This window comes from Cicer arietinum, chromosome 3, assembly GCF_000331145.2.
Source record: "Cicer arietinum cultivar CDC Frontier isolate Library 1 chromosome 3, Cicar.CDCFrontier_v2.0, whole genome shotgun sequence".
Classification (NCBI taxonomy): Eukaryota; Viridiplantae; Streptophyta; class Magnoliopsida; order Fabales; family Fabaceae; genus Cicer; species Cicer arietinum.
In genome coordinates, this window is record NC_021162.2 from 59,972,440 (window position 1) to 60,044,528 (window position 72,089).

The following is a 72,089-nucleotide window of genomic DNA, read 5'->3' on the forward strand; positions in this document are numbered from 1 at the left end:
ATTTTTATGTTTTTAACTAATTATTTCATGTTTTGAAATATGTTGTAACGCCTAAAATTTAATTATGAATCTTGAAAAAAAAATACACAATACAGATGAAATTGTAATTTTTCAATTCAAAAATAATTAAGTGTTTTCAAATAAATAGAAATTCATTTGTAATTCTTGAAATTACTTAGGGTACTAAAATATTTACAAACTTTAAAACAACTTTCAAGTAAGACTTAATTAAACTGTAACTCTAATTTAGACTCAATATGTGACCAGGCTCCGACTCATGACATAAAAGGACTCGTGAGCATTCTGGACACTCCTCAGACTTTCAATGTTTACTTGTTTCTTGTAAAACATCATCCCTAACATAGTGAGCATAAAACTCAGTAACATAGATTTAATAAAAATAAATATAGATGTTTTTCAACCATGTCAGTGTGCTAAGTATGGAGAATCCTCCCGACAAACTATACCTCAATTTAATAAAATATTATTTCTTTGTAAGTTATACTCAGGTACCTCTAGCTTCAAATCATTCAAACATTGGTTTAACTCAATGTCCTCTACTTAAATTTTACATAACAAGTAAGTCATAAAGACTACATTGGTTTAACCCAATGTTCTCTACTTAAATAATCTCTTTAGATAAGATTTGACATAGTTAAATCCGTAAGTGGTATCCCGCTTACTCTCGCTTACCACTCGCTCCTGTCGTATATAGACGAAGAGTTCATCTAGCTGAATGACCCTATATATATAAACCCTAAACCCTAAATAATCATAACATATGAGTAATCTCCATTCACACAATTGAACTTGCGCTTAACATATCAAACTTCTAGAAAAGAGTTGTTATATTTAAACTTTCAAATGCAACTAGTTTCACTCGAAACTGGTCTATATAACTCAAGTTATGGTATTCTAAAGTTAACAACATTACATAATAATCTTATGACATTTCAGTTGTGTTCACAATACTATTGAGTCATTTCTATATTTATAAAGGCCCTAATTCTTAACTTGATAAAACTACTATAGTCATCTTTCAGACCCAACTGATTTCACTCAAAATTGATTCTTATTGCTTCTGTTATACCCATTCTAACTTAGCTACATCATAATTCTTTTCTACATAAAACACTATAACTTTGACAATTTAATTAAAATATTAAATGATGTCCAATTTGAATAAACGGTAACATTTTGAAAAGTTTAAGATGTCTGATTTATAAATATAATTTTTATTATGCATAATAGGCATTCAATTAATACTGTTGAATAAAATAAGGTATATAGGTGCAAAAATGGGACAAAAAATTAGTGAAACCAGTGTTTATTTTTAAGATAATTAAGTCTAGTTTCTAATGGGACAAAAATCAGCTCAAAGCAATATATATGGAGAAAATTATGAACCAAATACATTCAAAACTAAGCATAAATCAATTAATTATCAATACTAAATAATTATCGTATCGCCACCGGTTCAACCACAACATTTAACAATGATAATAAAACAACAATTCTTCATAGTAATTAATACAAACACCTAATATGCATTATTAATAATCATTGATACTAAATCAAACATGATTATCTCAATACCTAAACATACAAATCATATCTCTAAGCACACCTAGGAGAAGTTTTACGAGGGTTTTCTATGTTACCTTTAACTTATAGATGTGGTAGAGTTGTGTCTTTTTCTAAAGTTGAGTTTCAATCTCATTCATTGATAATAATCATCACTTGGCTTCCATCTTCCATCTTCAATCTTCATTTTGTTTCTTCAAGAGTGAAACATAATCCTCTTTCTTTCTATCTTTCTCTCCCGATTTGTATTCAATATTGTTGTAAGAAAAATATATTGTAAGGGAATGATGTGGGTAAATTTGGAGGTAGAATGTACAATGGAGAGTGATGGTGTTTTCTCTAACAATTGGGGTTTTAAGGGGAATGTGATGGAAATTGTCAATCACGCTCCTCTAAATCCTTACCAATGACAAGTTATGTTTGATTACAAAATGAACTACTAGAAATTGAACTTGAGATTTCTATTGGATTTATTTTTAATTCATTCCCCAACTATAACAAACACACTAACATGAACTTCCTAACCTAAACTTCACTTGAATAACTAACAATAATTTATGATTAAATAAGATCTAAGGGATTAGTATAAATATATGAATTACAACAATAAAAATATAAATAATATAATTATTAGTAAAATAATAATAAATGAAGTATACAATGTTTGAGGTGTTCCATAAACAATTAAAAAAAGGTTTATGATATACTATTTAATCCAAATATATACTTTTTTTATTTATATTTTATCACGGAGGAATATTCTAAAAACTTAGACAAATATTTTTTATTAAATAAATGTTTTTTTGCTACTGTAAATTAAGTTGCATATATAAATAATGTGACATGATTTGATGCATTTTGTGCATGTGTAAAAAATATAATATATACCAATTTAATTATAGAACGTTACGGTGGGTTAAATAACGTAATTATACAATAATGCATGTGTAACCTTAATTTTTACATTGTAAAATACCGACCATAACGTTAGTTATTCAATTTGATACGAATGTGATATCGATCGGTAAAATACTAATGTTATACAGTGCAAAATACCGGCCTTAATTATTCAAATTAGTTCTAGAACCTTAATTATATAAAGTTAAAGTAATGTGATATTGATAAGATTTTAGTTATAGAACCTTAATTATATAACGTTAAAGTAATGTGATATTGATAAGATTTTTATTTGCACTCTTTATAAAATATTTAATACTCTAACAGTAACTTATGTCTATTACTGCAAAAGTAATTATTATATAAGTCAAATAGTTTTAAATAATGGTTGTGAAAATTTCGTTATATGATGTATATAAATTAAATTTTAATAAAAATAGTTTTCAATTATAAAAATGAAGTTTATTACTGATTCTACAGGAACTACAACCCTGAAGGTAGAAAAGATCGTGTAAGCAGAGAAGAAGCAATGGAGGAACTAATAGATGTGGTAATTTCAATAAAAAATTAACCATTGAATGTAATTTTGATCTACAGTATTTTTCAGCAATCATTTTCACAAAATTTCAACATCATGATACTATGTTAGATTTTAATGTCAGATACATCTATTGCCTTATTTATAATTGGTTTGTATAAACATTTTTCTTCGTGAATTTTCAAAGCATTAAGTTTAAGAAAATCCAAATTTGTTTGAATTTTACAGATTGAATCAACAATACCACCGGAAAATTTTACACCGCGGATTGTAGATAGGACAGAAGACTATCTTAGAGTGGAGTACCAAAGTCCAATCTTCGGGGTATGTGTGTAATTTCAAATTACATTTTTTTTTAATTACTATTTTTATTTATATTTTATTTTAGAGTAATATTTGTCGGTACACAATCTATAATTTTTTTTTTTAACTTTCGATAAGCAGTTAGTGGATGATGTTGAGTTTTGGTTTCCACAAGACAAGGACTCGATTGTTGAGTATCGATCAGCATCAAGGGTGGGGAACTTTGATTTTGATGTGAATAGAAGACGAATCAAGGTACAATTTCATTAATAATGTTTTTTCTATTTGTATATTTGATGTCTATATGAAAACCGTGGCCTAAAATTAGAGTGTCAACTATAGCCTATTGATATGATTTAGACTACTTTTTTAGAAATTTGTGTCTATTTGAATAGGCAACGGTCCACATGATCCATACTTGAAAATTTGTGGCCAAATTGTTGTTTAATGTTTAGGGCGCATGTTTTCTAAAATGTTGTAATAGTTAATGATCGATCAATGTGCAATAAGATGATACTCTTTGTATTTTTATTTTATTAAGTTAATTTTTAAATATCTAAAAATACTAGTTGTTTAATTAATGAATGTGTGACAGGCAATGCGACTAGAGTTGGAAAAGAGAGGATGGGCATCTCAAGATTCAATATGAGGAAAACACTCCAATTAGCTGTGAAAATTGTTTGTCCTTATCATTCACTCATTTATTTGTTTGCTATGTAAATTGGAATGCATGGTTTTTACCATGTAATATATTATTAGATTCAAAATAAGTAACAATCAATAGAAATTTGCAATTTTATAATTGTCTTTTATGAAATTAAAACTTTGACTTTAAGGTTATAAGATCAAGCTTTTATCAATATGTTAACATCTTACAGTTAACTCAAAACCTCACTTCACTACTAAGCAAAAATTTGTAATTGCCACGGAGTTTATCACAATGATCAAGTTTTGGGTTTAAATTGATTTAAATTTATTACATTTTATTACACCATTGTTTATGTCAGTGAAAAAAAGTAGTATGTATTTTATTTTATAAATTAATTTAATTTTGGCAAATAAAAAATTATAGCAACAAAAGAAAAAGTTGTGCGTTCGAATAAATTAAGTTTTTTGTTGGTAGAAGAGTAAATTGAATACAATGATATTTTTGTTCCATATAAACTAATGTATAAGAAAATGGAAATTAAGTTGAAACAATTAATAAACGAAAACTAATCCATCAAAGTATTGTAAGCCATTAATCATCCAAATTCATCATAGCTATTCCGAAAATCCTCTGGCCCCACTAGCTCTACAACTCCTTCTTCGTTTAACACCTAACAAATGTAAAACAAAATGAAATTATTGATACATTTATTTATGAGGATGATCCAATCAATACCATTTCTATTAGAATTCTAATTTATTGAAGCGTGATTCCAATGCTTAAATGTGATAAAACATACAATTGTGGTGTTAGTAATTGCTTCAACCATCAGCAATGTAATGTGGGTGTTGTGTTATTGCAGAAATAAAACTTATTTTGATTATAATAAAAAAAAATATATAATGAGGTAAATATATAATTGCATTATCTTAGACCCGAATATGATCTCATCGGTGTACATTTAATTTATGAAAATAAATATATAAATTAAAAATTGATTGCGGAGTCCCGAAAAGAAGGAACGTGGTTTAAGAAAAGCAAAGTAGGAGAAGAGAGGCATGCAGTGATGGCGGAAGTGTTTTATTGGATATTATCCTTTGTTCTTATTCTAACCCTTCTTTGTCTTCTCGGTTACCAGGTATCAATATCATTGCACTTACCTACTACCTCTTTATGCTTTCATTCTTTTATTCTATTCCTTCATCATACCCTTTCTTGTTTTTTCTAGATCAAAATCATCATCCAATTATTATTTAACCTCACCAACGCCATCGTAATTCAAATTCTCCTTCAATTTTAACAATTCAATTTTTTCCCTTTTTTTCTGCTTCTTTTTATCACATTCGATAAGTGTCTATAATGTCCAGTTTGTCAGATGTTAAATTTGTCGCAATTGCTTGTTTAATTTTTCATACTTTTAGAATTTTCTATTGAAAACAGAATTTTCAATTTTGTAGCCCCTTTGCTATTATATGGTGTTTAGAACAATTTTCGGGAAGGAAGCATTTGTATGATTAAGTGCTGCATTGGTCTCAATCTCACTATTTTTATGCTTTATTTTTCCATTTCAGTTGGATATTTACAGCTCTATAATCTCATCATTATCATTCCTATCATCTAGGAAGCACAAACACAGACACCAGATACGATTATGACACAGTCATAAACATTGGTAATATTTTAAGAAAATGGAAGTGATTGAATGTAACCACATGTGTCGTTGTCAGACACTGATCAGACCTACATAGTTAATTTCTTGCATACATAACTTTTCTTCTCCAGAAAAGATGTAGTGGACCATTAGTAAATCATGCCTACAAAAGTACCCTTCAATTGTGTTGGTTTAATGAAGTTTTAAAATAGGCTATTACAAGTAGCAGATTGAGATACTATGATACACTGCTAGTTTTTGTTATTTATTTTCAAGAATAAATTCATGTCATTGAAGTTTGAATTCACGCTCAATCATCGTCCGCCATCTATAAGTGCAAAGAGCAAAGTTGCTGCTTTTTATTTTAGAATAAAATTTGACATCCCTTGAAATTCTTAATTGCAGCTTATATTGTTGGTGGACTTGGAGTTTGATTATATAAATCCATATGATTCAACATCTCGGGTAAACCAGGTTATCTTGCCTGAGTTTTTAATGCAAGGAATCTTCTGCTTTATCAATCTTATAGCAGGACATTGGTTTATATTCTTGATATCTCTCCCTTGCCTCTACTTCAATGTGAGATTGTAAGTTTTTTCTGTTAACCTTCTTAAAAAATGTTCTTGTTCTATCAATTCATTCATGTCAAACTGATGCATCTGTATAAGGCAAGATAAAATGAAAGGAGCAAAATATATTTCACATCTTTGGATGTCATAACTATATAGTTTGGTAAAAAATACTAAATAATTCTTCTTAAATTCTTTCACATGAATCAATTTTATTGCAAACAAAATGGCTTTCAAGTCCACTTATCATAACTGGATACTCTTTAATATGATTGTGAAATTGGTAATTCCAAAGCATTAAATATTGTTTCAGTAGGCTCCTCAACGTTCTTGATGCAAAACTTATAGATTGGAATGGGAATATTTGCTGATATTTTGGGAAGCAAAGTTTTTGAGTTTTAGGAGCTATATGGTGGCTTGCAAAATTAAAGAAGAATGTAATTTAAGTGGTTGTTCGAATGGTCTCCAACACTGTGATTCGAGGGATTACCGTAATCATGATTCTTAGGTTTTGAGCCTAACTCAACCTCATAAAACCGACGTGTAGGATGAGGATTGTGTAGGCTTTATAAGCTCTATTTAAGCTAGATCTCTTGCCAATATGCGACTTGGAATTTTCCCGACACACTTCCTGAAGCCTAAGGTTGTGTTGTTGGGTCTAATGCATGGATAATACGAGTGGCCTATTAATGGACTTACGATAGACTTTGATACCATATTAAGTTTCATTCCTAAAAAATCGGGTTGTGAGGTGACAATTTGATAAACTCTTTTTAAGTCTTATCTCTGTCCAATGTTAGACTTTGGTTTTTTAGAATAATGATGCCCCGCAATCACTTCTGAGACATATTTTGGTATGAGTTTAATAACAAAATGCTACATTATAAATATTCTTTGCATAACTTGTAATAATATTTTATCATCTTGCCATATCATAATATTTCATAAAACACATCTACATCGTGGAAAGAGAGTGAAATGTGATTGAACGTCTATGTAAACCTATTTACATTCTTGGTGGTTGTTATTGTATCAAAATTTAAGTTGCATAGTTGAATGTTGAAACTGAACATATGTTAAGAGTTTGCATTGAAAGACTTTGGAGGTTGATATTTAACTCTTCTGTCAAGAGGTTTTATTTCTTTATGTGAATCATTGGCTGTATAGTCATCCCAATAATATCCTAAGCATACAATTGAAATTCAAATGGTCCAAAGAATCAGATTGCTTCAAACATTAATGGAATCTAGATAGCGTATATGAGATAATTAATGGAATCTAGAAAACATTCAGATTGCTTCAAACATCTAGAAAGCGTCTGTTTAGAAATTAACAAAATTGTACATGAGATAATTAATGGAATCTAGAAAACATCATCAATGGCAATGTCAAACAAAAAGTTCTCTGTTCAAAATATGAGCTCTTATTACCTATGCACATTATTTTTCGCGCATTATTACTGCACCTCATTTGACTTGGAGACTAATATCAGGTACATTAAAAGAGAACACTTTGCCGATGTTACTGAAATCTACAACAAGCTGAATTGGGAGAAAAAGAAACGCTTGTTCAAAGTTGGACACCTTATTGTGATATTTGTCCTTTCTATATTGAGGTATTGTGATTAAAACTGCATTGTTTTTTGAACTAGCCTTCATTATTTCAAACGAAAAGTTGGTGACTGTTCTCTCATTTGAATATATTTTAGCTTGGTATGGTCCCTCACCGACGAAGTGCATTAACCGGTAGCTTCCTTCTAAGCCTGCAGTAAGTTTCCAATACCTTGTGTTTGAAGGTTGTATTGTGTTGTGTTATTCTCTCTATAGCACCGACGCCTTTAATTGATGGCGTGTCCCGGTTCTAACACCGACATGACACCAATACTTTGATTACATTCCATTAGTTTATTTTCTTAAATTATTATCAGTATTGTGTTCATGTCTGTCATTATTTGTGCTTCGTAGCTTGTATAAATAAATATACTAGCTAGTCAAATTCTTCCAAATAACAAAAAAACTATACAGGCTGAGGCATTCAATTTTTTGCGGGCTAATCCATCTTTTAAACCGAAGTCCATGGGCAAGAACTGTGGTTAGAGTCATCGACGACGACCCTTGCTTTTTACAGAGGGATATGTGACAATCAGTGTTGACGCTAAGCCAAGAATGAGAGAAAATGAAGCTTGAGAAGGTGTGATACATATTCTTGGTGAAGTTTTAGATTTTTTTTGAGTTAGAGTGTTTTAGACATGAAACAAAAAAGTATGTTTAGATGATAATCATTTAGGTACAAACATGTTGCTTTTCTGCGATATATGCATATTTTTACTGTGTTATTTGCTTCCTTGAAAAATTCTAGAAACAAATGCTAGAAACACTCTTCAACTAGATTATAGCTTATTTGGTAAATGAAATCTGTAAATATTATATTTAGATTAACTTATACGGTAAAATCCTCTTAAACTCAAACTAATCAATGGATTATCAGGCAGTGTAAATTTACTCTTTTTCTTTGCTACATATAAATCTGAATGTTAAGTAATTTCTGTTGGGTTTTGTACCCAATCAAAATATTACGTGCAGTATAAGTTATTTCAATAATCAGAAAAAAAATATGATTAAAATATTTTCATATATATTATAAGTTATTTTTTTTTTAAAGTTATTGTGAGGAGTTTATTGAAATAAATTGCAAATAATTTGTGAATATGTATACTATTTTCATAAGCTCTTGCAAATATTAAAAAGTTTTTGTAATTGAAATAAGTTGCTAAGTCAATGAAAGTTGGTCCGTTGACAAGGATTCAGCTTCTATCTTACAAGGACGTGTGTAATTTGAATCTTATTAATTACGTGAGAATCTTTAGTGGATAATAATATGCAAGTATTATCTCGATAAAAGCTCGTTTAGTGTTATTTTTTCTCACTCTAGTGACTTTTCAAGAATCAACTTATCTAAACCCGTATTAAAAAATATTACCTTTGGTCTCCATTCTAAGAAAATTTTAGATTTTTTTATCTCATTTAGAAAAAATGTTGTGATTTTTTAGATATATTTATTGTTTAAATAATTTTTTATCTTAAATTAATGTTTGTCTTTTAATATTAATGTGTGTTTAATGTTTCACATTTTTTTATGACAGATATATTTGTAAAAATATTTAAAATGATTGTAATAAATAAGTTCATTAGTATTAATGTTTTTTGTTTTGTTTTTTTTTATAATTGGGATTAAAAGAAGTAATTGTAAACAATGTGTGTTCTATTAACCGGAATAGTAATTTACCCTTTTGAAAATAAAATATAAACAAAAAATAATAATTTACTCTTTTGATTTATTTTTCTTCTATTTAATTCCAAGCAGTAAGATGCAAGTGGAGACCTAAGCATATGTTTTATTATTATTATTAGATTATATTATATACTGCTGGTGATTTTGGAGACCAAAGTGCCTAACATACTAGGGTGGCTAACATGATTCCTTCGTGCCTAACAAACATGGAGGAAAAAGTCATCTTTTATTCAATGCTTTTAAGGCATGATGATACAGCGTTTTTATTCCAATACTCATGCTTTTACTTTTTGTCAAATTGTTCATCTCCAAGAATCAGTAGTTTTTACGTATTTCACTTTTTTTTTCTTTCTAATTTTGTAGTCGAAACAAAAAATATAAGAACGAAAACCTAAAGAACCGCATATACCGGTTGGCGTGCTACCTTACCTCCCGGTTTTAAATATTAAAAAAATGAATTAATAAAAATAAATGTATTTAATTTAATTTTTTTATTAAATCTTCTCTTATATTCAAGAGAAGAAAAAATAATTTCTAAGGGGCATTCATCCAAAAATTCATTGAACATATGGCAAAATATGATTAATTTTTATGTACAAATAATATTTTAAAAGGGGTATAGTGCTCATATTAAATTCACTATTTATTTTTATAATATTATATGTGAAAAACCAATATGCTTATAAAAAACGTCGGAGAAAAATATTATTTGTCATCAATTATGTTGTTTTTTATATTTATTTGTTTTTTTAATTTCTTTTTAATTTTTAATTAAGTGGTTTAATAACACTTAATTTATCTATTTTAAATATTGCCATATTATTTTAATTCATGTCACCAATGTCGAGTCGTTTAAAATTGTATCACAATCTAGAAATTTATTAATATTTAAACACCTGTTTTCTTTATTCTTTATGATTTATTTTACATTTTCTTTTAAATTAGATTATATAAATCCACATGTAATGAAAGGCACGAGGAAGAGAGGGATTTTCTTTATTCCTTATGATTCATTTTACATTTTCTTTATTCTTGATGTAAGAGTTAAAATATGTTGATCTAGATCAACCTTTCTATAGCATATTAATCAATATAATATATTAAAATACTTTTAAAATATTGATGTTATACATTATATTTTTATATATACAATATTAATTTTGTATCAAATATTATTTGATGTGGTATCTTTAGAATTGATCTATGTTTTATTTTTTATTTTATTAATTTTTTTCTATATCTCTATAATTAAAATAAACAATAAAAATATATAATTTTCATTACAAATTCATTATTTATAAATATTTTATAATATTTTAATTATATTTTAAAAATTAAAATGTAGAAACGATAAATTAATTATATTGCATCCTAATAATATAATGTGACATTTTTAGAATTTATTCATTTTGTATTTCATCATTCTACTACTTTTTTTTTGTCTATATAACTATGAAAAATCAACGATAAAAAATATAACTTTTATTATAATCATGATTTAATTCACAATTACTTTTTTTAACTCATTGCATATAAATACATCTCAATATTTTAATTATTAAAATACAACAATTATAAATTACCACAAAATATATAAAAATATAATCATCGCATATTAAAAATTAATAATTAAACTTATGCTCAAACAATCTAATGAAGTTCAAATTAAAATAAATAAATAATATTAAAATATAGTCATCTAAATTAGCAAGCTTTTGCAAATAATAAAACAACAAAGTATTTTTTTAAATATTGATGTTATACATTATATTTTTATATATACAATATTAATTTTGTATCAAATATCATTTGATGTGGTATCTTTAGAATTGATCTATGTTTTATTTTTTATTTTATTAATTTTTTTTCTATATCTCTATAATTAAAAAATAAACAATAAAAATATATAATTTTCATTACAAACTCATTATTATTAAATATTTTACAATATTTTAATTATATTTTAATAATTAAAATGTAGAAACCATAAATTATCATAAAATATATAAAAACATAATCATCGCATATTATAAATCAATAATTAAATTTATGCTCAAACAATCTAATGAAGTTCAAATTAAAATAAATAAATAATATTAAAACACAGTCATTTAAATTAGCAAGCTTTTGCAAAGAATAAAACAACAAAGTTTTTTTTAAATAAAAATGTTTAATGATATATTAATTATTTTCAAAGTAATATACAATTTGTGTTCATTTTTCTTTTATTAGTGCTCAGAAATATATTTTATTCCTCTAATACAAAAGAAAGTACTTAATCAAAATCAAAGCATAATTTCAATTAACGGCAAAAATAATCAAAATTAAGTAGTGATTTCTTATCATTCTCAATATTATTTCGTATTTTTATTGTAAAAAATAGTACTTTGAATTTATTCATTACATACACTCTTCAAAAAAGGTAATTAAATCAAAATATTTTTAAAAGAAACATGTGGTATAATATCTCTAATTAAGAATTAGTTATCGGAATTTTAAATGGAAATGAGACATGAAACATAAAATATAAGAAATAGTAGTTCATTCAATTAGTCAAAAAAATTATTAATAATAGTATTCAAGATTAAAAATAAAACAAAAATCAAAATAATAATCATATAAAAATCAATGCTTATAAATATATCTTAATTCAATGCTTGAAAAATAAATATTTTATTTTTTATAGGAATAAAGTATTCTATAATGATTGTATTCTATAATGATTTAATATTTAAAACAAAATAAAATGTATACAAACAATCACTCATCTTTTTTAATAATATTTTTAGAGTGAAAATAACTCATATTTTAATTTAATTTTTTTAATTTTATATACTAACAATCATTTTTTTTAATCATATATTTTAGAGTGAAAATTATTCATTTTATAACAAAGTTTTCAAATTGTTTCAATTCCATTTCTATTGTTAATCAATCACTATTCTTATAAACTCAAAAGCTTACAAATATTGAATTTTTTTTATGACTAGATTGATACATTTATAAATCATAAATATCACCTAGATTGATACATTTATAAATCATAAATATGACCTTCAAACTTTTTAAAAAATTTAAATTAATTTTTTATTTACAAATTACAGTCGTCCAACGCATATTATATTTTAGTTTTAGTTATAACTTACTTTAGAATTTTTACAATGTTATTGGTTTAGAGAGAGAAAAAAAAAATGAAAGAAAGAAAGTGGAAAAAAAAAGAGTAAGTATGAGTAAAGAAAGAGAGTAAAAAATGAGAGGATTTTATAGTTGTTTAGCATAAAAAAGGTGAAAGAAAAGAACAATAAACTATATCACAAAAGACATAAATATTCTTTAAAATGTGATATATATTATAAATAAAATGGTAAAAAATGAAGAAAAAGAAACAAGCTTGCTTTTGTCATGTTTCTATCCATTTTGGAGAGAAAGCATTTTTATGGGTCCCAACTCTTTATTTTCCTTTCCCTCCATATTTTCTTTTAAACCATGCAATAAAAAAGTTATTGAAAAGTTTGTCTTCTCTACTCTTCCAATCTTTCCTCTAAACACAATCTTAGTTTTTAGTTTGACTTATTGTTTGTCATGTGATCATTTTAAGCATGGGTCTTGATCTATTTAAAATCCAATAAAACTTGAAAATCTGTTTGGCATTAAGGTCTAAGCACACCGATAAACCTACTCCTAAATAGATCAAATTTTAAGAATGTGTTTGGGGTTAGGTTTTAGAGGGAAAGGGATTGGAGAATTTATTTTCTTTTTAAATTAAAATTATAAAATGTTTCTTAAAATAAATAAAATGGAATCAAGATATATGATCATTTATAATTTATTTTTTAAATCTTTTTAAAATCTACAAAATATAATTTTAATCTTTCGAAGTCTTCTCCCAAACTTTCTCAAAAACCAACTCCCAAAAACACGTTAAAAGTGTTTACAATTTAATTCCTTTCGATGAGTCGAACTTTATAATTTTTTAATGTTAGTGTTTAATATCTAATAAACATTCAATTTCTCAAAACAATCTAAAAAAGAATATTAAATGTGTCCAACCGAAAATATATATTTTCATATATCATAAAATACACACAAATCACAATTCGTTTCTCAATACAAAGGTTTATGTTATCATCATATCTTGAAATTAGTTAAATCTCTGTGCTAATTTTTCCATCAAAATTCACATGGATAAATTCGTAATTCTCTTAAATTATCCATTGCAGAATTCAATGAGTCATTTCTTCACTACAAAAATCTATATTGTCATGTGATTCTCTCATTTTCTTTTTTTACTTTACATGTCATCCTTTAAAACACCACAAATCAATGATAAAATATGAATCCATAAATCATCAATATGAAAAGTATATAGCTAAGTTGGGGAGGAAGAAAGAGTAATTTTATCTTCATTTTGGCAAATGCATTTCGAAAGCGTGTCAAAGGAGCCACAATCCACAACTCCACATGGTTTGTCGAGTCATATTGGTTGCCATCTAATCAAAGAGACAATGAAATGATTTGAAGAAGTTTCTTGGATCTTGGAAGTTAGCACAATGATTTTATGCTTAGTAATATGATTATAAAATAATAAAAAATGGGGAAGAAAGAATATTGTTATTTTTATTCCAAAAAAATTGTTATTTATTTAGGAGATCGGAAACATTTGAAGTAATAATAATATTATAATCTTTAACACACATTTTTTTTATTGATCCATCGCATATATGAGCTCTACATAATTTAGTAATTTTTTATTGTTATTTTGTTGTCTTTAATAGAAAGCATAGTAGCCCATAATTGGGACGATAAATTAAATTACGTTCTTTTCAAAATACTAGCATGTGCTCCATTTGTTCAATGTTCATCTTTTATTATTATTAACAATAATAATTGTTAATAATAATACCAATTAATGCATTAAAACTGTAAAACGCATTTGCACCCCAAAAAAAACTGTTAAGACCAACAACAACAAAAAACCTGTAAAACTCATTGAATAGTATTAAAACATGCACTTGGGAAACATCTAATAAAATTAAAAATGGAACAACACATTCCTATGTATACCAAACCTAAGAACTTTTCTAATAGACAATTTACACATTAAAACATGTAGACTTATTTATGTGAAAATTGGTTGTTTATACTGATGAAAAAATAACAAATAAATGTATTCAGAAATGAGCAATACCAAAAGCATAGAGTTGCGAGCTCGTAAAATACTAACAATATTAATTACTAATATTGACCGTTGTTAAAAAAAAAAAAAGCATCAACAAATTCAGATTGCGGCAAATTTTCGTTACATCCAAATTAGCCTACTCATAAGACAGAACATTGCAGCATCTAACTAGTAACTTATCGGACATGATCATAATTAATCTCTATTAGACAAAGAAAAATTAAGAAACATAGCTGCAACATACAACACTTTCAACTACTTCATCCTATGGTAATTAGACCATAGGTAACATATTTGGAAACAACCTGCATGATGCAGTACAACACAGAAAACATTGAATAATAAGTTTAATGGATATGCATTGTCGGTGTAAAAATAGTTTAACCGACATCCAATGAGAATTCAGGATATTGCATTGCCAAATAGGCTTGTTTCGTAACCGCAATTTGAAAATAACCGCAACATTCTCGATTCTCATTAGACGTCGATGTAAAACTAGTCTACACTGATGGTGCATGTCCCCTTTCTTTTCTCTTAAATAAATAGCTTAGTCATTAATGTAGTCAGCCGCACCAGAGGATTCGCAATTGAGGGTTGATTAACTTAGTTATCAGGCAAAGATATGTTAATATCAGTTGCGGCCTTCATCGAGTCCGGCATGGAGTGCATGTTAACCCAGTTTTCTCTACGAAAGGCTGAGGGAGGATTAAGGTTTGAGTTAATTGTTCCGGAATTTTGCAGTACATGTCCATGCATGACATCCACCCTTTCACCGTTGGTAGGGGGTGGTGCCAAAGACACCGCAATAGGTGAGGTAACAGTAACTGGCGGATAATCGGATTTTGGCTTCTTTGATTTCTGCTCTTGCTGGTTACTTGGAAGAAAGCTTCCAACAACCACCTGATATAATAAAGAACATAAGTCGTCTAAGTGGGATAACATGTTATGCCAAACTTGTTCAGCCATTAACATTGACACAAATACCAAAACGACAATAATTTAAGAAACAAAAGTGATCGAATGCAATTACATGTGTTGCTGTCGTGTCGACACATGTCGAACATTAGGCACACATTTGATCTGAAGTGTTGGTGCTGCATACCATGCAAGCTACCATATTTCTCAACAAACTTAGTTTGAGATGTATTTGATGATTAAAATTATTAGGAAAAGTTTTCAACATCACAAGTGTACATGATCAAATTCATGTACATTATCTTTAATACCATAATAAGGATAAGATGAGAAAATGTTTACCTGCACAGGACTGGCAGCTACAAGAAGACCGGCAACTCCACCGCCTACAACACGACCGTCGGGGCTTGACAAAGAAACACTCATTCCACCAGACCGGCTTCTTGTTCCTTGACTCTCGGTAGGCATGAATGATCCGGAGAGCGAAAGTATCTCAAACCGGCCCTAGGGAAAAAATATATACAAAATATGAAACATGAGATTTTGTACCAATCAACACAAACTTCATGCCAATAAATAAAATAAAACAATGAGCAGTACCTCATAGGTCAAAGTTCCGCCGGAAGAATCAGGCTGACGAAGCGTAACATTTGAAATCACACCACTAGCAGATAGGATGCATATGCCTCGCGGTCCTTGTTGTGAAAAAGATATAACCTTCATTGTAATGTCCTGAAACAACAAAAGAGTAATGCAGATAACATTACATAATTGTTCTCTTCTCAAGGAAGAATTAACATCATATGCATATTTATAATTCATAAATGTTATCTATCAAGCATACCTCGCCAGCGTTGACTGTAATAATATGAGGCATAAAGTTAGTACCAACAGAGTCACCTGCAGAAGTAACAACAATAGTTTTTAACAGAACAGATTTGAAGCTTAAATTAAGCACTAATGTCTATAAAAAACAATCATAAGTCATACATTCATCGTAGGCATGCATTTACCAATTATTATTTTCACAGTGTAAACAATTTTAAACAAAAACAACTAGCATGTTAAGTTTGACGGTGTAAGCTCAAAGTACATAGTTCAAATCCCCTCAGAAACAATTATAAAATAGTCATTAGTGTCGCATTATTAAATAATAATTTCTCCATCCCCAAATTTCTTAATATGAAAATCAATAAACAATGTCAGTGACACATAACTTTGCTGTGTGCTAGAAACTATTAACAACACAAAAACCATCAAATAAATTTACCTAAAGGATCAACACCAACATTTTTCGACGGCTTGTACTCCATATTCCCATGCAGTTTCCCCCGCTTCACCGTTGAAAACTCATTAGTAAAAGGAGCTGAAGATGAGATTGGCAATGGCGACAATGCCACAGCAGTTACCGACCCATCCGGTCCATATTTCCTTGGTCTACCCCTTTTCTTCTTAATTGGTCCTCCATCAATTCCAACACTCACTGGCGAAACACCGATAACTGACACACCTCCTGGTTCAGAAACAGAACCATGTTGGCTTGGAGCTTCACTCCTTGGTGACATATGATAAGATGATGGAGCTTCTGCTCCAACAACTGTAACACCAGTGTTGATACCTTCTCTTCCTTCCATTCAAATATCAAACTTTTCTCTCTTAAGTTTATACAATCAAATCAATATCTGCATGACAAAAACCAATCAAGAATTCACTCAGAAACCAAATAGGTCATTTTTTATGAGCAGCAACTCGGTATCCAGAGTTTACAACACTCACAGACACAGCATACTAACCACTTACCTAAGTACGGATACTAACACAGACAATAAACATGACACTTCGACACCAGTAATAATTTAAGAAAATGAACTAATTAAATATAGTCAATGTGTCAGCAACATGTGTCAAACACCTAGACACGCTGATGATATGAAAGAATAAGGGTAATTGAAACTAGGGTCATTATTACAAAAAAAAAAAAAAAGTGAGTTTTTTTAACAAACCCATTAATGTATTGAACATTCTTGAACATGATAAGAAGTAGAGAAGCCTAAGTGAAAAACCCATTAAAGGATTCTCAAAGATAGGGAAGAAAAATAAGAAAAGTTGCAAACTTTGGGTTTTTGTTTAGCTGACTTATCATAGATCTATTTTGAACTTCATTAAATTACAAAAAAAACAAAAAAACACACAAACAACAACAAAGTTGTTTCCTCTTTGTGTCTAAAAATGTGTTTTTCCTCAGTTTTCAAGCACTGAAATCGTGAAATCATACATTAATCTCCTAAGGACAAAAAAATAGCCATTAAAAAATTGGTGAGATATTATGGAAATTTATGATTTAAAAAACAACTTAGCTAAGAAAATTATGAAAACTTAATTAAAATTAAAAATAACAAATTTCAACTAAGCATTCATAAAAGTTTTGCTTTAAAAAAACATTTATTTACTAAAAATATTTCTTAGTCCTGAGCTCTCAAAATAGTGCAAAAGTAATCAAAAAATTCAAAGGCTTTATTAAAACAGTAAAAATAAACTACACCCTTTTGCATGAATCTTCTTCACATTCAGCATTTGTCTCTAAAACTTAAAAATAAAAAAAATAAAAAAATTAAAAAAAAAAAAACTGAAACTCAAAGATAGAAAAGAGAAGGAAAAAAAACATAGCTCCACTTGTTTTTTTACATACCAACATCAAATTGTGGATATTCTTCAGAAAACAAAGATCATGACATGTCACTACGATTCTACACACTTCAGCAAGTGTCAATATATTTCCTTTCAACTCCCTCCAGAACTTAACTAGCTAACTCAAATCACAAAGTGAAAATTAATTAAATTAAATACAAAAAAGTAAGAGAAAAAATAAGTAGAAAAAGTAAGAAACAATTAGGCCAGAAATTCAAAACAACTTACCAATTTCAGAAGTTGAAAAAATTCTGTTGGCTGGTTTATTTTTCCAAAGCTTCTTGAATTGAAAAATGAAAATGAAAATTATTTTTAAAAGAAAAGCTGTAAAGCTCAAAATAAATAAATACTACAACAACAATGTTCAACTAATAATATTAATAATAATTATGTTGAAAAAACGAAAGGCAAAACAAGGGTAATAAAGTAGGTAAAAATATTTAAGATTTTTTTTTTTTGAATAAAATTGCTAAGCCCCATAAATACAATTTAGTTAAGAGCAATTTCAGATCCGTGAGGGGCAATTAAATTTTTTAGGTCAGTGCCTAATATGGTAAATTTGTTTCTTTTTTTAAGAAAATGAAATTTTATATTATTAGATGAAAAATAAGAGTGGTGCCTTTTTCTTTTATGTTTTTTATAAACCAATTTGTTTTTTCATGTAAATCTCCAAAGTGTTAGATGGCCAACCATTCTTTGGCTGGTGACCTGTTTAAGTCTCTTTTATTCTTTTTGGATAAATTTGTCATTTTTGTTTATATGTATTTGTCGACTTTCTTAATTATTTGAGTAAGAAAATTTAATTATGAAATTCTTTTTTACTTTTGTGTCATTTTAAGTTGTTTTTTATTTATTCATTATTCCATTTTGTCAAAAAAAACATCCATTATACAATAAAAAATAATTCAAAATTAAAATAAAATTGATTTAAAAGTTATATAAATAAAGTGGTGTTAAATACACTTCTAGTTTCTTTAACATTATGGATCTTTCTATTTAATCAATGTAAAATTTTTGTTATTTTTAGTCTATTTTTTATAATTGTTGAAGACTAAAATTGATAAAATTTAATATTAATTAAAAGAAATATTTTATAAGAAATAAAAATATGTATAATTTAATAAAAAAAACATTAACATTTTTGAAAATTTAAATTTTAAATCACATGCATTAAGAAATATCTTGCTAATTGTACATCCATTTAAACTTTTTGTATTTTAATCAAAAAAAAATTTAAAATATAATAGTTGATTGTATTTTGAAAATACGACTTAGTGAAAAAGTAAATAAAAATATAATTATTTTTTTTTTAAGTAAGGGGGTTTGCAAGTTTTTTTTTATAAATATATTGAAAAAAGAAATAACATATGTCTTTATAAAATTAAATTCTTTTCACTTCCTTTATTACTAAGATAACATACTTCATAAACTAAAATAATTCCACTTTTGGAGTAATTATGTTTTATAAGTGGTCAAATCAAACTTTTATTTTGGTGGTGGTTAAAAACAAAAGAGAAAAATAGACATTACAGATTAATTGAATTATGCTTGAATTAGACCCCAAAAAAACAAGTATAAAAGCTTAAGGTTGTGTTGTAATGTGTTAAGAGGTTGCCATTTTATAGTTGTTTTTATTTTATTGTTGCTCTCTTTTCTTTTCTTAGCATTTATTGTGTTTGAAAAAGTGGTGTTACCTTCTTAAAAAAAATTTAAAGTTGTTTACATAACAAATACTAATAAAGAAAAGAAAGAGATAAAGATGATATATTTATTAGTCGTTACTTGAAATATAAATAGATATAGTGGCACGTGACAGTGGGAATTGGTCACTAGCAGTAGCAGGTAGTCCTCTGTTGGGAAAAACTTGCCTTGCCCGTGAAACATGGAGAAATTCGATTTTATTTTTAGAAGAAAGTAAAGGCTATCTTGCCTACAAATGTCAGATTCAACTTCCATCAACAAAACAAATACCACTATATAAGCCCTATATGTTACAACCTTGATACCATAAAAATATAAAATATTAAAATTTAAAATTAATTTTATATTAATATAAAAAAATATATGCTAAATTACATTCGTGGTCCCTTAACTTAATTTCAGGTAACGTTTTAGCCCTTTATCTTTTTTTTTTCCGACTTGGTCTTTTATTTTAATTTTAAGTGACAATTTGATATTTTATGTTTTAAAATTTCAACAATGATATCCTTTTTTATACAAAAATTCAAAAAAAAATTTAATCAAAACTCATAAAATTAATTATATTCTTCAATGTAATACAAATTTAATCAAATTCGTAACGCAAATCTTCAAATAAACTCATATTTTCATACTTTATTTCATATTTTTAGGAATAAAGGACTAAATCGGAAAAAAAAAAAAAAGATAAAGGACTAAAACGTTACCTGAAATTAAGTTAAAGGACTATATGTGTAATTTAGTCAAAAATATAAAATAGAGATAATTAGTTACGCGGTCCTTTTAAATTAATTTCAAGTAACATTTTAATTTTTTTTTTGATTTACTCTTCTATTTTATTTTAACTAACAATTTGATCTTTTATATCTTAAAATGTCAACAATGTTATCATTTTTTTACAAAAATTCATCAAAATTTTCAAACAAAACTTATAAAATTAATTATCATATTCAGTATAATGCAAATTTCATTAAATTCATAACTCAAATCTTCAATAAATTTTTATTTTTATATTTTATTTGATGAATTTGATGTTGTTGAAGATTAAAATATGAATTTATTTGAATATTTGAGTTATGCATTTGATGAATATATAAATTTTCTTAAAATTGGTATTTTATTTTATGGGTTTTATTTGAAAATTGTGATGAATTTTTTAAGTTTTTGTAAATAAATGATAATATTGTTGATATTTTAATATATAAATGATCAAATTATTATTTAAAATTAAATCGAAAAAAATAAATAAATAAATAAAAGAATGTAGTGTTATGTGAACGTAAATTAAAAGACTGATGGAGCAATTATATCTATAAAATAATACATAGTATATTTTGTATGTATAACTTTTTTTCTACTAATGTTTTGTATATAGAGTTAATAATAAGTTAATAAACTAGTTATTTAGAAATCAACTTTTATATTTAACTTTAACTAATATTTATATCTAATAAATGTAAAAGATAGCCGTTATATTAATTAATTTTTATAATTGAAATAATAATTCAATTAATATTAGTTTCATAAAAATAAAAAATAAAAATTAAGGTGTCTTTTAAAACTCAACTCGTCAAATCGATATTAATTAAATAACTTCTAAAGAGTATTGTTGATTATTGTTAGAGTTTCGAATAATTTGTAACTACTAGTACATGGTTGACTAACTATAAAGATGATTCAAAATAAAATTTGGCCTAATATATATGGCTGAATAACGTGAAGATGAAATATATTCGTCTTTTATCATTTACTTACTATTGAGTTTTGTCTTTTATTTTTTTAATATGTTCGTTCTTTATCTTTTATAAGTGATTAATGTTAATTATTTTCACCATAATCATCGCAAACAGTTATATAATTCAAATTAAGAAGGTTTGGATGAACTATAATAAGAATGGATGAGGATTCAAATTAAAAACTCTAATAAATCATTTATTTTTTTAAAATTTCATATATTACAAAATATGTAATGAAATTCTTTTTCTTCTGGTGCACATATAATATTGAGTTACATGATTTTTTTTTTAAATGATATTATAGTGACCGCAGAATGATAGTTGTGGAAATAAAAGATGAAAATGAAATGAATAAATAAAACAAAAAATAAATCCAAATTAATTATTAGTTAAAAAATAGAAGATAGAGAAAAAAATATATAAATTAACCAACATATTTTATGTGACAAAAGTTTTAAAAATCAACATTCACCGCACAAAGTTTTAAGATGAAAAAGTATTAAGATTGAGATTGGAAGTAATCTGTTTCATTCGTGGAATGTGAGTAGGACTTAAGATTTGATGGAAATCCATCAAGATAGTAAATGGAGACATATAGAAAGCATATATAAAACATGCAAAAATAATGTCCAAATATAATTGAGATGTGAGAACATGGATGGTGAGCCACATTAAATAGGTGATGAGAACGGTCACATCACATGTAAACCCTACCAAAATAATATATCAAATCACACTATAATATTATTTAATTACTCCATTATTTTTAAAATATCTCGATATTCATATATAAAATAGATTAAATTATATTTGTGATCTCTTAACTTAATTTCAGGTAACGTTTTAGTCTTTTATATATATTTTTTTGAGTTGGTTTTTTATTTTTATTTTAAGTGATAATTTAATATTTTATATTTTAAAATGTCAATAATGTTGTCATTTTTTTTTACAAAAATTCAAAAAAAATCTTCAAATTTTTCAAACAAACCCCATAAAATTCATTATCATCTTTAATAAAATACAAATTTAATTAAATTCATAACTTAAATTTTGAAATAAACTCATATTTTAATTCTTTATTTGATGTTGTTGGAGATGAAAATATGAGTTATAGATTTGATAAAATTTGCATTATATTAAATATGATTATTAATTTTATGGGTTTTGGTTGAAAATTTTGATGATTTTTTTGAATTTTTGTATGAAAAAGGATAACATTGTTGAAATTTTAAAACATAAAATATCAAATTGTCACTTAAAATTAAAATAAAGGACCAATTCGGAGAAAAAAATAAAGGACTAAAACGTTACCTAAAATTAAGTTAAGGGACCAAAAATGTAATTTAACCTATAAAATATGATTAGATTCGTATATACAAAAAATTATATTAGCATATAATGCATATAAATTAAATAATTTTTTGTACAATTATAAATTTCAATTTTGTAATTATAAATAAGGAAGTGTCTTGTAAAACATTGAAGGGATTTTTTGCACAAAAAAATATTAATGGGATAAAAAAAGTTAATTTTATATAACTATAAGTCTTTAAGACAATAATTTAAGTCTTATATTTAAAACGAAAGATAATATATTATTCAATATATTTTCTCAATTTTTTTATCAGTTAAATTTGTAGAAAAAGTTTATTTTAATTTACTTGTCATTTTAAGTTTAATGCATTTAATATTAATTATTATTTTAATAATAATATTTTTAATTATTTATTATAAAAAGATATAAGTGAAATGAGACAATAACAAGTTAAATGTGTTATAAGAAAAAGATAAATGAACATGTGAAATGTAACAAATTTTATTCTTTATTTTGGTATATATAAACAACTTTAAAACAATCCTTTAAAAAAAAAGTTAAAACAACAAATAAAAACAAACAAAATGAGTAATAATCTATGAAGCCCGGATGCGTAGTCTGAATGCGATACAATACGGATATGTGGATATGTGAAAGTTTTAAAATTTAAGATACCATACAACCTCGATACATTAGAAAAAGAAGTGTAGTAAATAAGTTATATACATGTAATATACTTAGAAAGAAATATATATATCACCATTCTTTGTAAATACATAATTATAATGGCATAATATTTGTAATATATTTTAATTCACGTGTTACGGTATTAATAAAAAAACCATTAAAATAATTTAAATAAATATTAATTTTACTTGATAGTTAATTATTTAAAAGTATGTTTAATTGTCTCATCTGTAAAAAAAAATAAAAATAAAATAAAATAAAATAAAATATAGTTTTGAAGTTTAAAAAAATTATTTCACCTTTTTTATTTCCTTAATTTTCATATGATATGTATATACAATTATCTATAAAGTATCTCATAAATATCAGATAAATTAATTTTTTTTAAATAAAAATAATAATTTCTGTACCTTTTTTTTAAAATATCTGCAAATATTCGTGAAGCATCAATATGAAATAGAGATAGATATCTGATACAGGTAAGTCTCTATTATTTTTGGAGTATATATACTTCATAGGTAATAATAGTTTTCAAATTAGATATTAATACTTGCAATGCATTTCTATCTCAAAATGTGTCACTTTTATTTAAAATAATTTATTTCAAAAATATTATTTTTAATTTTTATTAATGATAATAGAAAATTTATCAATGATTTATTAAGATAATTTGTTAAAATTACTTTTCAGTTTTTATTTAAATTAATAAATATAAAATGAATGTCTTTAAGTTACAGTTTAACTGATAAATATCAATATTGTTATAAGTATTGTTATATTTAACATTTTATTCTAAATTCGAACCTAAAATTTACGGTAAATTAATTATAGTAAAATTTATCCTCTCTTTTAAAATTAAAAAAATAAATATGAAATGAGTTAAAAAAAAAAACTTGTTAACACTAAATTCAACTAATTAAAGTAGTTTACATTAAATTCAATCCAATTGAATGCCAACAAGAACCAAAATCTAGGCCATTGTCCTTGTGCCACATGTAGGACACCCATGAGACCGAATAGGACTTTTTAATTGAACCATAAGCAGCTACACTTGTCCTAGGTTGCTTTAGCATTTAGTCACCTATCCTCATGTTATTGTTGTAGTGCACATGCTCTGCCAAGTCAAAAACCCAACATGATTGTAATGGACCCAGACAAAATTTCAAATTCAGACACACATTAATAAGGATACTTTTATGCAAGCTATTCAACATCCAAACGATAAAATCCATATTTTATTTATTTGTTTGTTTATTTTCTCTTACTTTTTTTCATTGCTATTTTTTATATAATAATTTTTGTCAGAAGTACCAACGAATTTTTTTATTACTCCATAGAAAATAAAATATTAAAAAAAAAGGATAAATTTAGATTAAATTTAAATAAAAATATATTTTTTATTATTGTTTCAATTTTTTAGTTATCTTTATCTTTGTAAAAACAGTCAAATTTTTTGAAATAAGATAAAATTTAATTTCTAAAATTTAAATTTAAAAAATATTTATTTTCAGGAGTAGCTTTTGATATTGATATAATGTTCATTCTTTAAAAGTATATTTAATATTTGTGAATTTATAATTTTTGAAAATTTTGTAAATACCTAAGAGTCTTGCTAATATGACATATATTAAGGAATCCAAAAATAGAATATATTTTTTTATAAAAATAATATTTAAACTTTTTAAAGTTGAATTAACAGCTTTTAAAATAAAATTATTATTTTATATTTTTTAACATATTAATTTTTAAAAGTGTACATGATTCAATTCTTTTCGTGAATTTATTCTAACTTAAAGAATCAGTTGAGTCTAATTTAATCTCAAAAAAATAAATACAAAACACATAAGAGATAGAAAATGATCAAATTCAAATTAATACTAAACATAAATTGAATATTTTTCATTACTTCTTATACAATAAAATATAAAGTTTTTTTTTTTTAAATTAATATATTTAGACTAAAATTTAGATAATTTTTTGTTGTTATTCTTTAAATATTTCTTGGTCGTCTTTGCCAACAATTCAAAAAAATTGAATTGAAACAAAATTTAATTTTTTAAAATAATTTAAAAAATATTTATTTTCAGAAGTAGCCATTGATATTGGCATAATGTTCATTCTTCAAAAAAGATATATTAATATTAATTGGTTTATAATTTTTGAAAATTTATAAAATAACTAAGAGTCTTGCTAATATCACATGTATTAAAGAATCTAAAAATATAATATTTTTCTTAGAAAAAAAAATAATGTTTACTTTTTTTAAAGTTGTATTAACAACTTTTAAAATAAAATTACTACTTTATATCTCTTAGTTCATCTAGTGAATTTGTCTTAACTTATAAGTAACGAGTTAAGTATGATTTGATCTCAAAAAATAAAGACAAAAAACAAATACAAGATATAGAAAGGTAGAGAAATGACTTAATTCATATTATTTCTTGGGTTATCAATCTCATCACAAGTTACTATAAAGACAAATTATTATTTTAGTTTATTATCGATTCAACTATTTCTAAAAATTACCAACCATATTACTAATTTATAAAGTTTTGTAAAACAATGTTATAAATTTATACTCTTTAATAGAGTGACAACCATCAACACAGTGATTTATTATAAGTTACTTTTTATTTAATTATTTATTTAAAAAATTATTATTTAACGTCTCGTCTTGAGTCCAACTTAATCTCATATTTATTTTGTCTCGTCCTTGCTTAACTCACAATTTACTGAATATGATCATACAAAAAACAAATTATAATTTAAAAATTAATCTATCAAATAGTAAGATCAAATAAAAAATTCATCAAACCTTATTTAATTCATCATTTATATATCTATTAAAATACTTCTCTTGTTACTAATAATAAATCAAAATTAAAAGATATTTAATCTAAATTTTAAACTACATACAACTTAACTTTTACTTACACAAGTCACTCAAAAAAATTGATCATAAATCCATGTCACTATTTACCAATAAAAAAAAAGTAATTAAAAACGTATGATACAATTATTTATTTTTATTTCAAGTTTGGTATACACAATGATTACAACATTTGTCGCATAAAGAAATATGCATTTTTAATATAGGGGATGTTCCCCAACCGAACCATTGAAATATACAGTCAGCCGATTATACTTTGACATGAGAAACCACTTTATGCCATAGAAACCACTTTATGCCACATCATTATTGAATTTTTTTTGAAATTAAGTGTACATCATCTCACTTATATTATATAGTATTGAACGTATATATTTCATTCGATTTGAGATATTTTTATTTCCAATAGATTTATTTTTTCAAAAGCAAAATGATTTTCATTAAAAGTGGCACAAGATATGTCCACAAACAAGAGTACAGAATAGATTTGCAGGAGAGCAAATTAATCTTCACAAATAAAATTATTAAAAACTCTTTCAATCTGTATCTTTTTCTAGTAAAAACATTCGTTTTGAGTTCTGAAAATTTATCATAATATATTAAAATAATCATTTTAATTTTTTTTATTCACAAATTATTTATTTATATTATACGTCAATTATTCAAACTTATTATACATCATAAAAATATGATGTGTCACTATCTATCATTACTCTATTTTATATTTTTTCATTAATCATATATCTAAATGTTCTCACTCCTCAAGTGGAACTTACTAGTTTTATTAGTATTATTATTATAATTATTATAATTATTATTAGTATTAATATTGTTATTTTTCCCAACACTAAATACAATTCATTTTTGTTACTTAATCCATAAATGCATATTATTAATGCTTTCACATTTTCTCTTACTAAACTTTGTTTTGTAAAAATTTTGAGTCTCACTAAACTTTTTTGTCTTTTAAATTTAAATATATCTACTAATTAATCTTTTAAGTTATTCACAATTTCTCAATCAATTTATTAACGTCAATCTATTATCATCAATATATTCCCTTTAATTTTAATTTATCAATCAATTTGTAACATAAATTTAAAATAAGCAATTCATTTATCCTCTTTGATAAATTGATAACTGAACTATTGTTTATTGTAAACTAACAAACTTATTACAAAACAACACTCAACAATAATATTGAATTATTGTAACATCAATTTTTACGCATTGCAGCCACAATTTGCATTGTAAGTTGACCACACATTTATTGCATAAATCTTATATACAATCATGATTACAATTTAGAAGAACTTACATTTAACATTCTTTGTAATTTATTGCTATAATAAAATTTGTCTGTTTAGATTTACGATTTTCAATTTGAAGTCTCTATTATTTCATTTATTTTCTTACTTATTTCTTTGTCTGTCTAATCTCATTATATTTTTTAAAGTCCAATTATCTGCACAATCTCTATCTCTACATATATTCTAAATTGTTATTTTGTATTAGTTTGTTCTTTTTCTCAAACCAATGTGTTTTTCTAGATTTTGAGATTGCATAATTGTTTATAATTTATGTTAAATTGAAGAAGTAAAATTGATGTTCTCTTCAATTGTAAAAAAAAAGACCAACTATATTGGGTAGCTACTATGGTAATGTTATCTCATTTTTGAATTAATTGTTTTTTATAGTTTTGTACTTTGATTCGATTGTGCTTCTTCATTTCATGATTGATAAGTCTACATTTTATGTTTAATAAATCTACATATTTTCTATATGACTACATTGTATAGTTGTCGTGTAAATGTAAAGGTGGTTTAAGTAACTCGAAAAATGGTGGATTCAACATCAAAATGATTGTCACGGGACCTTGATGAATGATTGTCACAAAGACATCTTCATTAGATCACAAATGCTACAGAGTAATACTATAGGACAAAATAAATTTTTATATGTAAATCATTTACTATGTTAAACGTAGTTTAATTAGTCAGCTAAGAGACAACGAAATAAATTTAAACAATAAAACTATTTAAGCAATAAAACTATTTCAAGCTCCTTAAATTACATTCTAATTTTATTGTGATAGTCTTAGAATACACGACCGTATATATTAATTGGGGTTGTGAGTTGTGACCACACAATCCATGTTGCCATGTTTTTTTGTGCCGTTTGGTTTGTGTTGTTCTTCCACGAGTAATAGGACATGTGAAAATAGAGAGTTAGGTTAAGACTTTTATATTTTGAACTTTTTTTATCTTGAATATTCAGCATGCTAGGAGAACAGCACTTAAAAATCACCTAAATTTTGTCGAGACACATATTGTCTGTCATATATGGAGTACCATCGCTTTCGCACACAAGACAGGAAAATCACTGACTATGGTGGTCAAAAGTGCTAGCTGTTCCTTTGCTTGCATTTAATTGAAGACCGACTATCCCAATGAAATGGTTGAAAGATGAATAGGGTTTAAATATTTTCTAAAAAAATAAGTTTAAATATTTCTTTCTAATTTACTTTTCAACCTTTATAAATATATACTATTTATTACTTTTCGTCTTTGTCTTTTGATTTAGTCTCTAAAGTATTTGTTTAAATTAGAAAATTGAAATTAATTATTTTATATAAATATATAATATTTAATTTTAGCCTTTTAAGTATTGACTATCAAAAAAATTAAATTAATTAGAAATATATATTATAAGAATTAATTTCAATATTGTAAAATTTACATGAATTAAAACAAAATAATAAATACAAAAAATAAAAAGTGGTATATTTGTAATTAAAAAGACTAAAAACAAGACTAATTTTAAAATAAAAAACAAAAAAGTGATATATTTATCGAGAGAACAAAAAAATATCAGTATAACAATTGAGTATTCCAAGTGATTTTGACACTTAATAAAGAACTAGAGAAAATCTTAACCTAAAGACACATTTAGCATTTGCAATGATAAATTTATAAGAACAGCTTAATGGTAGAACTACAAAGCTCAGATAAGATAAGCTGAACAAATAAAACAAGAATAGCTCAATTCAGCACCCGTGTGAACCAAAAGAACTACCCTTATAAATAAGTATTAATTTGATGAAATTTCGCCAAAAAATACGGCTTTAGCTTTGGACAAGTTTCAACCAAAATTAACATATTGCACCAAACGAACAACCATTTAAATTAAAACAAAAGTATTAAGTTGATGAAGTCTCACCAAAATATATGGTTTAACTTTGGACAAGTTTCAACAGAAATTAACATGTGCTTAGTGAAGCACCAAACCAGTACTATTTAAAAGAAAAAGAAAAACTAGCTGCTGCAAAACAGAGAATTTGTCAGCAACCTATGGCTATCTTGTGTTGATTGAACTTCCTTTCCAAACAATCGAGTCAAGCATCAGTCTTAGGTAGGACAAAATCAGCTCTCAACTCCTCAACTGAATACTCAGATGATTGAGCAGTCTTTGCAGAAGCCTTAGAAATAAGATTGTCTGGTGTAGCAGCAGTCAACATAGGGAAAGTTAAAGGAGTGGTTGGCACAGGAAGTCCCATATTTTTTGGGGTCCTGTTCTCTTCATCTCCAACAATAAATGGCTTGGAAGGTGGAGGAGTCCCTGTTAGCATTTCGTCTTTTTGATGCATTGGTTTCTTTACAACATTCTGTATTTTTCTAGGCTCTTGAAAATTTGTTATATTGGCTTTATATAGGACTTTTGAATTAACAGGAGAGAGGGGTTTCCTAGTTAATGGTGACTGAATTCCAATTCCCTTTTCTGCACTTTGTGCAGTCTTCTTCACTGAATGATCAAAAACCTTAGGGGTGCCCTTTCCTGCGAAAGTTGCAATTGGCATGCATTTAAGTTTTCAACTTAGGAGAAAAATTTAAAGAGATGAGAAGTGAGGAATTAGTTGATTGGCAAAAGCCTTCTTGATTATGTTACCTTTTTTATTAGATTGCTGAATAAGAGTTGTTTGTCTTAGATCCTGAAGCATTGCTCCACCAGCAGAAAATTTTCTGGTATTTGTAACTCCTGCTGTTGAACATCTGGAAGCCTTTATCCCACTTTTACATGGGCTGGATTTTGACCCGAAAAGTGTTTCATGCTCTGCCATCAGTTGTGCCTTTTGTCTTTTTTGTTCCTAAAATTTTACAAACAAACAAAAAAGACAAAAACAATTGAATTATAGACAATGAATTGGAACACAAAATTTTCTTGAGGGGACAATGAATTGGACCTTCTGCTTTTGCTTTTCATTCTCTTTCTCCTGCCTTATGGTGTTGTAATCTTCAAGCATGGAAAGCAGCCGGGTCTTAACGCATATCCATGAAAACAAAAATGCATAAAATTGTATGAGGCATAATCCGTAAGATGTTCTCTTTATGTGACAAATGTAATACATTATAAAATAAAATTTAAGAGGCTAAGTCATGTGAAATTTGAACAAATGATTTTGTTAAAAATACTCACTCCATCATATAAAAACTCGAATCCCCTTTCTTTTTCCCATGCTGCAACTTTTGAAATTAATGCCTCAGTCATCCCTGTTTAAATGATAATACAAAATAAAACAAAGGGGAACAACATGAGGACCAAGCCCACGCAATTCCAATCTTCAACACTATATAAATTTAACTCCTCTTGGCGCATCTTACTGAATTGTTAAATCACTAGATCAATACTTGAAGAATATCCCAGTTAACAATATGCAGACAAACGCCGCAAGTAATAAGCTAATTTCAACATGTCATGAGTCAAAATTTAGTACAAAACTTGCCTATTGTAAAACCATAACCTTATTATATTAATATATTTGAAGAACTAATTATTCTGTGCATGAGGATATTCACCAGGAATTTTGCTTGATAAAACACGGGCCTTCTCAGCACGTTTCAAAGCAAGATGTGCACCTCTTCCAGCATTATATCGATTATCATCCTAAAAACCCACATTAATTGAAAATGTAAAGCATTAAAATAACATTAGAAGGAAATGTTCATAATTGTCAATAAAAATAGTGCCTCACCCTGTTGTACTCCTCAAGCCAGCTTTCTTCTTGAATAGCAGAAAACCACTTCTCAACCTTTTCAAGGATTTCTTTCCTGCTAAGAGCTTCTTCTTTTGTCTTTGAAATTTGGTAATCAATTTGTTCTAACAGGTGTTCATGGTTTGCAGATTCTGCAGAAAGATTTTCAAACTGGATGAAGACATATAATGAAGTTCAGGACACATTATGATAAAAATAACAAACTGGTAAATATTTGGAAACCAATTTTTTTATACAATCATATGAATAAGAGAAATTTAATTTCATAACGGTATCTCTTTTCTTCTATTAATGTCAATTCATCAAAATGGCTAGGTATTGGTTACTTGCCATTATAAATAATTTTTAAAGTCAGAAGTGTGACATCGTATGCAATATAAGAAAAATTATACAACTAAGTATAAATCATCAAAAACTAATGAAAAGTCTTACCAGAGTCTAATGATTCAATTGACTGTCCACTAGGAAAAATCGTTTGTGCAGTCAAATGTGTACTTTCGGATATTTCCTCCAACTCCAACTTCTTTCGCTGTACAAGTTCTTTAATTTTGGTTGATTTGAGTTGTTCAAGCCTTTTAACTTCTCTCTCAACCTTCAAGCAGAAGAACCCATTTAATAATCAGAAATAAATATTGCAAACTACACAAAAATGAAACAATTATTTTAGGCAAAGTAATAAATACAAACTCACGTAGATGATGTTGTCCATTGACAGCATGTTAGGCTCAGTAAATTCAGATTCCAAAGCAGCAATTTTACTTGTCATGTTGTGAAATTTCTGTTGTTCCTCAAGTGGGGTATCCATCAAATTCCACATCTCTAATAATGAAGTAGTAAAACTTTGAAGCTGATACATCATGAAAATTTAGAAAGTCTAGCTGAATAAAGTTGGTTTTTGACAAGTTGAAAAGCATGAGCAAGAATACTGACCTTCTGCATTCTCTGCATTTTAACCCCTCGCAAATTCTGTACTTCAGAAGTCAAACTCTTTAATGCCTGGTCACTTAAATCTTTTGCAACAGTAGAAGTCATAGTGGGGCAAATCTCACAAATTTTGTCTTTGACATCCAGTCCAAGCACCGAGCAAAATGAACTAAGAGTGTCCAGTTGGTCAGATACCTGTTTCAGTCGACTAGCCTGCCACAATTTAAGAGAAAATCTCTGAGCAATTAACAGTTGAAAGTTATTACTATCTTTCTTAAGAAAGTAATTGGTTTGGAAGAAAATAAAATGTATCTTCCTCATCTAAAACCACCACAAACATTAATTAGTCATACAACATTGCAGAATGCAAAATTCCTGAACACATGAAAAATATTCATTTCTATCTACCACAAGTTTAGGCAACATATAATATAGGAGTAAAGACAAAAATCACCTTTTCATTTTGATATTGAAGTAACTGCCTCTTTAATTCTTCTAGTTTTTTAAAAGATAAGTTCTTCTCATCTAGATATGCATGCTCTCCCACACTGCCATGCAGCTCACTGGAAATATTCTGCAACTGATATAAAACTTCCAAAAACTCCATCTTCCTTTCAGTTTTCAACTTGCGCAACTCCTCAAGTTGTGAAACAACACCTTCACGTTTTTTCTTCAAGTTTCCACAAGACTTAGGCTCAAACTAAAAACACACCAATGAAAATTTGTTAATTGAAAAATTTCCTTCTAAGCTCTGACCAAGATAATAACTAAATCATAGACTCAATTCTAGAATGCCTACAAGACTTACATGTAGTGGTTGTTCGCCGATTGCAGTACAGATGTCAGCAATTTCTACTTCATAATCAGCAATTTCATGTTGAAGTTGTGCTCTATACAGTTTAGCTTCATCCACTTTTTTCTTATACAACTCCAGACACATCTGTTCTATTTCAAGCACCATTGCATCCTTTTGAGAATCAGATTCTCCAAGTTCATCCCATATTACCTTACATTCAGCACACAAAAACCAAAGCATACAATGTCAGTCCTTTTCCTAAGTCTCTCTAGAAGAATCATAACTGTCAAAGGAACAGAAGATGAACAAAAATAGATTCTTCCCAGCTTAGATAAAAGGGGGCATAAACCTGAAGTTCTTTTAGCAACAAATCACACTTTGTTTCTTGATTAGGAAACTGACTGCTACGTTTGCTGAACATAGCGAAAATTGCGTCCTGGTAAAAAAAAATAAAAAAATAAACATTATGACAAGGAAATGCGAAACATGTGTCCACTGAAAAACAACTATACAAGCAAACATTGAAAATCACAATTAATATTAGATAAGTAGATAGCTTGATAACATTTTCTCTTTATCATTCTTTAGTAAGTTATAAATTAATTTTATATTTGTTATAGTTAGTTGCATTTTTTAAGGGATGTTAGTTATTATTCACCTATATATGATCCCTCATTTGTAATCATTTGTTCAATCAATGAATGAAATTATTCAGAAACATTTCATTTTATTCATATTGTAATAATTAAATATAGGCATAAAAAACTAGTAAAAGGAAAATAACATCACAGAACATTCTAATGAATCTGTTGTGGATAGAATGGAAATATATTTAAGATTATTTAAACATTTAATTTTTAACAAATATGTTCAAGCAAGCATAACTCGTTGTGGAAACAGTGATCAATGAATCAATAATGATAGTGAAAAAAAAAAATTCTTATCTCTCAACATGTTAATTAATTTATCAATCTAATGAAGAAATAGAAAAACGCAGGCACGTGACTGAATAGAAAAAATGGGAATGAAAAAAGACCTGATGAAGAAGCGTGGTTAGTGAAGACGAGGGAGATGAATTATGAAATTGTTTTTAGGGTTTTTCAAAATTGAAATGGTGTGTGTTGAAGAATGAAGAAAGGGATTTTGAGTAACGACTCAACGAGTGAAGTGGAGGGAAACGGAGCGGGAGAAGCCGTTTTCTTGGGATTCATCCAACAGGATATTGACACGTCATTAACTAATAATGAGTATTCATAACGTCTAATAAATACTATATTTATTTCATTTCATTTTAGGGGTCAACCATTTGAATTTCAAAATAAGAACAAATTTAGTATAACATAGGAGCATGATTTAGTTTTAGTTTGAGTAGAGTTTTTAAAATGAGTCGAGTGAAACTCCTATTTTAATATATTGAATATTTAAAAATAATAATTTGAAAATAATAATTTGAAAATAATTTAGTCTTATGGCTTTAGACCATTTAGTTTATTTTAAAAATTGGATTGAGGCATACTAACAAATTGTAAGAAAGAAAGAAAAAATTAAATTAATTGTTTTTTCTTTAAAAGACAAATAAAAACTCAGGTCTTTTTAAATTTGTTGTGCGCTAGTGTTTTCATCTTCTTCACATATCAAAATATAAGACTCCTTGTAAGTTGTCTGGAATATGATAATTGGACTCATACGCCTTAACAAACCAGATGTAACTAATAATGAATAATAAATTAGAATTACCATCATAACTGAAAATTACATTCATAAATATAGTTTACAAATTGTTCACTGATTCATAAAATATTATATCTTGAAAACAAACTACGAATAACAGATTACATCATAAAACAAAACATCAAATTCTAATTTCGCGAGTTTGGAACTGATCTTTTGATGCTAAATTCATATATCATGTTGTTGCTAAATAAAAATAATAATTTGTGTAAAATAAAAATATTTCAGTGAGCTCTGAAAAATAAAGGGAAAAACAGTCTCAAAGAATTTCTTTCATTAAAGGGTACAAAACATGAAAATAATTATACATCTCAAGTTAAAACTCTCAATTTTAAATTTTTATAAAAGTTTTACTTATAAAAATATTATTATTATTATTACTATTATTATTATTATTATTATTATTATTATTATTATTATTATTATTATTATTATTATTATTATTATTATTATTATAGTTTGGGAGGTCTAATTTTGTTATTTCATAAATTTTAAATATTGAAATATATATTTTTAAAAGAAAAAAAAAATGGTCAGACTGACCTATTAGCTCTTAAAGTTTAGAGCGATCGGACCAGACATAAATATTTTTAAAGTGCATTCCAAAAAATAGTTTGACTTTATATTTGTTTTACAAATTTAAAATTAATATTTTATTAATATTATTATTATTATTACTATTATTATTATTATTATTATTATTATTATTATTATTATTATTATTATTATTATTATAGTTTGGGAGGTCTAATTTTGTTATTTCATAAATTTTAAATATTGAAATATATATTTTTAAAAGAAAAAAAAAATGGTCAGACTGACCTATTAGCTCTTAAAGTTTAGAGCGATCGGACCAGACATAAATATCAACAATTATTACACAAATATTTTTTCATCGGGTAAACTTTAAATAAGATGTTCATAATTTAAACTCGAGATAAGATGTTTAACTTAATAATATCATCATTTGTCAGTTAAATTAGGTTTTAGAAACAACTATTTTGCTTCTATAGAAATTATATATATGCATGAGCCTTGAACCGGTATATTTCTTCAATAAAAAAAAAAAATTCACCTAAAAATGAACATATTGGGCCAAATTGTTGGTCTAAATATAAAAATAAAAAATTGTTCATCTTAATATTAGGTTAACTTGTAAAATTGGGTTAAATCAATATATACTTTTATCGAGTGATTGTTCATTCGATTTTAATTTTCAATAACATTATACTAAGAAAGCATTTTGCATTTTGTTTCATACACCAAGATTGTTTGGAGAAGAAAGCATTTTGCATTTTTACTAAGTCGCATATTGGAAAATTTTATTCCATTCATATTATACTTAAACTATTCATTTTATCATTTTCGTGTCTTGAAAAAAACAAAAAAATTGTTTGTACTTCACCAAATTTAATTTTGTGTATCAAAAAACTAAAACAAAGTGTTTGCTTTGAAAAACTTAATTCCACAAAACTAATTAATTTAAGTTTTATAAAACCAAACGTGTTTTAAAAAACTTAAGCTTTGAACTTTTAAAAAAACAAAAAGATTAAGTTGGATTTAAAAAAAAAAGTCAGATTGGAGTTATAATTTGGTAGATATGGAGTAAATTTTTCGGCATATTTTGTGATTCAATACTAAGCAGGAGATGCCAAATAGTCCAAAACCAAAATGGTTTAATTTTGGTTTTCAAATTAAGGAGTCTTCTCTAACCTAGCCTAAAACATGGGACAAAATTGATAATTCTAATTAACAAATAATCCACCATCTATTTTGTAGTTGCACACCATAATATTAATTTAAGCTTAGAAAAATTAAGCCAAATTACATTTTGGTTAAAACCATTAATATAATATAACCAAAAGTATTTTTTAAATATTGACTAACAAGAAGGTACAATAAGATAAAGTCCTAGTGAGAATTAATGGCTTGAATCTCAAATACTCCATGCATGAAAAGTTAAAATAATTGAGCCAAAACTTCTTGGTCATGGAGTTGTTGATGGTAAGAATAGCTAGGATGATGGATTGAGCAAGTTGGTTATATCAAAAGGTGTTGGATGATGATTATCAAAGTGCATGGACATGTAATCATTAATTTCATTGTTTGATGACACATGATGATGGCGATGATCTAATAAAGAGGAATGTTGATTTGGAGATAATGAAGAGCTTTGAGGGTGTTGAAATTGAGGATCTATAGAGATGCGTTTCAATATGGAAAGACGAGCTTGTGCATGGGCTAACTCTGCTTGCAACTTCACAACCTGTATATAAATATATTATTATTTTACATTATTAGTTATCTAAAACACTCTCATATGCCTTAAATAAATAAATGTATGAAACAAGCTTAAATATTGGTGTTTAGGATAATGTTGGAGTTTATCATTTCCCTATAGTTTGTGTAATTTAACTTTTGGCCAGAAAATTAATACAATGACACTTTAAAATTAAAATTAATGTATAAATATTTACATAATATAATTTATATACACTGTCAATCAATCATAATCATTAAATCAATTTATAATATTTGATTTTTATTATAAATTTTTAAAATCATACATATGATTAATCATGATTTAAAAAAAAATTACATTGTCGGTGCATAAAAATTATAATCATTGTGTACTACAATATTGTGTGGCTCACATGTTTAGATACACTAGTTACTTATTTTAGTTACTTACACTAGTGATCTAAAATTTTAATTGTCACTATTATTTTTATATTATATATTTCTATACTTTTCTTTAATATTTAGTGACTTGAGGTTTTATCAAGAATAGTTCATAACAAAAAAAAATGGTACTAGCCAGACAGAAAAGTATATGATTGATCGATCATGCATTGATTATATTAGAGGTTTGAAATCACAAGACATGCAAATGAGCTAATGTGAGTAAAAGGAGATAGCATGCGGAGTTAATTAGTGTATTATATGTGTTGTGTTGTGTTCCATATAAAACCTAACCAAAGCTGACAAACATGTCAAACCAAACAGAACATACTCCAAACTACATACGACCAACTTCAATGCATAACACATAACAGTGATTTTTGTCATACGACTACTCTTAAAGAAAAGTACACATTCTACAACACTTTCCTTTAGCAAAATTATCAATAGACATTTATACAACTCTTTTACACTCTAAAAGAGAGATAGAAATAAAAAAATAATATAATAAATGTGATATATTGATGATGTGATAAATAAATAAAAAATTAAATGTAGAATAGACGTATAAAAATTTAAAGATGTAAATGTATAACTATTCATTTGCTTTATTTTTAAATCTTTAATTAATTTTGCAATAAACCACCATGGTTTTTTCTTTCCCAATTTTTATTCTCTTATATGTAAAAGGAAATTATTAATCAAAATTTTTATTTGAATGTTTGAGGTTATGTTCATATTAAATAAATAACTGATTTTCTTGGTTAGATAATTTGTTAGTCTGATTTTATTTACATTATGATCCAACCTCAAATATATTATCAAGACCTTGTTCTCTTTAAGAACAGGAGATTTAAAACCAAAAAAGAGTACATGATGGATCCAACATAAATAAGTGTATTTGAACTATGTAATATATATGAAAGAATAAAAATATTAAAATTATATATAGACCTGTTGTTGAAGAGCGAAGATATGAGCAACACAGCCATAAACAGGGTCAGTAACCCTAGCAAGAGCCTCATAACAGAGAGAAAGAACAGCATCAAGACGTTTATGAAGTGGAATTTGCATGAGTAGCTTAGATGCATTGCTTGCACCAAACACTTTGTGAATAGCAGCAAAATGAGCAGTTCCTTCAACTGATGACTCAAAATAGGGTGCAAATATGCAACTATCTTTCACACACTTTCTTCTCAGAAACTTGCACGCACCACAAGGTCCACCACTTCTACCACATTCAAATTCCATCTCTCTCTCTCTCTCTAAGATCTTACAGATTTTCTTGTCTCCCCCTCTCATTCAACCAAACTTTGTACAAATCTCTTTTATAGATAGACTTATGATATTTCAACACTCTTTTTTTTTTTTTATATACTTCTGACCACTACGTTTTCTCTTTGTCTCTTTTTTTATCACATCATAATACTCTATTTATTTTTCTTTATTTCTATCTCTTTCAGAGTGTTTAAGAGGTGTTTGTTGCTTTTATCGATAAATGGTTTGAATTTAGTAAATAAAAATAAAATTGTAATCAAAATAACTTACATATAAAGAAGAGTAAATTTTTGGGGAAAAATGTTTTATCGATATAGGTATAGATATTTTTAAAAATTCAATTATTTAAATGAATAAATAAAAATAAAATTGTAAATAAAATATTTTTTCTATATTAAAATATATTTACTTTAAAAAATTATATTTGTTTATATATTATTTTAAAATGAAGTAGTTTTTTTGTGTCAAATGAATGGAGTATAAAGTACACAAAAATTTGGTATTCTCTTTATTTTATATATCATGTAGATAAATTATAAATTGTACCATTACACTTTTTGTTTTTTGAATGAGAGTTATAAAATATATATATAGAATAAGTCAAGTCATGTCATGAGAAGGAACGTATAACATAAGAGAATATAAGTTAGAAAAATCAGTTGGATACTCATACCTTACCTTTTGATATCTTGGGTGAGAAGAAAATAGACATTGATGTGATTGATGTGTTAGTAGTATGATAAAAAAAAGAGAATTAAAGAGAAAATAAGATATTAAACAGATAGAAAGAGATTATAAATGTTTAAATATTATTGTTGTATAAATTATTTATATACTTTTTTTACAGGAAAATTATTTATATACTTTTTTAACAGGAAAATTATTTATAGGTATAGTTGTAAATAGGTGGTATATATATTGACATAAACATTTAGGAGATTGTTTGAGAGAATGTATATCTATATGAAAACAATCTATGACATAGTTATAAGTTGTTTTTAGTTTAATTATGTAAACTTAAGATAGAAATTAAAATAATTTACAACTTGTATAAAAATATTTTTATTTTATCATATAAATAATTTATATTATTTTGATCTCAAATATAAGCAATATATAGTTTATAATCAAAAAAGAAAATTAATGTATTTGATTTAAAATTTATACTAAATATATCAATTGTTTTTTAATTTTTTTTCTTTTATATTTAAAATTGAAGGAAATACATAAATAATTATATAATGAATATTTATACTAGCTATATGCGCTTATTTAAAATGGTTATCCAAACACAACCTATACATAAGTTGAAAACAAAATAATTATAAACATTTTTTTGACTACATTCTTAGAACATTTTTTTGACTACATTCTTAGAACATTATCTTAAAATAAATATTATTATATATTTTTTATCTTATGAATATTATTGTTTTTAAAATATTATTTTTATTTTTATTTATGATAATAAAAGTAAATTAATAAATTTGATAAAGTAACAAATATGGAGGGAGCATTAAGCCGTGCATATTGTAGCTAGTGTATTGTGTTGGGGTAGATAATATGCTTAATTACAGTTTTGGTCTCTCTATTTTAACTGAATCGCGAAAGTAGTCATCCATTTTGTTTCTCTCCAGTTCTAGTCCTCCAAACATAATTTTTGTCAAAAACTTGATGAAATTTTATTTTTTAAAGTTGTACTACACCATTTATAATCATAGATTCCAGATACAATTGTTGCAAATGAGATTTTGAGGCTTGATGTGACTTAAATAAATGCAAAAAAAACTGAAATTTTATCAAGTTTTGAACCAAAATTCTGTTTGAGGGACAAAAACTGAAAAGAAACAAAATGGGATGACTACTTTCGCAAATCAACTAAAATAGGAGAACGAAAATTGTAATTAAGCCTAGACAATAATAAAGCATGGCGAAACAACGTTAAAATGAATACGCAAAGAGAAAGAGAAACATGCAAGTGTGACACATCACGATTCGGAACAGTATATGATCGAGTTTGTAACCGCAGCAATGGAGCCACGTGTTTTAGAGCACATAAGGACCCCTACATGAGATGGGACAAACTTCTATTCCATCCATCTTTTCATTGCTCAACTCTTCTATTACTCACTTTCTTCTTCTACATCAAAGTCATGCAATAAATCATTCACGTATTTAACTGAATTAAATGTCTACGCCACTTCCTATACAATAGGTACTTCAAATCTTCTTTCATATCTCATCAAAATATATATTTTTACTTTCATTTTTATATGGCAAGAGGATCAATAAATTTCCAGAGCTATGGACGGACACAACAAAATTTAGAAAGTCTTATGATTTTTATTTTTATTTTTGACATAATCTATTTTAATTGATATTTGTATTGTACTCATTAAAACCATATAATGATTCACCTATCTACAATAAAGAATATTGTATTGAGTAACGTTTTATTGACAACAAACACAATTCACACATTGATGGATTAAATTTATTTGTAGAATTTTAAATTCTAAAAGACATAATACAAATAGAAAATAATATACTAATTGGCATATTTAATTGTATAAGAAGATTCAATTCGTTTTTAAATAATAAAATAATATTAACAATTTTTATAACTGACACTTTAGCATAAATAAACTTTTTAAAACTCAAATTAATTAAATCTTATCTAAGATTCACTATGTCACAAGAAATATGAAATGAATTAGTTTTATTATTGATTAATGAAAAAGAACTGTTAAACAAAATTGATTAAAATAATTTAATATATGATTTTGCATAAAAAAATACAAAACATAAATTTTAAATAGAATATTAATAATTTATTAATTTTAAAAATATTTTGTCTGATAATTTCATTTTAAACCTCATAATATCTTGTGTCGACCTTAGCGTACAGCTATCATCATATTCATTCAAGACAACATACCATGTATCTCATAATCAGTGTTATTTTGAGATTTCAATTCAATTTAATTGATTTCTTCTAAATATATACTTTAATTAATATTATATATACATATATATATATATATATATATATATATATCATTTTCATATTATTATTCTTTATTTTTCATTTATGATAATATATATTATTTTAAAATAAGTGTTTTTTAATTTTTTTTAAATATATTAATAAATGAAATGATGAGAAGAAATAAAATAATTATTTTCCCAAATATACTTATTAATCATTAGTTAATTTTCACTATCATATAAGATGTAGTGGAAAAAGTGATATTGAGGAAAAATATCCTAAGACAAGCCCCATCAATACATGTCCAACAAGAATCGAGTATCTTATCCTTTCAGAAAAAAGAGAAAAAAAATTAACTATTTTGTGAATATTTTGTTTTTATCTCTTTTATTTAAAATTCTCCATTATACTTTCTATTTAAATTTATATACCTAAACGTCTTACATTTTTAATGTATATTTGTCTTATGATTATTTGAAAGATGATTTTTTTTTCTCCTGTAGGAGGTCATCGAGGATGTGACCATCTATAGTCGTTTATTTTATTTTTTTTATAACAAATAAATAATTATTAATTTAATAAATAAATAAATAAAAATAAAAATAAAATTATATTAATAAAATTAAATAAAATACATTTAATAGAAGAAGAAAAAAACATTAAATCAATTGAGCAGATATATCAAAATAAATAATGTGTTATATTATTTTAACAATTATATTCTATTTTGTAAATAAATTAGCAAATTAGACCCAATCAAAATTATTTGGTTCAGATTGAGTGTTTATTTTGCATGAAAAATTCAAATTAAACTTACTCGATGATGAATGTATTAACTCATATTTGAGAGTCTAAAAAAATTATGAAAAATATTAATGATCTAAATATATAAAAAAAAGTATATTAAAAATTATATATTCAAATTTTAAAGGGTTTAAATTTTCTTCTTTTGAATACAATTTTTATTTATTTAACAAGTGCCCTAACATGTCCTTTAAGGCCCTTGTTATTTGTTAACATGACACTTTTTGTTAACAAGAAGAAAAATAATTGCGGAAAAACACCTTTAATGGAAGAACAATCTTCTTGCAAATATAAAGGTGTTAGAATGAGAAAGTGGGGGTAAGTATGCTGCAGAAATTCGAAACTCAATTAATAATACACGTGAATCGTTGGGTATTTTCGACACTATTGAAGAGGCGTCAAAAGTATATCATACTAAAAACATGAATTTGAAACTTTGATTTTGATATCAATGAACTTTTTAATATTTTGGATTTTCCTTTTGATACTATTAGTGATGATAATTGAAGAGTTCCTTAATTTAAAGTGCCTATAAATTTTGTGGTTAAACTTTTTTATTTATAGTTAGGGATGTGTTAGTATAGATAATTACTGGTACTAAAGTTTTGTGCCATGATTTGAATAATAATATTTACCTATCATTATTTGATTGTTAATTTTTTTTCTCTAGATTTGATTGGTAGTCTCTACTAACTTTGTTATTAATATGTGTTAAATATGATATGATATAGTCCAATTTTCCTATCCTTTTTAAATAGTAACATCAAATAATTTGATTTTATTGTTTTTTCTACTCCTTTTGGATTGTCGAGATTTTTTATAATAGTAAAGGTATTTTCTTAAAAAAAAATTATAAGGACAAAAAAGTAATAAAATAAAAATTGGTATGATATTAATAATTCATATTCGTTGAAAGTGGACTTAAGTTTGAATCTTTTGTGAAAATAAAACGATATATGTTATTACCTCTATAATATGTTGAGGAAGTAAAGTTATATAGTTATGATGTTTATAGATTATATAAAACTCATATCCTTATTAGTTTTTAATTTAAGTTGAGTTAGATAAAGTATTGAGTCACTTTTAGTATTTTAATTTGGTTGAAGAGTTTTCTATTTACCACCCTTATACTATAACTCTCATTTCCTCATTATACTTAAATAGTTTATTTAACCCTTTTTTATTATATATAAAAATAGAAAAAAATTGAAATAAAAAATTTCAGATATTTATATATTTTCAAAATAGAAAATTTCAAAAAAATAATGTCATTAGTTTGAAACATAAAATTTGAGTAAAATTCTAAATTTTCAAAACTTTCATCTTCTTCTAAATTTTTAAAATGTAAGATTATGTTTTAAAAATTTAGTTACTGAAACTTTCGAAAAAATCGTGTTTTGACTTTTTAAAAGTTTTGAAACTTTTGTTAAAGATAGTTTTGAAAATTTTAAATTAATTCAAACTTTCTAATTTTTTTGGTTAATTTGAAACATTGAAAACATAATTTCCAAAATTTTTTAATATAACTATTTTGAATTAAAATTTACATTTCGAAAATTTGAATAAAATTTCAAATTTTTGAAACTTTCAAAATGAAAAATTACATTTCGAAAATTTAATTTTCGAAACTTGCAAAAAAATTGATGTTTTGAAATTTTGAAAATTCTGAAACTTTGTATTTCGAAATTTTTATTAAAGGTGTAAGGTTCAAAAATATTTTATAAATACAATAAATTGTATTTAAAAATTACTAATTAATTCAAACTTTCGAAAGTTAACTCATTTTGTATTTTAAAAATTTTACAATCGACCAAAATTTCTACTCATTCCTAACCCTTGCAAAGACGATTTTAAAGTCGATAAATATGTTGTGTAAAAAATGACTAAATTTTATTAAACAGATTAAAAAAATAAAATATTTGAGGATTTTATTTTTAATAAAAAATATTTGGTGATAAATCTAATTATCATGTCATGTCATTCAAATCAAACCAATGATTTGGATAGTAATTAAAAGTCAGAGCTATTTTGTTCTTGAAAGTATGATTTATTCAATAAATTCAAGGCAAACCTCCGGAGTTACAGAAAGGCCAGGAATAGACAAGCCCAACAAAATAAGTGCATAAAATCTAAGTTAAAACTGTGGAATTTTCTACTTGCCACCTACGCCTCTGACTTTCATCCCCTCAATATACTTAAAATATTATTTTATTTTTTATTATATATTAAATTAGAAAATTTTATAATATGAGATTTTCAAAGAAGGAAATTTTATAAATTTATATATTTTTAAAATAGAATAGAAAATTTTTGAAATAAGAAATTTCAAAAAAATAATATCATTATTTTGAAATAAAATTTACATTTAAAAAATATGAGTATAAATTATAAACTTTTGAAACTTTCATTTTCATTGAAAGTTTCGGAATATAAAATTACGTTTTGAAATATTGATTTTTGAAACTTAAAAAAAAAAAAATTATGTTTCAAACTTTTTAAAGTTCATAAACTTTTGTTAAAGGTAATTTCAAAATTTTCAAATTTTTTGATTAATTTGAAACATTAAAAAGGTAATTTTCATTTTTTCAAAAAAAATTCGAAAGTTTCAAACAATATAAAATTTCAGAAATGAGAAATTAATTAATATTTTTGAAATAGAAAACTTTCAAAATAAAAAATAAAAAATAAAAAACAAAAAACAATGTAACTATTTTAAAATAAAATTTAAATTTTGAAAATTTGGATAAATTTCCAAATTTTGAAAACTTTCATCTTCGAAAGTTTCAAAATGTAAAATTACGTTTTGAAAATTTAATTTTCAAACTTTAAAAAAAAAATCATCTTTTAAAAAATTTAATATTTCGAAATTTTTGTTAAAGATAAAAATTTCAAAAATATTTATATATACAATAAATTATATTTCAAAAATTACAAATAAATACAAACTTTCAAATAATTCATATTAATCGAACATTAAATTAAATTTATATTTAGTGGTTTAAACTATAGTTCTAAAACCAAAGGTGAAATTCGGTGGGAGTTCAGTCCAATAGAAGAATGAGATTGGATATGCAATCGATCCAATACCAATTGGTACGACCCGATCGGGTTTACGGTCAAATCTGTGGACCGAACAACCCAGTCTATTAATTATGGATCATTTAAAAAAATAAATAAATCAAAGATGTTGAACATTGAAATCCAATAATGGTCGAAGGGATAGAGCTAATAACACAACCGTTTAAGCCTCCAAACAAATTAAATTTATATTTAGTAAAAAGGCCTCCAACAAAAAAAAATTGTACATGATAAAAAGTTCCTATTCTAATATTTTTAAATCCAAAACTAATAAAAGCTTATTTAAAATTAATATCAATTGAAAGAGAAATATATACACAATTGAAAGAGAAATATATACACAATTGAAAATTAATAAATGCATTTAGTGTTTCATAACGTCTCATGAAGGTATATCTTGAAAAATATTCCAAAAATTACAGCAATTAATGAATTCGTTAATTTTGATATTTTTATTTTTCTTCTTCTTATAATTAAGACTAAAGAGAGTAAATTATTTATTTTGCTACCTTTCCTCATTTTTCAGACTTTTATTTTTTGAACTATTTATTTTTTTAAACTATTCTCCCATGTTTCCGTGGTTTGTATATTTTTCAATTTGAGTTGGAATGCTAGTGAGTAAATTATTTGCGCTTTAAATTTGTGTTTGAAATTTTACAATATTTAAAATGTTAATGTATCACAAGTGTTTTGCAAATAAAATGTTTTGGTTTAATTATAATTTTTAAATGTTAAGTATATTAAAATGATAGTTATAAACAGCATTTAAACTTTTTTTAATTTCATAAAAGAACGCATTTACTAATATATTTCTAATTATAATAATCATTTTCTCACAATATTAATAAATTAATGTAAAAGGATATATTTTTTGAATAATCACATTAAATGTGAATATATAGATTAATTAATTAACATTTTTTTGTATTTGATTCAAAAAATAAAAATCTTTATTTGTTTGTAATGAAGTTTGAATTTGAAAGTAGTATAAGATAATCTTCTTAATTATTACAAACACAAGAACTATAGCACAAAATAAAGCGCGGCACAGTTTTTTTATTAGCCCTCTTTTCTTATTCCTCAATTGGAGAGAGATGTTGTTTAAAGCAATTTTTCTTCTTCTAAAATTACCTCTTTCACTTGTTTTATCTTTTATTTTTGTTTAAATAAATAATTATATATATTTATTTTTGTTTGTGATTTTATCGTCAAAATGCAGTGCTATTTTATTCGTCGTCTTAATGTAACGTTTTGAATTCATATATTGTTACAATGTTTATTTGATCTAAATCAGCAAATCAACTTCTATCTAATACTAATATAATAACTATATTTATAGACGAACTTTTTAAATGTATAACATAAATAGATTTTGTTACATTTATAATTATTTTATATATTAATTTGAATATTATAAGTTTATTGTTAAATTTATTCTTTTTTATTTTAAAAATTTTAAATTTTATTATTATATATAACTTTTACCAATTTAAATTAATATCGTATTTCTATTAAAAAGAAAAATTTATAATCTTTCTTTGCACTATATAAGTATAAATAATTGCAGTAGCAGCTTATTTGCCGCATGTTCGGGTGACATCTTGTAAGTTCAAAACACAATTATTTAAACTGAATTTCCATTAAGTAATCACAATAAGAGTTGCATTATTTTATTCATAGGTGTTCACCACACGGGTGGAAGATCTCATGGGTCTTAAAAATAATATTTACTCTCTCTCTTCAAAATTATTCATCTATTCGAAGATAAAATATTGTCATAAAATAAATTACTTTAAAATTTTAAATTGATATAAATTATATTATTTATTTATAACATTCTATTAATTAATTATATATATCATTTTTAATTTAATATTTTATATTTTACAATTATAATAAAAAGAAATAATCCTTTACATAATAATAACAACAATATAATAAAGTATTATTTTTCTCTTTTATTGATACAATTATTTTTTAATTTATGTAAAATTGTTAAATAGACATAGAGTATTCTTTTAGCAGTACAATTTTGCTGGTAGCAAAGCTATAGGCATGCAGGTCTAATCATAGGACACTAGTGAGACAAGTTTGAAAGAAATTCAAAGAGTAACAATATGAATATTCTATTATGTGCTAACAAACAGCATTTTTGTTCAGTGTTTTGGGACAATGTTGCTTGAACTACTTACATGATAATGACTTGTGAATAATTAAGATTGATTAAAAGAAAAGTTAATTGGTCAGAAGTACTAAAAATGTAACTATTCCGACGTAAGCAAAAATGGTGAAATGTAGTAAAAGTCAACTCACGTTTAGACACAGTAGTGAAACAGAAACGTTTGTGTGTCATGTCATAAAGCACGATTCGATTCCACATAAACCGGACGGCGCGGTGACGCGTTCTTGCTACTTACTACCACCTCATCTCACGGACAATTCATACGTGCCAATGTGCTACACTTTCATTTTATTTTTTTTAATTCTCATCACTTTATTTTAACTAAATTATGAAAATAGTTTTTTATTTTATTTGTTTTAAATTTTAGTTTTTGAATAAAATTTTGATTTAAAATTTAATAAAATGTCATTTTTTAATAATATGTTAAAAAAACGATATAAAAAATTTTATGTGAATTAATTATATTTTATTATTAATCTAAATTTATAAAATATAGTTTCTATTATTAATTCAAATTTGTAAAATATATTTTATAAATTTAGAATAATAATATAATGTAATTAATATATCTAGAATCTTCTACATCTTTTTTTTTTTATATATCATTAAAAAAATAATATTTTATTAAATTTTAGATTAATATTCTATTTGAATACTAAATTTAGAGAACAAATAAAATAAATAGATTATCTTTATGATTCGATTAAAATAGGGGGGTAAAACTGCATTTTTTTATCAAGAGTTTTATAATACTCTTTTGTTTTGCCTCTCTATCAAATATTTTCATTTTAATTAAATTTGAAAATAAGATATGTTCAGATAATGGGTTGAGTTGTTTTTTATTTCATTTCAAAACAGTTTTGTAACTTTTTTTCTACGTAATACTGTAATAGTATAACTTCACAGCCATAATTATCAATTTGACATAAGTTTTGATACAAAATCGTATATCTAAGTATTTTTTTTAAATACATAGAAGTCGCACTCTTAATTGTGTCGATTTCGTATATTCTCGCATGGAAGATACGATTTACATAAATTCTCAAAGGTAGAAAATTAGAGAAAATTGGATGTGGAATAATAAATCCAACAATCCGATATATATGATTTTTTACAATCGCAACCCCAATTAAGAGAAAGCAAAATCGCACTCCGCATATACAATTTCTTACATCTATGTAATAAATTCAACCAAATAAACCCAATTTCTTAAGACACTAGAATATCTAAAAAATAATAAAATTATATTGTAACATATCATTTAATATTTAAAATACATTAACAAACACAACAAATACATTTAAATTAATTAAATTAGCAACAAATTCTCAAACATAGTTCAAAAACTAAATTTTAATTATACATCAATAGTAAAAATAAAAATAAAGTTATATATGTCACGTCAATGGATTGAGTTCGCGGGTTCAAAAAGTTAAATCCGATACCTAAATTGAACATAATTGGGTTTCAATTGATTAGTTCGGATTATACCTGAACTTGAATGAGTTGGGTCAAAATGCGAGTTAGATTGGATTGGTGACCGGGTTCGCGAGTTTAACCGTACACATGAACACCCCTAACTAATAGCTTATTGAATATGATGAAAGAGACACAAGGTGTTGATAGAAGTTAAGGAACAAACATTTTTTTGGTTGAGAGTATATTACTAGGTGATTTATAGTGGATCTAGATTCTTGACTTAATGATGAAATGTGTTTGTTTTGATGGTGGAGAGAACAACTACAATGATTCTAAACTCCTCGTCGGAGGGTATGCCTGCAAACACGCAGACAACCAGGTCAATTTTTGTTAGATAATGAAATATTTTTAGGGTTAAAATTCAGTATACTTTATTATGCACCATATAACACCTTTCTAGGATTTCTAGAAGACTTATGTTAGGGAATCAAAGAGAGGGATATGTGATTATTGGATGAAATTTTGACTCGGGACACGTGTTCTTGAGGTCTTCATACGATTGTTGCCATGATCATCATCATATGGTTGATGATGACAACATATGCACGCTATGAATGTATGCTTACTTCATATCTCTTTTGCAGCCATCGTGTGACCGAGATCTAAGGTATATGTGAGATTCGTAGTCCATTTGATTCAAATTTTCTTCAACGCCATCACGCCATAGAGAACGAAAGTGTATGTGAGTTATATTGGTCGTTCGACTTCATATTCCTTCACTAAGTGATGATATGCTCTAATACGAGAACTTTATGTGCCTTGTAATCCATATTGGGTTGGTCCAAAATTAGCCCATCATTTGATGAGTTTGGGTTGCTCCACTTTGAATTCGGGTCTAAATAATTATCCCCTAAATCGAGCATTGATGGAGTCATCGGCTAATTTGAGTTCAAATATTTTCAGTCTCTTGTAGGACTTTATATTTATGTATCGATTGATGAATATTTATATTTATGTTTGGATTTTTAATGAATGTGTTTGGTAGGATCTTTTTATTTTACTTTACTAATAATGACATGAATTGTTGAAATTATGAATGCTAAAAAATGTAAATTTGAATAATAAATGTGATGGATTATAGACATTAGTAGTAGTTTGGTGAATTATTTAGATGAAAAGATTCAAAATTTTATGTATTTTTATATTAATTTTGAATATAATAGTTTGATCATGTGAGTAATTGAAGTCTTATAGTTTTTGTACATTTATGTGTTAATATTTTTCAGATTGTGATTTCACAATGGGGTGAGGTAAATATACAGATTTTTTTTATATAAAAAAATTAGCCAAAAAAATGAATTTTCATTAATAAAAATTTATTAATTATTGACAAATAGACTTATTTGGATTAAAGAAATATATATTATTAATATAACTAAATATAAATATATATCAACTTATTTCCACACATACACAAAAAAGGGTAACCAAGGACAACTCATTATAACACATAGCTTCTCCCATTCATTTGATATGAAAAAGTGAAGTTACAAAATCAATACAAGCAAACCCAACCATAAACAAAAATAAACCTCAATCTCATGAGCAAAAGTCTCCAAACAAACTAACGGTTGCAAACTCCACCGACGAAAGTCATAACAAAAATAATATTTTCTTGAGTTGATCGAAAAAATATATATTTTGAGAATTTCAAATTGAGAAAACAAAAGCCAACTAAATATAATGCATTGAAGATCATTTCGATGATGTTGAAATTAGAGATAATATTAGTCAATTTAGCGAAGAAGATGACTATGAGATATTGAAGATAATGAAGAAAACACACAAGGTGTTGATAAAAGTCAAGGAACAACATTTTTTGGTCGAGAGATGATTATATGACAATGCACTCGAGAGAGATCAATTATAAGACAATGAAAAGATTTATAATTTTTTAGTTAGGGTCAAATTTAACAAAGTTGTACACAACATGTGAGACTTTAGTTTAACTAGGATTTAATGAAATTGTCTATATAGACAAAAGTTAAAGACGTCGACATACCTTGGATATACGACTTTCTTTAAAATCATCACTCTCATATGCGACTTCTATGTAATCTAGAAATAAAAAGACTAAGTCGATCACCACAAGCGATAAATACAGGATCAAACTATACCAATGCGCTCAAAAGTCCATTTTATCCTTAAAATCCAAAACATAAAATGAAAGTAGTACTTTGTCGATGGTTTCTATTTTAAGCTAACGCATTATTCTCCCACGATGTCTCTTTAAACTTCATTGACTTTCATTGTTGATTTAATGTTTATTCTTCACTGTTTAGTTTGTGTTCAATTGCTATCAACCGCTCATGATTTCCTTACTCCCCGTTGAAAGCAATTTTTGGTTTCTACTATGCTTGTTTGTTTCTTCTAGTATGTTTTTCAATTACTTTTTGTTCTTCACTATTCAATGCAAAATTATGATTTTATTCTTCTTCAATGTTGTTGCAATCATTTTATTTCTCCAGATTTTGATTCAATAATTTTTAAACATCGTTTCAATTATTTTGTTATGATTTTGATCAATTGATTTTTTATTTTGTTTCTTCGCCTTTGTTGTTTCATTTATTTTGATTTTCTTGCGTGTTTATGTTTGCAATCATTAGTTGTGTGAATATAATAGTTTGAAGTCATACAATTTTATAGTATATACTTTTCATTGTAAAAATTTATTCATTTTTTAAATTTTTTAGTTTTTAATTATTTATGTATTAATATTATTTTATATTGAGTGATTTCGTAGTGTTGTGAGGTAAATAGAGCGAGTTAATAAAAAAACTGAAGTTTATTTCATAATTGAAAATCAAATTTTAGTTTTTAAAATGTTTCAAACCATAAAATAAAGAAAAGTTTAAATATTTATTTGTTCCTTAATAATTATAACTTTTTTATTTTATTTTGGTGTTCGTAAATGTTTTTGTTTAATTTACATCCCTGCAAATACAGTTTTATTTTAAAATAGTCATTCAGTGTTATAAAAACTGTCAATTGACAAACTCTCTTAAGTGAAATGAAAATTAAATAAATAATTACACTTAATAATTTAGACTAACCCAAATAAAATTAAAATATAATTTTTTTTAACCTAAACTCTAGACCTCTAATAGAAAACTTAAAAGTGTTCATCTTCATCATCTCAAAACCCAACTAATACCATATGAATATGAATACTTGAGTTCTATTAAAATTGTGAATACTTCATTTTCAACTAAAAAAATGAATATTTCATCTCCTTCATTCCAACCTAAAAACCCACTAAGGATCAATCCATATATCCCAACCAACCCAACCCAACCCAACCCATAAACCCCAACTAAAAACACCAAAATATCATCCAGACAAAACCTATAACAAACAAAACGAAAGCATAACAAGGAAAAGAACAAACATATAAGGCGGTCAAAAGATAAAACATCAAAAACAAAAGTAAGTTTAAAGAGAGTTTTATGTTGTTTTTGCCATTAGAGACCATATCTTGGAGATTTTGGGGTTAGTTAATTGTCTCATTGTTTCTTGCCTCTCTTTTGAGGGAAAATTGATTTTGGCGTAAATGAAAAGTGAAGATTGATGTGTTAATGGAAGAGGAAATAGAAGAGTATCATAGATCTATGTAAATTTGTGGCTGATGTTTTTTTAAGATAATAGAGGAAAAATATGAGGTTGGAAGTGGAGTTGTTGATCGAAAAATTTGAGTTAAGTGAAGTATGAATAACGAGTTGTTGGATTGATGAAGATGATGATGAAACTCACCTTTTTGAATTTGTGATAGATGGATATGATTTAAATACAAAAATAAAAATAAGTATATAAATAATTTTAATATTGAAATTAATATTCCAATTGGTGTGTTACGGTTGATTCTCGTTTGTCTTCATTTGTCTGCTCACGTTATTGTAATGTCCACTTGACGTTAAAGATTAAAAGTAATTTTTTTTAATGTTGTAGTGAAATTCAAATAAAAAAATTCACATAAACTAAACTTAAAATTATTATATTTATAAAGACCAAATATATATTTAAACCAATAAAAAATCACTCTAAATGGACTCTTAATCTCTCTATTTATAAAATGTTTAATTTCTTCTTCTTTTCCAATCTCAATTTTTTCGATCTCAGTTGTCATCTTCAATAATGTGTGAATCAACATATTGTATATCGACCTTTTATATATTCTTTCTCCATAAGAAAAATAAGTAATTGTTTTTGTAGATTAATAATAAGAAGAAGAACGAATCATGTCAACTAATTGTAATTTTTTGTTATGTAAATCATACACAACATAAATGTTAGTCATTAATTAATTGCAAACATTAATTTTAATTTATTGTACATATTATATACGAAATAAATATTTGTCATAATTTATGATACAAACTATAAATAGAGTAAATATTTTTCGTTGATAAATAAAAGGCTAAATTACATATGTGTCCTTAACTTAATTTTAGGTAACGTTTTAGTCCTTTATCTTTTTTTTTTCCCGATTTAGTCCTTAATTCCTAACAATATCAAATAAAATATGAAAATATGAGTTTATTTAAAGATTTGCGTTACGAATTTGATGAAATTTGTATTATATTAAAGAATATAATGAATTTTATGAGTTTTGATTAAATATTTTTTTTGAATTTTTGTATAAAAAAGGATAACATTGTTGAAATTTTAAAACATAAAATATCAAATTGTCACTTAAAATTAAAATAAAGGACCAAGTCGGGAAAAAAAAAAAGATAAAAGACTAAAACATTACCTGAAATTAAGTTAAGGGACAACTGATGTAATTTAGCCTAAATATAAAAAATTATGATGCCTAATTATAATTTAGTACTATACATACATATACGATACAAATGTTTATTACTGATTAAACATTTAAAAGATTATCGTTCACAAAACAATTACTTAAAAGATAAATGTATATTTAATTTTTACAGTTTATTTTATATTTTATGTACAAATAAAAATATGAAGAAAATTAAAATACACTATTTAAAATTTATTGTATAAACTATACATTGAAAATGTTTGTCATTTATATGCATAAAATAACAAATTTTGTTTGAAACTTGAACAAAACACAACATAATATATAGTGATTGCAACAACTATATTGATACAATAATTTTAATTTCCTTTATGAGTTTTGAAGATTATTCCAACTTTTTATATCAATTCCAGATTTAATTTTTTTCCATCAAATATGTTATCTACACTATATATATATATATATATATATAATAACCAACCTCACACTACTCGTGTCAATCCGCGAATCTTTGTTGGAACAAGAGGTGGTCATGGTGACCCCAAAGTCTCAAACTATATTTATTTTTAAATAACATATAAAAAAATTACAGTAAAAAAAATTAAAATACACATATCTTTTAACTAAATTTCAATTGTGTATGTTGTGAATTATATCTAAAGATATCAAAAATCAAATTAATTATTCATTAAATACAAAAATTTAATCAAAATTATATAAATTGATCTTTTGTTGTTGTATTTGAGTCCAAAGTGAAGCAAACCAAATAAATCCAAGATATATTGACATAGATATCATTAATTTAATTTAAAATCGATTATCCATATCTAAACGAAACTATTATATTTTATTTCAAACTACATATGCAATGTTATCTTAAAAAATATGTTATATCGAATTATTTTTTTTTTAATACTATAAAAATTGTGTTTTAAAAATTTTGTGTTTTAAAAGTGTTATCTTAAAAATTTAAAAGTATAAAAATGTGTTGTATTGAACGGTTAAAAATAGACAAAATCAACACGTTTCTTCATCATTTTTGTTCGAACTTTGTGAGAAAATTTTAAAAGTACAATCAGATTGAGTTTCTTTATATTTAATTTTTTCTTTAAAAAAAGAATCAAATCGAAATTCTACATTTATTATTTGATGGTCAAATTTGTACAATTTCTCAATCTGATTTCTATTTTTCTATATTGTTCTGCTTATAATTTTGTGTGCATTTAAATTACAAATTTACAACTTAAATTATATATATATATATATATATATATATATATATTTAATTTATTTATTAAAATTTTAAAATACCGCAAAAATTTTAATCAAAGGTCTACCACCGGTCATGTCACGTGGCCAGCGCAGATTCACGAGTATTTTGCTATATATATGTTTTCCAAATAATTATTTTGATTATCTATAGTAATTAAATTTCAAACTCCACTAAATCTCATGAGCTAATGCCTCATCTGGTTTTTGTTATACAACTCTCTCTCTCTCTTCCTCAAAAACAATAGAAACCGAAAACATAGTAAAGTGTATCTTTATATACACGAATTTAAGGAACCTCAATACATGCATTAATGTAATTTTTGTACCATAACTCCTAGGCTAAGTTAATTTGTAAAGAAGAGAAAGACAAAAGGGTGAGTCATTTTCCACAATGTTGTTGTGAGATTGTAAGAAACTCATGAGAAAATGAGAGTTGGCGTCTTTTGCCCTCCACGCACCTTAAAACATGATATTAGCAAATTTAGCCACCCCATCACACGTTTCTCTTTCTCTCTCTATATATATACTCAACTTACTCCAACAATAACTTTTATCATAATCATTTATTATAGCCGTTTAATTTTCATAATTTTCATCATTATATTATTTTAACGATTCTACATATATACAAAAGTTATAAAAATTGAATATCACTTGAAAAAAAAATTTATAGTAAAAAATAGTAACTCATTACATATGTGTGTGTTTGTGTTGCATTTGCAAAACAAATTTGATATATGTTGAATTGAATTTACTTAAACCATTTTAATTTTTTTTATAAAATTTACGTAATTTATTTACTTAACAAAGATTATTAATTTAACAAATTGATTAATGAAATTTATAATATCTAAAAACAAAAATTATTAAGAAGAGTAACTATAACCAAAGAAAATTCACTTTAAAGATGTATATACATCACCCTCTACTCAAAATTTCAAAGCTTCCTTCCCAATACATAACTTTGCATTGATCACATGATATACAAGTATAAAGAGAGTGTCAATTTGTGTGCCTCAAAGTGTGTTTGGGGAAGAGAGTATAGAGAAACATGCGTTTTATTTTATTTTTTTGAATAAATTAACAAGAAGAAGGAGGACAAAAGAGGAAAAAGAAAAACATATTTGAGGTGTATAGCCAGCTTTTATATATATTTATCTTATATGTTTTTCTTCACGCAATAAGCTAAAATGTGAAGGTTAAGCTTTTTTCTCCTTCGCGTGGCTTTAAAAAGACTTCTTCATTCTTTCCTCATTAAATCACTTCCTAGTTCCACCAAATATTCCTACAAACACAACCATTCCTCCTTTTAATTTCCTTCATAGTCTAATATGTCAAAACCCTAGTTTTTTTTTTAACCTACTTATTACACCCCTAAAGAACTACACATATACTATAAAAATTATATAAAAAAAAAAAACTAAAAAAAAATATTATAATTACCAATTTATCCATAAGATGAGTCTAACCTCTAGTGGCGGCGGCGGCGGCAGCGGCAGCGGTAGCCCTTGTGGAGCTTGCAAGTTTTTGAGGAGAAAGTGTGTTCAAGGTTGTATTTTTGCTCCATACTTTGATGCTGAGCATGGTACAACACACTTTGCGGCTGTTCACAAAGTGTTTGGGGCTAGTAATGTATCAAAACTTTTACTTGGAATTCCAATTAATAAAAGGCTTGATGCTGCAATCTCTCTTTGTTATGAAGCACAAACAAGGTTGAGAGATCCTGTCTATGGATGTGTTGGTCACATCTTTACCCTTCAACAACAGGTAATTCATTTATTGATTCTTAATTATTAATTTTTATCATTAGAGTTCATGTTAGAATTACGATTAATTTAATTTACATGTGTTTTTTAGATGATAATTTTTTCTTCTTAACTCTCGATCTTAAAGGAAAGATCTTTCGTGATTCTGCGTTTGGTAAAGACAAATATATAAAATCTGATTAATAATTGTTCTAGTCAATATTAATTGAATTCATTTATATGAATGATTTGTGATAAACTGATGTCGAATAATTATTTATTTCTAATCACTAATTTTTTTTGTTTAATGAGATAAATTAAGATTAAATATCTTTGGCTTATCATTATAGTAATCGTTTGTTTTGCTTCTACATTTGGCTATCTTAATTATTCCCTTCCCTAAACAACTTGCTACTAGGTGAATCATAAAGTTTGTCAGCTTTTAAGAATCCCTTTTTTTTTTCTTGACTGAATAATTAATCAGCATCTTATAAAGGAATTTAGAAAGTGGTCGAGTGTAAAAGTTATTTATTTTATTTATTGGCTATTTAATTAATGTAGAGCAAGATGATGCAAAACCACCTTGTCAAAAAAAAAAAAAAAATGATGCAAAACCACACTAGATTCATTTAACACACCCAATTTATTTTGATTTGTTCTTTAGCCAATAACTGAAAATGGGATTGAACCCCATTTCTTATGTTCACATTGATGCTTTTGAAACCGCTATATTTTTATTTTTATTTTTTGAAGTTGTTTTGGCCAGAGCTTCTATATGAAGCTATAAGGATATGGAATACATTTTTTACATATAAAATAAAGTTTTGATTAAAAAAACATATTTTTGTTTTAATTAAGTTTTTTTCTATAAAGATTTAATGATTATATACTCCGCATAAACAATTTTACATTAACGGTTAATATGAAACCCTTCATTATTAATTCATAAAAATTATAATTATGTAATAAAATCATACGATCATGAATCTAAGTGCGCAATATTACACTTTCCATACATTGTAGTAGTGGTTTATTGTGCCCTATAAAGGAGAAAGAAAAAGGTAGGGCTTGGCAATCCATGGAATAACCTAGGAGGGAACAGTTTGTATGCATTTTAGTGAAATCTTTTGAATTGATTAACAAATGATGTGGTCGGTTGTTACGTACTCAAATGGGTAGTCTACACAAAGTCCTTGGTTCTTGCTGGTTTTAGGGACATGGTCGGTAGTTTCCATGGTTCACTTAAGCAATTTTGTTAGGGAAATTCAATTTCACATTAATTTGTCCCTATCCTTAATTTTGTGAAATTTATAAATCATCTAGATACAAATAGTTTCACAAACTCTCATCCCTTCTCTTTCCTATTTAGAATTCAACGTGTAGACTTTTAAAATATATAACGGTGAGTTAATATTTAAAATTATATTTATTAATTTTCTAACATGTATTTTTAATGTATTTTTTTTTATTGATTAAAATTTATATACATCTTACCATATCATGTATGTCTCATATAAATTTGGTGTAACTCATTTATATTTTAACCAATTAAATATGATGTTATGAAAAGTGTTCGTTAAAAAATGTATTGGTATCATTATTTATATAGTTAATAATTTCCATAAAATTGAGTCAAAAAATAAAAATATTATCTCCATAAAATGAGGTAAAGATCCCTCTCTTTTTGTTTTTTGGCATTTTCTTTTGATTAAAGGAGTTGTCTATCTCTAAAATATGGTCTAAACATAGTCTCTTATAATTTTCATGTAAAAAAATAAATTTTATAATAAAATATAAATAACAAATATAATAGTTTATTAAAATTTACTAAAAACAATGTACATTGTTAGATCAGATTCATATCAGCACCTTTATATTAATTATACACCTTTAATAAATATACTAAGTTTAAATTGTGGATGTCACTTATTGGTAAGCTTTCACAAGTGAGATTGATTAACCTTGTGAGAGCCTATCATTGTTTTGTTTTAATTTGAATTTCTTTTCTATTTAAAAGAGAGTTACAAATGTAATTAAGAGTTACTTTTTCTTTTGGCTACATGAACATAGATTATCCAAATTAATTTACAAATTCTTAGAAACAACTCTAGTACATAAAATATTTTAAAATGCAACCATCAAATAATATATACTAAAAACACATTTTAAACACTCTTTTTATGTTTTCTTTATTATTATTGAGCGAAATTCTACAACCCATTAAGTAATAAAATGAGTAGTTGCAAATTTCTTGTATTCCCTAATAATAAGATATTAAAATGAATATTATAATTAATTGACTTTTAAGTACTCGATCTATCTCTATTTTAGAAATCAAAGAATACTATATTTTGCTAATCCCCATGCTTTGATTGGTCAATGTCAACATCAGAATTGTTACTACTAAACAATGTTAATCTTGAAATTATTTTGTGAAGATTGCTGATCTTAGTATTTTTTTCCCTTCAAGTTTAATCATGTTAATTTGTTTATTTTTCCAAGTAACTTTGTTTATACAAAACTCTTATTTATATCTTCAAGAAGTTTGTTTAAAGTCACGCGTTCATACTTGTCAATGTCAACATTCTTGCATCGGAGCGTAGGTCTCTTATTTCAAAGGGGTTCTCACCTTTTATCATTTTTATTGTTAATATTAGAATATAATTTTTATCATAAAATAAATATAATTTGTATGCATTGCAGCAATTAAAAAAATTACTCATGTATTAAATTATATATCCCACTACGTAGATAATTATTGTGAAGATATTTTAGAAATTAATACGACTAAAGGATATAATTAAATTAATGTCTAAAGTTTCTTTTAAAATTGATTGTGCACATAAAAATTAAATTCTCTAATTATAGTGTCGCATTTGTAATGTTATTTTATTTTTATTAAATTTATGGAATTGATTTCTCTATTTTAAAAGTTTACAGTTTTGGTCTCTCGTATAATTTTGAACTAATTTTATTAAATTCACACAATTGATCTATATTTTAAAAGTCGACAGTTATGATCTTTCGTTCATATTTTTCAACTAAAAAATGACGATTTGACATATTTTAAATAATGTGACATACGGTTTTATGATATAGAGTCGTGTAAATGTATTAATTATCCATTTGTCATTAATTAAATTATAAAAATGAAAAAAAAAATGAAAGTTAAATTTTTAAAAAGTTTTATTGTGATTTTATAGGTGTTAATCATTATAAATCATCATATCCACTTTATTTAAAACATGTCACGTCACTATTTTTTAATTAAAAAAAAAATTAGAGTGAATACTAAAGCTGTCATATTTTTAAATAGATTGACTGATTTTTTGAATTTGTAAAGATAAAAAAAGAATTAAAAAAAGAACTAAAACTGCAATTGAATCTTAATAGTACGAATTGTTTTTTAGGAAAATGTTCCATTATATATTTATCCTAAAAATTAAGAATTGATTAAGAATTTGTCCTAAAAATTTTATTATCAATGTATTTTCCTTGATCATGATATATTTTTTTGGTTCGATGCTTCTCAGGTGATGAGTTTACAAGCTGAAATCAACTACTTACAAAGCCACCTTACTTCAACAGAGTTAACCCAACCACTACTTCTACCACCACCACAGGCGGCAACGGCACCAGCGGTGTTCTCGTTAGCTGACCTACCATCGGCCACCGCGGCAACTATGCCGGTCACCTATGACATGTCTACACTTTTTGATCCACTGGGCCAACCTTCCCTGCCCATGCAACAACAGAGGCCCAATATTGACCCACGTCAATATTTAGCTGCTCATGGCCCAACATCAACCACTAATGCTGGACAACATGGGTCTTCCTCTGTGCCATCCTCCGATGCTTCATCATCTCTTTCGCTTTCCAAATTTTCCAAATGATGACCAAACATTTTATGAATTCAATCAATTAATAATATCTTTTTCTTTTTTGTTCCTTTGGTTGGACATGGGATATATATTAGCAAGGGATTTAAAATTTTCTAAGCAAAAAAAAAAAAAAATCAGTAATAGACCTATTAATTATATTGTATTAATCGTGGTTATATCATTATATTTCCTCCTTTCTTTTTCTTTCAACTTTTCAAAGCACTAGAGAACTTCTCAAATTTCTTTCATTATTACTCTTGTTGATGCATTACATTGAAAACAAGAGTGCTTCCTTAGGAATACTTCTCTGACAAACCTTCAAATAAATTATAATACAATACTTCTACATTAGCTTATTTGATGACTGGTGGCAAAGTCTCTTAAAACAAGCTCCACCTCTTCCACCACCCCGAGTTTCCGGAACCACCCAGCCAGTATTCTGGAAGTTTCTTCCCCAACCATGATACCATCCCTCTCCAAATCTATCAGAAACGCTAATGCTGTATCTAACATGTTTTCCTTCTCATAAGCAAAAAGTACCAAAGATATGCATTTATCAGTTGGTTCAATACCTGCTTTTTTCATATTTTCAAAGGCAATCTGAGCTTTTTGACTTTGCCCCGCCATACCATAAGCATAAATAAGAAGACTACACATCTTATCATCTGGGGTGATACCGGCAAGCTGAATCGCATCAAACACCCTTTGCGCGCCTTCTGCATTACCACTCCCCGAGTAAGCTCTAAGTAATGCTTTGTAAACCTCACTGCCTGCATATATTTCTTGTGCATCCATTTCTTCAAGTAAACTCTCTCCTTGTTCAGGCATTCCGGCTCTGATGTAGGCCATGATCATTGAACCGTATGATCTTTTGTCCAACTGTTCGCCAAGCAATTTGATCTCTTCAAAATATTCCTCGGCACGGTCAAGATGGCCAGCCTTGCTGTACATGTGAACCATGGTAGTTAGAATTACTTGATCACAGATGAAGCCCCTTTGCTTCATGGTTGTGAAAATATTTTCAGCAGCTTCGAGTTGATTCTCCTTGCTATAATAATGAATTAACTTGGTATAATCACGAAGATTGGGTTCAAAGGATTCTTCTAAAAGAGCATGCTCTGCCACCTATGTAAGTGTATAAATCAAAATTCATTTCAGAATGTAGAGAATAAAGTAAATAAAATATTAAAATGTTTTACTCATGCAGCCAAATCAAGCTGTATATAGTCAGGTGAGAAAACAATCACCCCCCATGAAAAGTATTTGAATAAATACCACGATGCTTAAATTTCTATTCCTTTATTATTAAGGCAAATTGCCTTGAATCAAAAACTTACTAGGCAGATGTTTACATGGCTAGATTAATAAATCCAATTTCCATTATCATAGAGTCATATGATGGACACAACAATATTCATAATGCATATATGTTAAACTCTTTCTTTTGTTTTTATTTAGCAATCACTACTTTGTAGTATATACCTAAACCTCAAATTTGCATCTAGCTGATGCAGATAAGATCTTAAAACCAAGTGGCAGAATACAGAGAATGTTATTTAATAACTGCGTCCTTATCAGTTAAAGAAACCCCAAAATGGCCTATATCAGGAAACAGATCGCTGTGTCAATTAAATCACAAAAGTTTATAGATTTCTAAGGCAACTGGATGCCGACAAGATGTCTACAACTGCTCCAGAATCATCTTTATTTTATTCAGAATAACATTCCCAAATACAATGTATTAACTCAAAAAGAAGGTCCTACTGTTGATAGATAGAGCAGTAAATATCGCAAATGCAAAACTATATTCAGTAGACAAGCAGAAACAAAAACTACTACATCACTGAAATGAGAAGATGCAAAATACCCTTTCCATTTGGTTAGGACTGGTAGCAAGAAACAGCGTTGTCAAATATCGGCAATATTGGTGCTATAGCACTATCGCATAGTGGAATTGAACAAATTGCTATTGTTCTGTATGCTATGTAGTACAAAGTGTGTCAAATAACGGCTGTAACAGCACCATAGCACTGTTGCGCATCAAAATTTAAACAAAATTCCATATTATGCAATCCGCAATTGACAACAGTGGCAAGAGACTTGAGTATTTTGTATAAGTTCATAGGTATGATAACAAATCTCATTATCACAATTTTACTAAAAAAAGTATATATAAAATACCTCAAGGTGAAGAGGATGATCCATATTTTTCAACTCTTTAAGAACCGAAAGCCAATCTGCTCTTGTAGGCTTCATAATCTTCACCCAAGCCCCCAAAACATCACATAAATTACCCTTTTCCGCCGAAAAACATATAATCTGTCTCATCACGGCTTTACATCGCTTGATCATCTTGAAGGGGAGCTTAGCTATGGCATTCTTTTGTTCTTCTGTAATATCATTTCGTATCTCAACCCACCTAAATCTTTTGTTATTTCCTTCTATCACCTCATTCGCCTCTTCAACAATTTCCTTCATACCGACACCAACTAATACCGAATCAAAACCACTCTTATGGAAATCAAAATAACTTGGTTTTTTCCATAACAAGTTTTTTCTGTTCGGAATCCGATGAAATTTGGCAGTATCATTGGTAATTGAGTAGTTTTTTGGGTAGTAAAAGTTGCATAAGAGGTTATTGTAATAAGTTCCCATCATGAAAACAGGATTAACACAAAACATAGTATTAATATTTCCTAAGATATTCTCATAAGAAACCCGTTGCTGCAACAAATTGAGGCTTCTTAATTTCTAAAGTGAGAAATTCAAAGCATTTTACCTTATAGTGAGATTCTGAAAATGGTGAAGAAAAAGTAAAATGTTATGTTACGAATTCATTAGTCATATGGGGAATTTGAAAGAGTAAAATTAAGAGGAGATGAGAAGAAAAATACGAAAAGGAAAAGCGGAGTTTCTTACTGTTTCTCGTTTGGCTATAACTAGGGTTACCCTCTGTAAAGCATTATTTAAGAAATTGAAGTTTGCACGAAGATGGTTTTCTGCTCACGCCAACAACGATGTGTGTGTGCTCTCTCGCTCTCGGTTAACCCTTTGCTTTGCTTTCTTTTTCTTTTTCTTTTTACTCACTCGCGTTTTTATCATTTCACTTTGACGGCACAATTTAATTAGATATTAAATTTTAACGATATTGAGATTTATTTAAGTATATATTATATTATAGTTACTCGTGTATATATTAGATTTAAAATATTTTGAGAATATTAATGGATTCCTCATAAAAGATAATGTCTACTGTATCTCTCTTTGTAAACTCCACATACTCAAAATATCATGCATTTCCTAATTTAAAAATTAATTTAATCGCAGGATCAGTCTTAGATCTTTAAGTATATAAATCAATTCAAGTAATTATTTTTGAATAAACACATCTGAATGTACACATTTAAATGAATGGTTGTGATATACTAAGCTCTCTTGCGATAAATCTCTTATGTCCATAAGTGTTTAAATAAAATGAACCATTATTAACTCTAGCAAATAAAAATATATATATCAACATTTAATAATATTTGATAGTAGAGAGAATATAAGGAAAACCAAAAATAAAAAGAAGACTCGCGCACACAGAACTTCATATTTTCTTATTTAACTCAATCAAATATAATTAGTTTTGAAATTGTTATTAGTATAATTAATATTCATGATAAAATTTTAAAAGTTATGAAAATAAATATAATTTTGATTTAAATATAGTTTTACTTAAAATTTTTTATTTAAAATCCTCTTTAATTTTATTTTTTATTTTCGTCATTTAATTTTACAAACACGCGAGCTCTAATTGTGTCTAATAAGAGGTGAAACTACTCATAATCTCATACCAATGCCGCAGTTTTTGCTATCCAAAATATATTTATTTTGAAGCAAGTCAGTAAAGTTTATTTAATATATATTTAGTTACTTCAAATACGTTTATTAAAGATAAAATTTGAAAAAATAGAAAGTTAAAAAATTATTATAAAATTATATATTTATTTGTATTATTTTAACATTTCTACGTATTATAATTACAAATAAATATATTTAACGATAAAAATGATTAAGACATTACTTATAAATAAGATTGATGATAATTTCTTTTATAAATGATTTAGTTGTTTCTATTAAAAAATACATTGTTAGATATTGTAGATTCAATTATGGATTAATTTGACTATTTAAAGTATTATTGAGCGCTACCTTTTAAAATAATTATTGTCTCTTTTGTTTTATTATTACGGTTTTAATTTATATTTTATATGTATTAATAAAAATTATTATGAATTTTTTCTCTATGACTAAATTTAATATACTAATTGTTTGTAAGTCATAGTTCAAGTCATAAATGTTAATATTATTAAGTTGAAAATCATATCTCGAGTTCGAACTAAATATCTTATAATTGTGTGTAAATTTTTAATAATAATTATATCATCTTATCTATAGATTAAATAAATAAAATAAAATTTATACATTAATTTTTAAATAAAATTTGATCAACTCATACAAATTAAACTATTTTCGTCATATATAGAAATATATTTAACCCAAATATATGTTTATTTTGTTCAAACCATTAAAATACTCGCGTCCGCACATAATGCACGTAGTTTTCGTAATTTATACTAGTACAATATTTGCTTAAGTAAATATTTTTTAAGATGTATTTTGGGTAATATATATTTTTGAATATTTGATGAATATAGTTGTTTCCTTTTAAAAAAATCATTTTATACGTCAGTAACAAATATTTATTGTGTGTTTGAATCAAGGATACATTTGTCCCAAAGTCTTTTGTATAGACATTTTAGATTGGAAGTACTTTTAACTAATCGATAGTGTTATAGCTAAAAAACAACGAAAAATAATAAATAAAATTTGTCGTTAAAAATTGGATTCAATATTTTATTAAATGTTATCCGATTATTATGTACGTCTATCACTTAAATTTTATAGAGATAACTTTTAATTTTATTACAAGTGACTCACTTTAGTTGAAGTGTCAATATATAATTTTATTATTAGTGGTTCACTTTGTCTCGCATATACCAATTCAACTATATTTAAACAAGACATATATGAAATTTGTAGGCAAATTGCATTAAGATAAAGTTTCGACTAATTCATAGAATTTTCTCTTATCAATATAGTTGTTTTTTTTATTAAATGATATCATTAATATTATGTATGTCTCTGGTTTAGATTTCAATAAAAAAAATTATCTTTGTTGGCTCACTTTGTTCTATATATATATATCAATGTTAAAAAATTATAATTAGAAATAGAGAAGGTTATATAAAAATTGAATTAAAACAAAATTTTGATAATTGATAATATTATAACTAAAAATAGTGAAAAACAATAAATACAATTAACCTTTAAAAACTGAATTCAAAATCATTCATCAAAGAAAAAAAAGTTGAGAAATAGTTTTTGCTTATCAATATAGTTATTTATTAAATGTTATCTCACTATTATATATATCTCTAGTTGTAAATATTATTGACAATAAATTAGGATGACTATATCAATGTCAATAATTTTATCGTAAATGATTTGTTTCGTCTCATGTATATCAATTAAACTATATTTAAATAATAAATATAGATAAATTTGTAAATTTATCTATCATTTAGAGCTATTAATTTTTAAGTAAACTTTGTAAGTAACTATAAATTTTTTAAGTGAGCCCTCTATTAATTTAAATTTTAAGTTATAGAATAATTTTCAAAAATAAAATTTGAATTGTTCTATTTTTTATTTATTTATTATAATGTATATTCAATTTTTATTGTGAGAAGTATTTTTACATTTTTTAGTAGTATATAATTAATTTTTTTGTATTTAAAAAATGTGAATCTATATGAGAAAATTTGAAAAATAAAAAACTATCATTTAATAAGAATAAGATAATAAAAGAATAGTAAAAAAGAAAAAACAAAGTAGAAAGAGAAGCAAAAACCATTTTATGTCACATAATAATTAAATGATTGGGAAAATTATATTGATTTATCGTTAGATCTCTTTAAATGATACTCACATCTCTTATAGTTTATAAAATATACTCACCTTCTCTAAATTTACTAAAATAATTGTGTCAAATATGTTTTTTTCGTCACATTTACGTCTTTATCTGTCGTTCACAAAAAGTCATTCACAAATACATTAGAATAAACATTTTAGTCGTGCCATTAGGAACAAAACTATATATTTTAAATTAAATATATTAAATATATGATCGTATATCTACAAATTAAAGTGAAAATTATAATTATATTATATATGAATAACGTGAAAAAACGTAAATATCACGAAAAAAATGTCTTATGTAACTTTTTAGCGGGTATAATTTTTTTTTCTTCTTTTTAAAAATTAGATGAGACATATCATTTAAAGAAATCTTAGTTGAGATAAATGAAATTTCTTCTAAATGATAATATTCAAAGTTTAATGTCCCAACAATTAATACATATGAACAAAAAAATGAGTTAATGACATTTTGACATTTCTAGAACATATAGTTTATGGTCCATATACTCGTTAATTCTTTTAATTTTTTAATTATTTTTATCTATACACTGTTATTAAAAAATTATGAGACATTAAAAAAACAGATATCTTAAATAAAAATATAAAAGTAATTTAAAAAATAAATATACTTTAAAAATTATAATTTTTTTATATATTGACAAAAAGAATTATCTTATATATATAGGAAGACTATAGAAATAGAAGACAGTACATAGAAGAAAAGTATGTAGATAGTATATAGATAGATTTTGTACATTAGACATATTTTCAGATTAAACAAAATATACAATGAAAATTGCAGACACAAAATTTGAGTGTGTGACTTGTAGTCCTAAACTAGATCTGCATCTGCATGTCAGGAAGATGAATAATGAATTAAAAATCCAAAAAGTCGTAACTGCCACCCACACAACTATCTCCATTTACGAACACTAAACGTTTCACTTCACAACAACAAAGTAAAGGGCATTTCAGTCAATCCGTTTTCAAACTTCAACCTTCTCTCGATCGAAAACACAATGATCACAAAAGCAATAATCCACTCTCCAACGCGCCACGATTAGATCCCCAAAAACCAACTCGTTCTTTCTCACCGAGTCAACTCGCCACCATTAAGGAACAACTATCGAGCTCCACCAACTGGTTCCTGCAGCTCATGGTAGCGAGATCTTAGTCAGAGGCAACGTCGTCCACGTTATCCGGTTCACTAGTCAAGTCTCGTCCCCGACTCGGGAATGGCTTCTTCGGAAGCCGATTCCCGCCTCAGCCATGTCATCGTCCCCGCTCTCGAGAAAATCCTTAAGAACGCATCATGGCGAAAGCATGCTAAACTCGCTCACGAGTGTAAATCAGTAATCGAAAACCTCACATCGCCGCAGAAGCTCCAATCGCCGACTTCCGAAGCTACTGCATCCGACGCCGGTGAACCAGAGGCTTCGGTACCTGGACCGCTCCACGACGGTGGTCCTGTCGAGTATACTTTGGCCGATTCCGAATCGGTCCTATCTCCTCTTATCAACGCCGCCGGCTCCGGCGTATTGAAGATCGCCGATCCCGCCGTCGATGCTATTCAGAAACTCATTGCCCTTGGATACCTCCGGGGTGAGGCGGACGCCGCCGGAGAATGTCCTGAGTCGAAGTTTCTGGCGAGCCTGATCGAATCTGTGTGCAAATGCCATGACCTAGGCGACGACGCCATGGAACTTTTGGTACTGAAGACGCTCTTGTCTGCGGTAACTTCAATTTCGCTTAGAATTCATGGTGATTGCTTGCTTTTGATTGTGAGAACATGTTATGATATTTATCTCGGTAGTAAGAATGTGGTGAATCAAACAACGGCTAAGGCATCGTTGATTCAGATGCTGGTGATTGTGTTTAGAAGAATGGAGGCAGATTCGTCTACTGTTCCAATTCAGCCTATTGTCGTGGCTGAATTGATGGATCCAGTGGAAAAATCTGACGTTGATAGTTCCATGACACAGTTCGTGCAGGGTTTTATAACCAAAATAATGCTGGATATAGATGGGGTTTTGAATCCCTCGGGGACACCGAGTAAGGCTGCGGCACTGACTCATGATGGTGCGTTTCAGACCACTGCGACCGTGGAGACCACGAATCCGGCAGATTTGTTGGATTCAACTGATAAGGACATGTTGGATGCTAAGTATTGGGAGATCAGTATGTATAAGACAGCATTGGAGGGGAGGAAAGGGGAGCTGGTGGATGGGGAGGTGATGGAGAGGGATGATGATTTGGAGATTCAGATTGGGAATAAGCTGAGGAGGGATGCTTTTCTGGTGTTCAGGGCACTTTGTAAATTGTCTATGAAGACACCCCCTAAGGAAGCCTCTGCTGATCCCCAGTTGATGAAGGGGAAGATCGTGGCTTTGGAATTGTTGAAAATTTTGTTGGAGAATGCTGGAGCTGTCTTCAGAACTAGCGAAAGGTAGATTTTACCTTCTGTGTTGATATACTAATTTATTTTTTAACTCACTTTTCTTTAAAAGAGTTAGCATCTTTTATCAATCAGGTAGGGTAGTGAAGAAGTTTAATTGTGATGATAGATGACTAGCTGTTGTTATGATTTATGAGTTAAACATGGTACTGGAAGTCGATAAAACATGACTACATTTTGCGGAAGTTGTGCCATTATATAATTATTATTTTCCAACTTAAGGTTGTAATTTAATGAAACGAAACAAACAATTAGAATAGAAAATTTCAGCTTCGCTTCAAATATGTAACTCATAGTAATAAATTTCCAAACCAAATGTGGATACATCATATAGCATCATGTAAACCTTGGTTTACCTGTTGTGTTGTATGACATAAAATTAAAGCAAGTCTAGTATATGACTGCTCTTGTGTATATAGAGAAACAGATCACCCTTCTTAATAAAAATACTTAATTGCCACTTATATATGTTAGAAAAGGCTGACTGGACTTTCCATGCAAACTGCAAAGTAAAGTGAAAATTTGAGAGAGCACGGGAGAATAATTGTGGAAGAATAGAGGCAGTGTACTTTAGAAGATTTTGTGTATGTTTACAGGTGCAACATACACAAAATATGGCACTAAGTACTAACGTCACTAACTTAGTAAGTACTAACGTCACTATCTTAGTAAGTACTAACGTCACTAACTTAGTAAGTACTAACATCACTAACTTAGTAGATTTACAAAAACGACCAAATTATCCAAACATGTGCAAGAAATTTTAGTTGGAATATTTTCAATGATTAGTACTAAGTGTTGGTTTCCAATCCTATAGGATCATAACTTCATAAGCATAGTTTGTACTTCGTAGGCATTAACTTGGCTATGCAAGTTAGGTGCACCACTGGCAAGGTTTTCCTATTTCAAGACAAAAGGAGAAATTCAATCTTGAATTTTATCAACATTGTTAAGATCACATATTGACTAGGTACATGGCCAAAGTACTTGCTATAATGACTTCATTAATCCTCTTCCCTTGAGCTAGGCTTGTGGTTGAGATAGGTCTAGTCCATTCTTGATTCTAATGTGGGTTATTTATCCAACACCTGATATTGATTGTTGACCCACCTCACGTGCAATTATCCAGTAACAAACCTCATGGTCCGAATTTCTAGTCCTAGGCATGAGAGGGATGTGTGTGGTTGAGATAGGTCTAGTCCATTCTCGATTCTAATGTGGGTTATTTATCCCACACCTGATATTGATTGTTGACCCACCTCACGTGCAATTATCCAGTAACAAACCTCATGGTCCGAATTTCTAGTCCTAGGCATGAGAGGGATGTGTTAAAATCCCAAATTGGTTAGACAGATGGCCAAAGTACTGCTTATAGTGACTTGGGCAATTCTCTTCCGTGCTCGTTCTTTATTCTAATAAGAGTGAAATACTTTTTTTGTTATGTCATATGCTAGTTCAACCCCCTCCCCCTTGTCCCTATGATACTTGGTGATTCATTAGGAGTTAGTAGAGTAACTGATCACATCATGGAAACATGCTGTCCGTGAATTGCATATGATTGTTTTGTTGTGCTTAAATACTTTTATGTTTGTACTTTGTAAGGATAGACTATTATTATGTCGTATTCTTAGTTCTTTTACCATTTTTCTCTTTTAATTTCATTATTGTATCACTTATTTTGTACTTTTTAGGCACCACATGACACATTTTGCTTTTATTTTATTGTGTTACTTTTATGGATGAGCAAGAAGATTGATGTTTGCATTGTGACTGGTAAAACAGGTTTTTGGGTGCCATCAAGCAGTACTTATGCCTATCATTGTTGAAGAACAGTGCTTCAACTCTTATGATTGTATTTCAGCTATCATGCTCCATCTTCATTAGTCTGGTGTCAAGATTTAGAGCTGGATTGAAAGCAGAAATTGGAGTGTTTTTTCCCATGATTGTTCTCAGGGTTCTTGAAAATGTTGCTCAACCTAATTTTCAGCAAAAGATGATAGTGCTTCGTTTTCTAGAGAAACTTTGTCTTGATTCACAGATATTGGTAGACATTTTTATCAACTATGACTGTGATGTCAATTCATCAAACATATTTGAGAGGTGTGCTATGGTTTATTTACTTAGTTACACTTTATGCATAATTTGTGCTATTTTACATTTATATATCGATTTCCAATTTATTAGCATTTTATGTCCTTGAGTTGGTTTTTACACTATTCATGCTGGGGCAGGTGTGGTTGTCTTGACTGTCACTGAATATAAGTATATTTAGTACTCACATTTAAATATTTAATCATTATGTTCCTTTTAGGATGGTCAACGGACTTCTTAAAACCGCCCAAGGTGTCCCTCCTGGTGTAA

The 72,089-nt window shown here is 26.6% G+C and overlaps 8 protein-coding genes across 10 annotated transcripts in view; 4 read left to right on the forward strand and 4 right to left on the reverse strand.

The window, feature by feature from the left end:
* The window catches only part of LOC101507785 (uncharacterized), a 6,025-nt gene extending 1,892 nt beyond the window's left edge, over window positions 1-4,133 (forward strand). Inside the window, exons 4-7 of the mRNA XM_004492603.4 lie at window positions 2,962-3,031; window positions 3,248-3,343; window positions 3,464-3,577; window positions 3,918-4,133. Of these exons, the coding sequence (XP_004492660.2) occupies window positions 2,962-3,031; window positions 3,248-3,343; window positions 3,464-3,577; window positions 3,918-3,971 (334 nt within the window). The 3' untranslated portion in view covers window positions 3,972-4,133. The remainder of the gene's footprint in view (window positions 1-2,961; window positions 3,032-3,247; window positions 3,344-3,463; window positions 3,578-3,917) is intronic.
* Window positions 4,134-4,698: 565 nt separating this feature from the next.
* Window positions 4,699-8,526, forward strand: LOC101499761 (protein cornichon homolog 4-like). Its single transcript, XM_004492579.4, has 5 exons — window positions 4,699-5,109; window positions 6,028-6,209; window positions 7,684-7,806; window positions 7,900-7,958; window positions 8,216-8,526. Exons 1-4 carry the CDS (start codon window positions 5,038-5,040, stop codon window positions 7,931-7,933), a joined length of 411 nt encoding a protein of 136 aa, XP_004492636.1. The 5' UTR covers window positions 4,699-5,037; the 3' UTR covers window positions 7,934-7,958; window positions 8,216-8,526.
* A 6,173-nt stretch (window positions 8,527-14,699) lies between these two features.
* Window positions 14,700-18,633, reverse strand: LOC101500079 (AT-hook motif nuclear-localized protein 7-like). 3 transcript variants are annotated; one of them, XM_004492580.4, is made up of 7 exons: window positions 18,493-18,633; window positions 18,266-18,382; window positions 16,847-17,258; window positions 16,421-16,476; window positions 16,177-16,308; window positions 15,919-16,080; window positions 14,700-15,561 (listed from the first exon to the last, which is right to left on the reverse strand). In XM_004492580.4, exons 3-7 carry the CDS (start codon window positions 17,208-17,210, stop codon window positions 15,265-15,267), a joined length of 1,011 nt encoding a protein of 336 aa, XP_004492637.1. In that variant the 5' UTR covers window positions 17,211-17,258; window positions 18,266-18,382; window positions 18,493-18,633; the 3' UTR covers window positions 14,700-15,264. The 3 variants fall into 3 exon arrangements, with proteins under 3 accessions (XP_004492637.1, XP_073222864.1, XP_004492638.1); XM_073366763.1 differs by having other exon boundaries at window positions 18,266-18,378; window positions 18,493-18,604; XM_004492581.4 differs by lacking the exon at window positions 18,266-18,382 and having other exon boundaries at window positions 18,493-18,631.
* Window positions 18,634-29,631: 10,998 nt separating this feature from the next.
* On the reverse strand, window positions 29,632-33,812 carry LOC101508107 (65-kDa microtubule-associated protein 9-like). Its single transcript, XM_027332892.2, has 12 exons — window positions 33,710-33,812; window positions 33,373-33,570; window positions 33,019-33,264; window positions 32,571-32,777; window positions 32,332-32,487; window positions 32,073-32,232; window positions 31,620-31,771; window positions 31,444-31,531; window positions 31,064-31,137; window positions 30,831-30,905; window positions 30,536-30,734; window positions 29,632-30,424 (listed from the first exon to the last, which is right to left on the reverse strand). The coding sequence occupies exons 1-12, from the start codon at window positions 33,779-33,781 to the stop codon at window positions 29,985-29,987; spliced, it is 2,067 nt and encodes a 688-aa protein (XP_027188693.1). The 5' UTR covers window positions 33,782-33,812; the 3' UTR covers window positions 29,632-29,984.
* A 3,078-nt stretch (window positions 33,813-36,890) lies between these two features.
* LOC101508422 (LOB domain-containing protein 19) lies at window positions 36,891-39,206 on the reverse strand. The gene is given in 3 exon segments (XM_004492605.4): window positions 36,891-37,107; window positions 37,109-37,357; window positions 38,728-39,206. Coding segments are annotated over 3 exon segments (654 nt in total). The 5' UTR covers window positions 39,076-39,206; the 3' UTR covers window positions 36,891-37,050.
* Window positions 39,207-56,798: 17,592 nt separating this feature from the next.
* On the forward strand, window positions 56,799-61,449 carry LOC101500615 (LOB domain-containing protein 18). The gene is made up of 2 exons (XM_004492582.4): window positions 56,799-57,387; window positions 60,899-61,449. Exons 1-2 carry the CDS (start codon window positions 57,079-57,081, stop codon window positions 61,256-61,258), a joined length of 669 nt encoding a protein of 222 aa, XP_004492639.1. The 5' UTR covers window positions 56,799-57,078; the 3' UTR covers window positions 61,259-61,449.
* A 28-nt stretch (window positions 61,450-61,477) lies between these two features.
* On the reverse strand, window positions 61,478-64,333 carry LOC101500925 (pentatricopeptide repeat-containing protein At1g01970). The gene is made up of 3 exons (XM_004492584.4): window positions 64,166-64,333; window positions 63,428-64,039; window positions 61,478-62,371 (listed from the first exon to the last, which is right to left on the reverse strand). Exons 2-3 carry the CDS (start codon window positions 63,926-63,928, stop codon window positions 61,595-61,597), a joined length of 1,278 nt encoding a protein of 425 aa, XP_004492641.1. The 5' UTR covers window positions 63,929-64,039; window positions 64,166-64,333; the 3' UTR covers window positions 61,478-61,594.
* Window positions 64,334-68,062: 3,729 nt separating this feature from the next.
* Window positions 68,063-72,089, forward strand: part of LOC101501453 (brefeldin A-inhibited guanine nucleotide-exchange protein 2) — a 13,278-nt gene continuing 9,251 nt past the window's right edge. The window contains exons 1-3 of the mRNA XM_004492585.4: window positions 68,063-69,719; window positions 71,511-71,828; window positions 72,040-72,089. The exon at window positions 72,040-72,089 is cut by the window's right edge and continues 296 nt beyond it. Of these exons, the coding sequence (XP_004492642.1) occupies window positions 68,509-69,719; window positions 71,511-71,828; window positions 72,040-72,089 (1,579 nt within the window). The 5' untranslated portion in view covers window positions 68,063-68,508. The remainder of the gene's footprint in view (window positions 69,720-71,510; window positions 71,829-72,039) is intronic.

What these genes read in the sequence shown, in the direction of transcription:
- LOC101499761 (XM_004492579.4), top strand. Translation starts at nt 5,038, where the DNA reads ATGGCGGAAGTGTTTTATTGGATATTATCCTTTGTTCTTATTCTAACC. An exon ending in CTCTACTTCAATGTGAGATT is followed by an intron (nt 6,210 to 7,683) that starts GTAAGTTTTTTC and finishes GACTAATATCAG; the next exon opens with GTACATTAAAAGAGAACACT. An exon ending in TTTGTCCTTTCTATATTGAG is followed by an intron (nt 7,807 to 7,899) that starts GTATTGTGATTA and finishes AATATATTTTAG; the next exon opens with CTTGGTATGGTCCCTCACCG.
- LOC101500079 (XM_004492580.4), bottom strand. Translation starts at nt 17,210, where the DNA reads ATGGAAGGAAGAGAAGGTATCAACACTGGTGTTACAGTTGTTGGAGCA. An exon ending in GCGGAACTTTGACCTATGAG is followed by an intron (nt 16,081 to 16,176) that starts GTACTGCTCATT and finishes TTTTTTCCCTAG; the next exon opens with GGCCGGTTTGAGATACTTTC. An exon ending in TAGCTGCCAGTCCTGTGCAG is followed by an intron (nt 15,562 to 15,918) that starts GTAAACATTTTC and finishes TTATTATATCAG; the next exon opens with GTGGTTGTTGGAAGCTTTCT.
- LOC101508107 (XM_027332892.2), bottom strand. Translation starts at nt 33,781, where the DNA reads ATGTTCAGCAAACGTAGCAGTCAGTTTCCTAATCAAGAAACAAAGTGT. An exon ending in TCGGCGAACAACCACTACAT is followed by an intron (nt 33,265 to 33,372) that starts GTAAGTCTTGTA and finishes GTGTGTTTTTAG; the next exon opens with TTTGAGCCTAAGTCTTGTGG. An exon ending in AATTGAATCATTAGACTCTG is followed by an intron (nt 31,772 to 32,072) that starts GTAAGACTTTTC and finishes ATCTTTCTGCAG; the next exon opens with AATCTGCAAACCATGAACAC.
- LOC101500615 (XM_004492582.4), top strand. Translation starts at nt 57,079, where the DNA reads ATGAGTCTAACCTCTAGTGGCGGCGGCGGCGGCAGCGGCAGCGGTAGC. An exon ending in TCTTTACCCTTCAACAACAG is followed by an intron (nt 57,388 to 60,898) that starts GTAATTCATTTA and finishes GATGCTTCTCAG; the next exon opens with GTGATGAGTTTACAAGCTGA.
- LOC101500925 (XM_004492584.4), bottom strand. Translation starts at nt 63,928, where the DNA reads ATGTTTTGTGTTAATCCTGTTTTCATGATGGGAACTTATTACAATAAC. An exon ending in ATCATCCTCTTCACCTTGAG is followed by an intron (nt 62,372 to 63,427) that starts GTATTTTATATA and finishes ACACTTACATAG; the next exon opens with GTGGCAGAGCATGCTCTTTT.